This window comes from Solanum lycopersicum, chromosome 9 (genome assembly GCF_036512215.1).
Source record: "Solanum lycopersicum chromosome 9, SLM_r2.1".
NCBI classification, from domain to species: domain Eukaryota; kingdom Viridiplantae; phylum Streptophyta; class Magnoliopsida; order Solanales; family Solanaceae; genus Solanum; species Solanum lycopersicum.
This window is the reverse complement of record NC_090808.1, coordinates 25,554,605-25,626,693: the sequence shown is the minus strand read 5'-3', so window position 1 is coordinate 25,626,693 and position 72,089 is coordinate 25,554,605. Positions and strand designations below refer to the sequence as shown.

General features: G+C 35.9%; 3 protein-coding genes and 1 long non-coding RNA gene across 5 annotated transcripts; 3 read left to right on the top strand and 1 right to left on the bottom strand.

Annotated features, from left to right (window-relative positions):
- Positions 1–20,578: 20,578 nt before the first annotated feature.
- LOC101244113 (alpha-glucan phosphorylase, H isozyme) lies at positions 20,579–35,777 on the top strand. 2 transcript variants are annotated; one of them, XM_026033100.2, is made up of 16 exons: positions 20,579–20,870; positions 21,008–21,210; positions 21,283–21,462; positions 21,762–21,938; positions 22,019–22,104; positions 22,261–22,450; positions 22,621–22,713; positions 23,249–23,433; positions 23,572–23,689; positions 23,767–23,895; positions 24,407–24,625; positions 24,742–24,945; positions 25,197–25,355; positions 33,365–33,628; positions 34,506–34,696; positions 35,470–35,777. In XM_026033100.2, the coding sequence occupies exons 2-16, from the start codon at positions 21,019–21,021 to the stop codon at positions 35,594–35,596; spliced, it is 2,514 nt and encodes an 837-aa protein (XP_025888885.1). In that variant the 5' UTR covers positions 20,579–20,870; positions 21,008–21,018; the 3' UTR covers positions 35,597–35,777. The 2 variants fall into 2 exon arrangements, with proteins under 2 accessions (XP_025888885.1, XP_004246972.1); XM_004246924.5 differs by having other exon boundaries at positions 20,869–21,210.
- Positions 35,166–35,466, top strand: LOC138338328 (uncharacterized). Its single transcript, XR_011211792.1, has 2 exons — positions 35,166–35,227; positions 35,319–35,466. It is a non-coding gene; the product is annotated as an uncharacterized lncRNA (long non-coding RNA).
- A 24,769-nt stretch (positions 35,778–60,546) lies between the features above and the next one.
- Positions 60,547–62,041, top strand: LOC112942171 (uncharacterized). Its single transcript, XM_026032970.2, has 2 exons — positions 60,547–61,633; positions 61,710–62,041. The coding sequence occupies exons 1-2, from the start codon at positions 61,452–61,454 to the stop codon at positions 61,936–61,938; spliced, it is 411 nt and encodes a 136-aa protein (XP_025888755.1). The 5' UTR covers positions 60,547–61,451; the 3' UTR covers positions 61,939–62,041.
- A 903-nt stretch (positions 62,042–62,944) lies between these two features.
- LOC138338445 (uncharacterized) lies at positions 62,945–63,853 on the bottom strand. The gene is made up of 3 exons (XM_069289409.1): positions 63,503–63,853; positions 63,298–63,384; positions 62,945–63,238 (listed from the first exon to the last, which is right to left on the bottom strand). Exons 1-3 carry the CDS (start codon positions 63,851–63,853, stop codon positions 62,945–62,947), a joined length of 732 nt encoding a protein of 243 aa, XP_069145510.1.
- Positions 63,854–72,089: the final 8,236 nt, after the last annotated feature.

Below are 72,089 nucleotides of genomic sequence, written 5' to 3'. Positions count from 1 at the left end.
GTTCTTTAATGAAATGTTCTCTTTAGCAAGATTTCAATTGTTTTACGTGCATTTATTCATACTTAGTACATGTGAATTCTAACCCCTCTTCGAGAAAGATGACATTGGTTACGTCAAGGGGGTGCTCCCCAGATGTGACTGTCACACCCAAAATGTAGACCCCGGATGCAACCGGCGTCGTTAACCACTCAGAGATTGCAAACAAGCCTCTTCATAGCTTTTATCACAATCTTACAGTTAAATTTGCAAAAATTCAAAACTTTTTAATTCTTATTTAAGTATACATAGACATCATATAACCACATAAGAGTGATATACAAAAATAGCTCAAACTAAGCAACAATCTATCAATAGATCCAACAATTCAAATAGAGAATCATAATAATAATAATAATAATAATAATAATAATAGTTTGCCAAATCGTCCTTATAACAAATGCTTGAAATGAAATGCGAGGGACTACATCCACCATCTATGTCTAATGTACTAAATCTAAAATAACAAAGTGTAGCATCCTCGAAATCAAGAGGACCTAACAATGTCTGGAGATAGCTTAACCAAACTTCTTCGTCGAATCTTCAATCTTCTCTCAGACCTACGCCTATAAAAATAGTAATAATATATGGGGTTAGTTAATATACCGTGGTTTCACGCTATTTTTAATGCTTTTTCATTAAGCTTAGTGTGTCCAAAACCCTTTTTGTATTAATTTTGATGTAAGTTTCTCTTTATTTGTAGGAAATCTGTCTAAAAGATGAAAGCGGAGGTTTTTTAGCAAGAAAAGCAGAAAAGTAACACCTACGGAGCTTGTGACGGTCCGTCGTGCCCGTGACGGTCAATAGGTGGCATCGTAGTGCAGCTGCTGAAGGAATATGGGGAAATATGACCAAGTGTGGGGTTACGAAATGCGTGACGGACCATCGTAGCCATGACGGTCCGTCCTGCTGGTTCATCATGAAGATCAGAGAAGTAGTCCCATTACTCAAATTCCAAGAGTTCAAGTGTCATGGAAGAGATACCCATGACGGACCATTGTGCCTGTGATGATCCGTCATACGTGCCGTCGAGGGTAATAAAGAGAGCAACAGAATAAATTGCATAAGTATGGGAAGACGGAGTCCATGACGGCTCGTCGTGACCATGACGATCCGTCGCGAGGTCCGTCGACCCAGCCGCGTTTTGATAGATTTCTAGCAAATAGAGTCCTTATTTAATTAGGTTTTTATTTTTTATAAATAGTTTGAAAAACCTCGTTTTTTGGGGTTAGACTCTTGGTTATTTGAGCTTCTTTTGTGGATTAGACATTGCGATTATTGTTACACTTTTGGAGAATCTTTAGTGTTCAATTAATTTAGTAATTGATTGTTGGTGACTTTTGTTGATTAATCAAGTGAACTTTTGGATTTTATTCTTTCTCATTGAAGTAAGTGCATGAATTATTATATTACATATTTGAATATTGTGATTATGACTATGGATAACTAAACTCCATAACTAAGGTTGTGGGAAGCATAGGTGAATAATGAGGTAAAACCTAACTAAAATAACAATTCTAGAATAGTGTCTTGCATGTATTGATAATTCTTTCGCTTAGAAGTCTTTTTAACAGATGGATAACGTAAGAACTTGCCTTAATGCTACTTGCCGGACCAAGGAGGTAGATAATAGGAAAAGAATTATCAACATAGATTTAGTGTATACTATCTAATAGGCTAGTATTGATTGGTACGAGGTAATAACTTAGTCAAATATCGAATACGATGCTTAATATGAGGTAAGGGTTAGTATAGCAACACACGTAGATGGACCAAGGTGCGGAGTGAAATTTTCTAGATGCCGGACCAATGATTTAGAAATACATAACTTATCACTTTGCTTGCAAGATACTAGGAAAGAATTGTTATAGTTAGAATTATCAAGTTATGAACCTGTGGGGAACACGTAAACCCTAGTTACTTTTATTAATTGATTAAACTCCATCATTTGAAGCTGTTAGTGTCTCCTTTAATTTATCTAGTTATTTTCATTCATTTAGAAGTAAAAAAACCCCTTTTGTTGTCTTTGTTTTCCAAGGAAATAATTGACTAAATAGTAGTAATAATAGATTGAAGTTAAGTCTGAACTATTTTCCTCGTGGGAACGATCCCAACCTCATTAGTTGGATTCTTTACTTGATACGACCGCTTTACTTCTTATTTGAGAAGTAAGTTTTAGCATATCATTAGTACACACATTTACTAAGTATGAATGTATGCACATAAACACATAAAGACTATGTATGATCAAGGAAAGCTCTTCCTATAGACACATGTTGTTTCTTGAAAGTGAAGTCACTATACTTTCCTAATTCGTTATTCATGACTCATGCTATCAAAATGACATGTTTTCATGCATTTAAATCATACAACTCATTTTCTATATTATTATAAGACCTTGGAATCATGAACTTAAATTTAGAACAACTTAAACAAAACTTAATAATTTTGCTCCTTTAGGCCGAAAGCTCACCTCTCCAACCGTAATTTATTTTTCAGTATTTTCTTCATTGTATTGTGTATTTAAATGATCTCCTTTGATATTATGTTTACTTACAAGTCCAATGATTCATTGCAGTCCCATACCTACAATGAATCGATTAAGTAATCCAAAAAACTAAGGAAATGATTTGGCTACCTTACTACAAAGTTTGATATTTCATTCTTATTAAATTGGGTATGAATGTATTTATAAACCAATATTTATTGGCTATGCCAATTATTTGATTATTTTCATAATATATAGATCTTGGGGGCATATATTCATACTCCAATATTGGCATGAACAAATAATTGTTTCGACTTCATTCTTTTCAAAGACTGATGATTGATATTCTTAAGCTCTTCCTTACTTAGGTCACTTTGAACTTACACTGCTTCTTCTTTGATATGATATTCACTTTGAACATGCTACTTTCTTTCTTACTTACTTTCTTAAAGAAATTTTTAGAATTAACTGATCTAGATCATGTGAGATAAAAAGATATCCAGTGTCTTCCCCACACCGAAAAGAGGTGGTTCACCAACTAAGGTGAAACCAAGTCAAGTTTCATCCCCACACCGAAAATAGGTGGATCACCGGCTAAAGTGAAACCAAGTCCATGTCTTCCCCACATCGAAAAGTGGTGGTTCATGGCTAAAGTGAAACCAAATTCTTTCTTGAGCTTTTGACAAACATAGATCATGTGAGATAAACATGAAATCTAGTGCCTTCCCTACACCGAAAAGAGGTGGTATCACCGGCCAAAGTGAAATGGAATACTACCTAGCATTCTTAGGTGAAGTCTCCACTAGCTAGTCCTTATGCTGACAACATAGTTCAAAGACTAGGAGACTTCGGAGACCCTGGTCCACCTGGTTGGTGATCTCATAACATGAGGCTTACATGTGCTGGGACAAGCTCATTGCTAGTCTATCGGTGCTTAGCTCAGATTTATTTTACTTTACAACTTTTAGAGTTTACTCAAACATTATGGAAGCTTGCTTCTAGTATGAGGTATACTTAGTTCAATGGATGGGGCATCCCTTTTCTATACTTAATGAATATGAACTTAAATCTTACATTATCATCATGGTGCGAGTAAGACTTGTCTAACGGCTTCTATCACCCTCTTATGTGAGTATCTTTGACATAATCGATTAAGTGTAAGTGAGGTTTGTCTCACTTTCTTTAACACTCTATATTAGATTAATTTCATAACTTATGCTTTTAGTTATTTCATTACTCACCTTATCTTATTCAATGTTAGTTGATAGTCTTGTACCATTTTGTATGAAAGTTATAATGACTTATTCAATGCTATAATGGTCACAATTTGTTTAAATAGGGTATTTTGGGACTTGTCCCAATGGTTGGCATACCTTATGTTATGAGTTCATATTTTTGGAAATAATATTTTGTACATAGTTTTGCTAGCCAATTTGTTGGCATAGTTCAAACTTTCACTAGATACTTATCATAATATTATCACTAATCATGTCAATTATTTCATGAATATATTATAGTAATCTATCATGTTAAACAAACAAACTTTTAACCTTTGATTAGCCTATGAAACAATTCAATGAACAACTTATAACAATTTCATCTTCTCGAACACAAGTAGGCATTACAACATTTATCATCACATGTAAAATACCCTAAGTATATGGATCTAACATGTAGGTTTCATTAGACATCGACACCCTCAACTTAAATTCGTTGTTTGTCCTCGAGCGACGCACTATGACTCACCACAAAATCTTCATACAAGAGTATATGGATCTAACATGTAGGTTTCATTAGACATCGACACCCTCAACTTAAATTCGTTGTTTGTCCTCGAGCGACGCACTATGACTCACCACAAAATCTTCGTAGAAGAGTATCCTTATTTTAGCTTTCACAATCATCTAGCTATCAATCCCGATTATCTTCATTATGTTTATGCATGTTATCACTATTAGGCTCGCTCATGCGGATCAGACAATGACACAGACTCACCACACACCGACACCTATTTTCTTTGATCTCTCACTAAGGTACCATTTTTTCGGTATCGTAACTAGTGTCCTCACTTTAAAACAACATCCTCATTTTTCACACAATGATTTCAGTTTGAGTATAAGGATTAATTTTCAACACTCGCTCTCAGAACAAATTCACACATTATTTATACTTATTGCCATAGGATTGCCCTTATTTTCACTGCATCAAGTTCACCATAATAGATCCTTAGAATCTCTATAGGACTTTCTTAACTTGTAACATAGGCTCGGGGTCAGGTAGGATACATTTAAATGTATTTTACTGACTTATCCCTCCTTGACATAACGACTAAGCGTACCTTTTCATCATTTTTCTTTCGCCCTATTTCTTAATTTTCTTCTATTCTTTCACCTTGTTATTATCTCTTCTCTCTCCTTTTGTGTAAGTGACTCTTCTCTTTTCTTACTTGTATTTTCAAATTTTTTGCTTTACTTTCAACTTTTCTTGAGTCACTTTTTCTTTTGTTCTTTCTCTATGTTTATTCTTTCAACCCCACTTTTTGGAGCATTCCTCATAATAGCCACCCTCAACTCATGGTTTTTCTATGAGTCAAGGTACACAATACCCAGGGTTGGGTCAAGGCCACAACAAGGTTGTTTTCTACATTAGCCACCCTCAACTTATGCTTTTGGCATAAGCTGAAGTGCACATGTCCAAGGAGGGACCAGGGCCAACACATTGTTCCCAGAAAAGATCAGTTAGGGTGAAAAAAAGTCTATTTTAAGCTCAAATCATTTGGATAAAGAAGGAATTAATTTCATTCGGTTTTCTGTTATCTAGGCTAAAGAATGGCTATATTGAACAAGGGTCTATGATCCTTTCCTAATTGTCTATCACAACTTGCTTTTAGAAGGACTAACCAGTCAAGTTCTAGCTTGATACCAATGGTAAAATATTCAAAATTTTCCTTACACTCACTTGACATCTCATTACTCTACCAGATTATCAGACACTCAGTTCGAGTTTTAGATTTAGGGTCACGCCATGATGTATCTCTATGTCATGCTTAGAGTCACATATTCATCAGTTACTATGCCTACTCATGCAACATTTTCTTTAAATAAGGATATCATTTTGTTTAGCCATCATGCTTCAAATTCCATTTCTATACTATGTACAAATGATACCAACATGCCGATTCAACAATAAAATAACCAGTCTCTTGGGGGAAAAGAACACAGGCATGAAAACCCCAAGAAAGGATCAAAAGTTTGGATACTCAGACTTCACCCTAGCACTCACTTTCCATTTACCCAACCCCCAACAAAAACACATGCAATTGTCCCCAATCATAAAAGTATATAAGATAGGGTGATAGGTGAAGAAAACTTGTGGCGCAAAGCGCTGACAATCAACATGCTCACGGGTCCGATTTCTCGAAACCCGCTCACGTACTCCGGTTCACGCTCATCGTCTGAGCCTATGACAGCCGGTTCGACAGGGAGATGGACTTGGAACACCCTCGTGAGTAGACACGGTCGTGTTTAGGTGACATTTGTACCTGCAAAGAGAAATAGTTAGTACCAGTGGAATCCTGCAACACATGCAAAAGCAGAAAACACAAGAGCAGAACACAAAAAAGGAATGACAGTGCAGAAGTACATAGTGTAGGACGGACCCATCGATGGTTCATCGAATGAACGACGGTCCGCCATGAGGGTCCGTTGAGGGACACTTAGAATTAATTTTAAAAACATCAGAAACAAAGGTTTTGATAGTGGCGACAGTTATGCATTACGGACCGTCGAGGGCACGATGGTCCGTCATGGGGGTCCATCGAGGGATACTTAGAATAAATTTTAAAAATGTCAGAAACAAAGATTGTGTAGGACCGACCATCGAAGGGACGATGGTCCTTCATAAGGATCCATCGATGGACACTTAGATTATTTTTATAGAAAATCAGAAGCAAAGGTTCTGACACCGTTGATGATTGTGCATGATGGACCGTCGAAGGGATGACGGTCCATTAAAGTGGTTCATCGAGGGACACTAAGAGTAAACAAGGGAAGTTAGAGTTACCAGACCCCAACGACGGTCCATCGATAGGGTCCGTACTGTCCTTCAAGGACAGAGTGTTGCAGCCAATTTGGTTCCCCTATCTTACTAATTCGAAGTGTCCTTATAAGCCTAAGTTTTCCAAACATTTACCCACCATCCCATCATTCGTCGGGAATGAATTTTCCTAGTTTTACCATGCATTTTCGACAGCCTATCAAACCCTAGGTCAGGAACACAATCATGCAAACACACGCCAATTGTTAACAATACAACCCCATCCCTTTCAATTTCAGTTGTTCTAAGGGACATAGGACTTTTGGGTGTAAGTTTTAGCATGCAAAAGGGTCCAAAATTCAGTACCCACACAGTTAGATATCAAGAAAATCAGGAAAGTTAATGACAGTTAATCTTAGCAGATCAGAACAACATACTTGACAACTACCTTAGAGGAATAAGAGCATGAACACTAGTAGTTGAAAAGCAACAACAACCACCACGAACGCCGACCGGCAAAGGGACTAAAGAAAATGGGGGATTTTGGGAGAGAATGGAATTTTTTTGGGGATTTGGAGGAAGTGAGGGAATCTGAGGAGTAATTGGGAGTTAATGGGTGATGAAGTAGGGGAAAATGAGAGAAATTAGGGAGGTAAAACGTTTATGGGGGGTAGTGAAGAGGTGGGTAGCTAAAAAGTTTTAAAACTTTTAATTTATAGCCGGACAGGTCGGGTCGAGTTGGTGGGTGAGGGATTGACCATTCCCCGTCGACGGATCGTAAGTGGGTCGATGGTCCATCGGCCCCTCTGTCAACTGTGTCCTAACTTAGAAAAATTTAAAGAACATACATGGGCATGACGGTTCCTACCGACAGTCCATCGAAGGGACGACGGTCCGTTGATGGGTGCATCAAACCAATTTTTGGCAAATTTCTGGTGATATGATCTCTGCACGGTTAACCCCCATTAAGCTAATTTTTTTGTATTTTCTGGACACTTTTTGGACATAGACCCTAAACTACGCTCTAGCCAACACTTCTAGAGAAAAATGAAAAAACATTCAAACGGGACATTAAGTAATAAAAGCAAAAATAATGAAACTATTCCTAGAAAACCACGAAAAAACCTATAGTTGTCTAAAGTGTACATATTGGGTTGGCTCCCAATCAGTGCTTGATATAACATCGCGGCATGATGGAGGACTCTTGATTACTCAGAATTCATCAAGATGGTATGCCTCGATCACTTTATTCATCATTTCAACATACCCTAGATAGATTTTTATTCGCTGCCCGTTCACCATGAACCTTACACCCTCCTTGTTCTCCAACTCAAGCGCACTATGAGGGAATAGTTGGGTGATCAAATAGGGACCAGCCCATTTGGACTTAAGTTTGCTCAGAAACAAGCGCAATCTAGAATTGAACTAAAGCACCAAATCCCCAACCAAAAAATTGTGTTTCTCAATATTTTGGTCATGGTACTTCTTCATCTTTTCTTTCTAGAGGGCTGAACTTTCATATGCCTTCAAGCGAAATTCATCAAGCTCATCCAACCCATTTAACCTCTGTTCTGCAGCCTCATTTTAGTCCATTTTCAACTTTTTCATTGCCCACATGGCCTTATGCTCTAATTCAACTACTAAGTGACAAGCCTTCCCATATACAAGTTGGTATGGGGACATACATATGGGAGTCTTGTATGCTGTCCGGAAATCCCAAAGAGCATCATCAAGCCTTTTTGACCAATTCGTTCTATTAGCATTCACCATTTTTGCCAAAATCTGCTTAATCTCCCTGTTTGACACCTCAACTTGCCCACTAGTTTGAGGATGGTAAGGAGTGGACACATTATGGCGAACCCCATAATTTTTTCAATAATCCCTTAAATAGCTTTTTACAAAAGTGGGATCCTCCATCACTGATAATAGCTCTTGAGGTGCCAAATCTAGAAAATATGTTCTTTTTCAAGAACGCGGTGATACTATCCCCTTCATTATTTGCAAGTGCGATAGCTTCTACCCATTTTGACACATAATTGACTGCCACAAGAATGTACTTCATCCTATGAGAACTCACAAAAGGGCCCATAAAGTCAATGCCTTACACAACTAACAATTCAATCATAAGAATGGGATTTAAAGGGAACTCTTGCTTTCTCGAAATGCCACTATCTATTTGGCATCTATCACGTGCCTTCGCGAACTCATGAGAATCTTAGTGGATGGTTGGCCAATAGTAGCCAGAACGCAAGATCTTGTGAGCAGTCCGGATACCACTATGATGCCCACCTACAGGCGAAGAATGGGATGCCTCCAAAACACTCAACATCTCAACTTCCGGCACACAACGCCGAATAAGCCCATCGGCACAACTCCTATATAAGTATGGCTCATCCCAAAAGATATTTTTCACATCATGCATGAACTTTTTCCTTTGATGAAAGGACATGTCCAGTGGGACGATATCACTAGCCAAATAATTTGCAAAATCTTTAACCATGGAATCAAGTCTTGGGAGGCGGTCAATACATGCTCATCAAGGAAAGTATCATCAATTTCAGCGTTTTCACCTAACTTCCTCATTGCTTCATCTTATGATCGGGACAAGTGATCAACAACTTGATTTTTGGTCCCTTTTCTATCTTTCACCTCAAAGTCAAATTCTTGCAATAGTAATACCCAATGAATCAACCTCGGTTTCGCATCCTTCTTTGCTATCAAATATCTCAAAGCAGAATGATCAGTATGCACTATAACCCTCGTGCCAAGCAAATAGGAGCAAAATTTCTTGAATGTAAAGACTACTGCAAGGAGCTGTTGTTAAGTCACGGTGTAGTTCTTTTGGGCTTCATTAAGGGCTTACTAGCATAGTAAACGAGATGAAGGATTTTGTCCCTTCTTTGTCCCAATACCACACCAAGAGCAACCCCACTCGCATCACACATCACCTTAAATGGCTTGCTCTAATCCGGAGAAATGATGATAGGTGCAGACACAAACTTTTCCTTCAACTCACCAAATGCCTTAAGACAGAATTTATCAAAATAAAACTTACACTTTCTCAAGAAACTTGCACAAAGGATGTGCAATCTTTACAAAATCCTTGGTGAACCTCCAATAAAAGGTTGCATGCCCAAGAAAACTTCTCACACCTTTTACAGAGATGGATGGAGGAAACATCTTTATCACCTCAACTTTAGCTCGATCAACCTCTATACCCTTCTATGAAATGCGATGACCCAATAAAATACCTTGTTTCACCATGAAGTGACATTTTTCCCAATTTAGCACAAGGTTTCAATCTTCACACCTCTTAAGAACCTCAGAAAAATGACCCAAACATTGCTCAAAGGAGTCTCCAGCCACTGAAAAATCATCCATAAACACCTCAATAGTGTCCTCCACCATATCGGAGAATATTGACATCATACATCTCTGAAATGTGGCTGGTGCATTACATAACCCAAACGGCATTCTCTTGAATGTGAAGATCCCATAAGGACAAGTAAATGTGGTTTTCTCTTGATCTTCCGGTGTAATAAAAATTTTATTGTAACCCGAATAGTCATCAAGAAAATAGTACCACCCCTTTCCTACAAGTCTATCCAACATCTGATCCATGAAGGGCATAGGAAAATGGTCTTTCTTGGTCCATGCATTTAATTTACGGTAATCCATACATACCCTCCATCCAGTCACAGGCCTCATCGGAAAAAGCTCATTTTTCTCATTGGGGACCACAATCATTCTTCCTTTCTTAGGTACACACTGAACAGGCATACCCAACTACTATCAGCGATTAGATATATCACTCCATCACCACTTAATGATTTCCTTCTTCACCACCTCTTGCATATGTAGATTTAAACGTCTCTGCTACTCAATACTTGGCTTATGATCGGGCATGAGTTGGATTTTATGTGAACAAATCTCGGGAGGGATCCCAATAATGTCCACAAAAGTCCACCCAATAGCTCTTTTGAACCTTTTTAACACCTCCACCAAACTCTCAACTTGATGCACATTCAAATCTGATGCAATAATTACCGGTATAGTGTCACCTTTTCCCAAGAATACATACCTCAAATGAGGTAATAGAGCCTTAAGTGAAACTTTTGGAGCCTCCTCTATTGATGGTTTCGCGGGTGGAGACTTGCGATGCTTCATATCTAACTCCAAATTCTTTGGTTTAAACCGAACATCACCTCGATCAAGTGTCGCAACCAATGACCCATACTGTTCAATGCAATAACTATCAAAATTCATGATCACTGCCGCTAGTGCTTCTACACCTAGGCGCTCTTCTATTTGTACCTCAGATGACTTTTTCAACCTTGTAAGATATGGCAGATACCGACAGGATCTCACCACTCTGCCTCATGGACATACAAATGTTGAAAATCACTTCTTCATTGTTCAACCAAAATTTCGTTTGCCCTTTCTCCATATCAACCAAGGATCTACCCGTTGCAAGGAATGGCCTCCCAAGAATAATAGGTAACTCACAATCAAGAATCACAAAATTGGCCGAAAATATGAATGATTCCATCTTTACTAACACATCGTGGAGTATCCCAATAGGCCTCTTCACCGTTCGATCGTCCATCAATAGTCGCATCGTAGTGCGCTTTGGGTCACCCAAACCCAACTTCTTGTAAATAGAGAGCATGAGATTATGCTTGCCCTAAGATCACATAATGCTTGCGCAAAGTGTAATAACCTGATTGCACATGGAATAGTGAAGGCACCCAGATCTTCTCTCTTTTGAAGTAAAGACCTTGTAGCTATAGCAGTTTCTTTTGAACTAAAGACCTTGTAGCAATAGCACTACAATGCTGCATTCTATCATCATCATCAAAACTGACCGATGTTTTCTTAGTGACCATATCTTTCATGAATTTGGCATAATCGGGAATTTGTTCAAGAGCTTTTATCAAAGGGACATTGGTGGAAAGCTATTTGAGTATAGTGATAAAACGCCAATATTTACCATCCTTGATCTTTTTTCACTAACCTCTGTGGGAATGGAGGTTGGTGGTCTAGGCATGGGGGTCACCTTTTAAGGTACCTCACCTTCTTTCCCCGTATTGTCGTCTAACTCACCACTAACCTCCACAACCTCATCATCGCCTCTTATCACATTTTCTACACCAGACTGCATCAGTGGTTCAATGGTTTCCTTACCACCTCGAGTTGTGACTGGCATACAATGTCTATCATTTTTCAGATTTTGGACAGTATTGCTAGGAAGAGTGCCCGGTTGGCGTGGGTTCACAGTTGAAGACAATTGGGCCATTTGCAACTCAAGATTGCATTTGCATCAACTTTTGCCCAATACTCGCTAAGTCACTCCTCAAATATTTAGTGTGCACATCACTAGCATCAAACCTCCTCATCATTTTTTGCAACATATCCTTAACTCGCGCCATATTACCTCCACCATCCCTAAGAGAAACTTCACAATTTTGAGGTGGAACATAGGGCCCACTCCTATCATTTCTATTACCATAGTTACACCGATTGAAGTTGTTATCGCAGTTGTAATTCCCATCTCTGACATAATGACCCTCTCGGTTGTAATTATCATAGTTTCGACCTTGATTTCCTTGACCTTGGTGTCATTTATCCATATTGGAGCCTTGGGCGTTTGGTCAGAAAACCCCCGTCTACTCATTTACCGCATAAGAGTCCTCCTCATAGTAATACTCATCAATCGGCGGTGGTTGTTTAGACAAGTAGTTCACCGCATTTACCTTTTCTGCACCCCAAGTTACGTGTTTCAACACCAAACCAAGCTCAGTTCTCATTTGATCCATTTCTCACAAATCTCATCTGTGGTTGGGTTGTGTGCAAATTACACTGCAAAAGTGTTTCTCCCAGTATCTCACTTCTTAGTGCTCCAAGCTTTATTATTTTGAGAGATTTTGTCCAACTTCTCAGCAATCTCAGCATAAGGACACTCCCCATAAGAACCAGCTGCTATCGTATCTTGTACTACTTTATTATTATCATCTTGTCCCCGATAGAAGTACTCTTTCAATGACTCATCATCAATGCGGTGATTGGGGACACTTCTCAAGAATGAAGTAAACCTGAGTTGTTCAACCTATCTTTGTGGTTTAGCTTCTTAGACATCGGGTAGTTACATGCTAAGAACATATCCCTCAATTGATTCCAAGTGTAGACTGAGTTATAGGGGATCTCGATAAACCATATAGCGGCCTCTCCCTTCAGTAATAAAGAAAACACTCTCGACCCAATTATGTTCATATTTAAATTAGGACTCTCTACACAACTCGTATAACTGACCACACCTTGGCGATGTGAGCATGTGGATCTTCAGAAGGTAGCCCCAAAAAACAAATCTCTAGCGGTGAGCATTTGCAACAGACTACTAGTTACCACGAAAGTATGGTCATGTGGTAGGGGATGCAAAACAAGTGGCCCGTCAGAGTTAGTAATATTATCATATCCCCTGTAATACTCTTGAGGGCGTGGAGCGGGAGGTTTCCTCCGTATTTCACCTTTCCCGTGATTTTCAGGTAATAATATATCATGATCATCAACCGGTGGTGGAATTTCCAGGTTGTGATCATCATCGAGAATACCCAAATTTCGGTTCATTCTTCGTAGTGTACGCTCCATTCGGGGTCGGGTGAGAGTATGGGATCTCCTCTACTCCGCGTACTTGGCATACACGGAAGTTAGATCTGCAAGAGACAAAAACAAACACAAAAAGTAAAATTAGGAAAATATTGACTAAACTTTGGTAATAAGCTTAAAGTTAATCTAAAAGCCACTTTTTTCGGCAGCGGCGTCAAAATTTGATGCGCTCAAATTTACTTCTCGAAAAGAAGTATAAGAGATCGTATCAAGTAAAGAACCCAACTATGAGGTTGGGGTCAATCCCACGAGGAAAATGATTTAGACTTAACTTTAACCTACTATTACTTCTATTTAGTCAAGTTCTTTTCAAAAATAAGTAACAAAAAGGGGTTTCAAGTAACGAATGTAATTAGCTATGTCTAAGTAAACAAGTGACAAGTTCAAAGATTTGATTTTTATCAAGCAATGAGAGTAACTAAGGATTAAGTGTTCCCCACGGGTTCATAATGCGGTAATTCTAGCTATAACAATCATCTCCTAGTATCTTGCAAGCTAAGTGGTAAGTTATGTATCCCTAATTCCTTGGTCCGGCAACTGGGAAATTTTACTCTGCACCTTGGCTACGTGTGTGTGCTTTACTAAACCATACCTTTACCTCATATTAAGCTTCATAATCGATGTTTGGCTTACTTGTTACTTTGCACGAATCGACGCTAGCCTATTTAGATAGTGCATACTAAATCTATGTTGATAATTCTTTTTTCTTATTATCTATATCCTTGGTTCGGGAAGTAGAAACAAGGCGAGTTCTAATGTGTGCACTCGTTAAAAAGACTTCTAAATGAAAGAATTATCAATATATGCAAGACATTATTCTAGGATTATTATTTTAGCTAGTTTTTACCTTGTTAATTACCTATGGTTCCGACAACCCTAGCTATGAATTTAGTTACACATGTTAATAATCACACAATTCATTTAGTTTGATAAGAATTCATGTACTTACTTTTATGAGATTGAAGAAAATCCAAAAAAAATTACTTTAATTAATCAATACTCTTGCAACAAACAATTTCCGAAAAATAGAAAAATTTCCCCAAAATCACAAGTTACAACTAAAACAATAAAACTGAAAAATACCCAAGAGTCCCACCTCAAAAACGAGGTTCTTACTAGTATTTATAATAAAAAAAGTCCTAACATAAAAAAATCTATTTAAGGAAAATCTTCCCAAAAAACGCGTCTGAGTCGACGACTAGACGAACGGACCGTCAAGGCCACAACGGACCGTCGAGGCCCCCCTTTGTTCCACACTTAGCTTCTTTTTCAGCTGCTTTCTTCTCCAACTCACTGTTACCATCGACGGACAAGGATGACGGTCCGTCGATGGCTTCCATTTGTCCACACTTAGAATCTTTTCAAGTCGGGTATTGAAGCTACTTTCTGTTAGCGATGATGGATGTGTAGGATAGTTCATTGTGGAGGTAATGGTCCGTCGAGAGCCTTCGTAGCCCCACACTTAGTCAGAATTCCCTGATCATCCTACAGTAGCATTTCCTTGATACGACGGTGGCCACCTACGGACCGTCAATGGCTCGACGGACCATCGATGTCTCTGTAGGTCGTCACTTCTTCAATTTCAGCACAATTCTTCCACGTTTTCATCCTGGACAGATTTCCCGCAAACAAAAAGATAAATACATTAAAACTAATACAAAAAGGCCTTAGACACACTAAACTTAAGGAAAAAGGCATTGAAAGTACCGTGAAACCATGGTACAACAATTATAAATCACAAAAACATACACATAATGATCACTTAGAACCACATACTACAACATGCTCGAGATTTACATTATACATACTACAAGGATTGGAAATCGGGAGAACTAAGGATATGAACATGCGATTCACTGGGAATAACCCTAGTTTCAATATTCTTGATTTCAAAACGTTTGAAAAGCCTCTTGGGGAAGAGAATCCAAGAGAGAAAACCCATACCTTACTGTAGAATTGAATCTACGAAGATCATTTTGCACTTTGCACGAAAACCTTGAAGAATTGCTTGAAATCACCTAGGGTTTTTTCTACATTGTTCACTTGTTTTTAGTCGTAGGGTTTATTGTTGAATAACGTGATTCTAAGTCTTTAGGAATAGAATATTAACTAATTCAACTAAGACCAATTAACTTCATTAAATAACTCAATTATCTAATTACCAAAACGCCTCTCCTAAATTGACTAAAAATAAGAGAACAATTTACTAAACCAAAATCTAGGAATTTCTTAGGGGGTTTGGTTTGACCAATTAAATTAATTAATTAAGTTTCTAATTTATTTAATTAAGGAATAAAGGGTAATTACTAAAGTACCCCTAAATTATTAGGACCATAACCAACCCTTTTGGACCATTCTAGGTTAGGTATTGGGATGTTTCTTTAGTTAGTTACTCGGCTTAGTGTCACCCGGTTAGGTCTTAGGTTGTCCGGTCCACTAGTTAGTTATTTTTGGTTAGTCCTAGGTTATTTAACTAGTTAGGTCAGTCAATTAGAGCCTAGGACCGGCTAGTGATCTTAGACCCACGTGGCTTGACCCAGACGCGCGCTTATCCCCTAACCGCTCTAACCGAATCGATTAGTTTTGTCTCTCGGCCGGTTGCACATGTGTTTTTGTGAACTTTCCTAACTAACCACTCTGGAAAGTTCATTTGGAATGTTCACTTATCGTCTCAAGTATCCTCACTATGTCCTTGGGCACTTGCTTAATCTACATTATCATTTTAAGTGATCATGTACTATGGCACCTAGGCTTGACACTTGGATGCCTAGTACCTAAGGTGGGTGTATGAGAAGAATATCGTTATTTTTCAGAGAATATGCAAAAGTGAAGGCTGAAACAAAAGCTAAGTCTGGACCGATGGAGGCAGTCAACGATCCGTCGTTTCATCGATGGACCGTCTATGGGGTCGTCGATTGAAGCCACATTTTTTGGACAAACTTTGTTTTTTTGTTTTCCTTTATTTTAGGACAATGTTTTTATAAATAGGGTAGAAACCCTTGTTTTGGGGGTTGGATTCTTTAATATTTTTCATAGTTTTGTTCTTGGAGTTTTGTTTTGCAACTTGGACAATTAATTCAAGTTTCCGGAATAGATTTTCAAGTGAATTTTGTATTTTCAAGTATAATTTCCAGATTTTCTTCAAACTTTTCAAAGTAAGTTCATGAATGATTGTTTATTAAATATGAATTGTGTTCTTCTAGGCATGGGTAACTAAATCCACAACTAGGATTGTGGGAACCATGGGTGATTAACAAAGTAAAAATAGCTAAATAGCAATTCTCGAATAGGTTCTTGCATGCATTGATCATTCTTTCGCTTAGAAGTCTTTTTAACGAGTGCACGCATTAGAACTCGCCTTATTTCTACTTCTCGGACCAAGGGGTAGTTAATAGAAAAAGAATTATCAACATAGATTTAGTGGGACACTATCTAATAGGCTAGTTTTGATTGGTGCGAAGTAATAACTAAGACATACATCGAATATGATGCTTAATATGAAGTAAAGATAAGGGTTAGAAGCTTAGACACACGTATTTGGACCAAGGTACGGGGTGAAATTATCTAAATGTCGGAACAAGAATTTAGAGATACCTAACTTATCACTTTGCATGCAAGACACTAGGAAAGAATTGTTATAGCTAGGATTACCGCATTATGAACCTATGGGGAACACGTACACCCTCGTTTCTCTTACAACTTGATAAACACCAAAGTAAACACTTTTGTTTCAACCTTTCTCCACCTTTTAATTACCTGTTTTCATAAAGGACTTGACTAAATAGACGTAATTGTACATTGAAGTTAAGTCTTACCATTTTCCTCGTGGGATCGACCCCAACCTACTTGTTGGGTTCTTTACTTGATACGGTCGCTTATACTTCTGTAAGGAAGTGTAATTTGAGCTATCAACAACATAGTTAAGGAACTAGGAGATGTATAATTGAAACCCTCTTTATGCAATTGTCATTGTAGTTTCCACCTCATGAGGACATTGGTGAACATACCTTCTATTTTGGGAAGGGGCACCTCTCATTGACAAGTTCATTAGGTGCTAAGTTATGTTCCCTTTATGTAAAAGCCTTTATTAACATTACTTCATAAAAATAGGCTTTAGGAGATTAACCCCTCATATGCATAGCTCATAGGTTAATGATGAGAATTTCCTTTCATCAAACCTAACTCATGTGAGAATATCCTTTCACATGGACATAACATATTCATAACATAGTCTAGTTTAGAATACAATTGAGCAATACCTTTCAAAATACCCTACTTTACTAGATTATCATAACATGTTTCATTCATTCATGCGTGTGTATGTGTACATATGTGAGGAAACCTTTCACACAAACACATTTAGACACTATATGATCATACTTCATCATCTATACACTTTACTTCATAACATAACCTTAAGATGCATAAGAGATCCCTTATAATCCCTCACAATCATTCATTAATCATCATCTCATATTTATCATGTTCATAACTTAATCATGCATTCATACTTACATACATAAAGAATCACCCTAGGAACAATTCTATCAAGGTACACATGTGCAATGTATAGGTAAAGTACCATACCTCTACCTATACTAGTACACCTACCATGCCATCCTAGTCAAGTTACATCTTTCATACTTCCATTTATTCCTTAGACCTCATGAACATATAACACTTATAGGTATGCATGAGATGTGTGGGTGTACATTGGTCATCATGATCACATAAGATAAACAACCACTCTTTAAGGAGTACAACACTTATTTATATCCCTCAAGTCATAAGTAACTCACACATAGAGTATTACAGATTATAGATACACACCACATTATAGCATAGGAGACAAGATATCTTCACCATTTGAATCGAAGACTCCTAACCCTAACATAATCATTCACATGTAAGAAACAACACCAATATACTTAGAGCATGATACTTAGCATTGGAGACTACACAACTCCTTCAAAATCATGGCCACCATAAGTGGACCATACCACACAATGCAATTCAAGGTCAATTCTATGCTAATTAGAGGAATCTAGGTCAACTCACCAAATTCTCCAAGCTATGATCACCTTAGATCATTCCCCCACAATTCGCATTCAATTTACATAGATAACAATAGTAATAGGCACATGGCTAGATTTGAGAATTCAGGAGGATCATGGGTTCTTCATGAAATTGGATTGAAATTCATCATAAAAACAACAACTTATCATAAATTCATCATTGGGATGCTTTTGAAATCAATTTGACAATGAACACATGGCTAGATTGAAAGATAGCAATTTTGATCATGAATTCTCTTTAGAAAAACCTTTGAAGGAACTCCTCAGATGAAAGATTAACTAGGATCAAGGATTATCATACCTTACTACATGACAAGCCGACAAAAATTTGGAGAAGAAAGCATGAGAATTCATCCCCTAGGTAGTTCTTGAGCTTGATCTCCAATAGAGGTTCTAGAAAGAGATTCTTTTGAGAGGGAAAAGTGTAAATTTGAAGAATGAATTAGAATTGGTGTTTTGATATTTTTAACAAACTTAATAATAGACAAAATAACCGCCTAGACCTTATTTGGAATGTGGGGGTGAATTTCCTAATTGACCCCTCACTTGGCAGCGTTTAGCAGATAAAATGCAGGTCCAAACTATGGATGGCAGCGATGGCCTGTTGGTGGAACGACGGCACTGTCCTACACATCCGTCATTTTTGACTGAGGCTCATAATTTGGGGGTTGAGCCCCACGTCTAGGTGTGGAGCAACGCCACCAATAGACAGGACGTAGGTCCATGCACGGGGCGTCGTTTGCATGGCACCAATTGACACTGCCAAGGCAGTGTTTTGCAAGCTTTTGGGTCCCCCTCAAGGACCCTTTCGGTGGTCCTTGGGGAGTTGTGTTGGGACGTTTCGACCCTTAATACGGTCATATACATGTTAGGGTCCTATTCTATCATTTTAAGCACTAAACAATACATAAAACATTCAAAGACACACTAGGGCACACTAGCATGCTTAAAGAATAACTTTCAAATGTCTTGGTCGTTCTTGGACGTTTGACCTCCAAACCTCTTCAAATCAGCTATACAAGCTGTAAAACACTTTATTAACATGTGTTAACCTTTTAAGGCACATGTGAGGGTCTAGCTACCTTAGTTCATTTTTGAGGGTCTTATAGACATATTTTGTTTTGTGATATTGTATTTTTTTCTTGAGATTCAAAGTCTGATTTTATTCGTGTTATGTAAATCTTACAGAAACTCACAAATCTGTTAAAATAGTATTTATGTATTCAAATAAAATGAACTGCCAGAAAAAGAGGTTTTGACCAAATTAAGTCATTATATAAAGCAATTTACCAAAATAATATGTTTTTCTATAATTTAACAAAACTAGTATAAGGGTGTTTCACAGTAACGTTTTAGGGTATATTTTTTTTTTTTTGTAAAAGTTGACGGTGTTAGATTGATATGTTACTCATAGTAACGTTTTACTCCTAAAATGCTACTCAAAACAACGTTTTAGGAGTAAAATGTTACTTACAGTAACGTATATCAACCTAAAGCCGTCAACTTTTTTTTAAAAAAATATCCCCTAAAACGTTAGTGTGAAATACATTAATACTAGTTTTGTGACATTTTAGAAAAATGTATTATTTTAGTAAATTGCTTTATATAATGGTCTAGTTTGATAAAAAATTCTTAAAAAAAGTAAAGGAAATTGAAACAGTTGGAATTAAATATGAGGGTGAAAACAAAAAAAATGAGAAGTTGTGCGTTGTGTGGAGAGGAAAGGCTCAAAACAGCCCCTCATCTTTGGGTTAAGACTCAAAGTGATCCTTAAATTTTCACATGGAGCACTAATAGTCACTCATGTTTGCGATATTGGTGCACTTTTGGTCCTCTCCTAAAATTTTGCTTATTTTTTTATATTACTTTTGTCAATATTTTATATAAAGAATGTCCGATCATCTTTTTATATATTTAATAGAAATAATAATTTAATCTGAGAGAAATGATAAGATCTATTCACTAGAAATATTATTTTAACGTATGACTTTGGAGGAAAAGAAAAAATTGTACATTCCATATAGAACCTCTCGACTTTATCTGCAATGGAATTTCTACTAAACAAAACAAAGTGTTTTTCTTCACACATATTTTGATATGAAGTTATTATTTCTACTAATTACTAAATATATAAAATGACGATTGAACTTTTCTTACATAGGTTATAGATAAAATTATTGCAAAAAATAGAAAAATTTTAAAAAAGACAAAAAATGTACCAATATTACAAACAAGAAGAACAATTAGTACTACATGTAAAAATCACTTTGAATCTTAGCTCAGAGAAGAGAGATTATTTATTCAGCATAGAACTCGTGCCCGGCGCTTTTTCATTAAATGCCCAACTTGGGGCGCTTTGTTTGAATCTTCCTCTGTATATTCAATTATTGTTATTTTTGTAATTCTTCTCCTCCGTTCATTCCCCATGTGTTGGCGATGATTTATGCCCAAAAATCAAGATAATGACTCATTGTCTTTCTCCTTCTTCCTCGAATAGATATTTATTTATTTATGTTGCCCTCATTCATCAATACACACTATTATTAATAATCTAATCTTCGCCCGGGAAAAGGGTGAGAGCTTTTTTCTATTATTAATATATAAATATAAAAAAAGGGAAAAATATCCTCCTTTAATAACCTATCCTCTTTGCATATTCTATACACTTCATCACTATCTATATTCGGTTTGAAATCGATTGGTGGTATAGGTTTATTTTCCATGGAAGGTGAAGGTGAAGGTGCAAAATCGAATGATGTTTCAGCAGCAGTTATTTCTGAACCACTTACTGACATTGCATCTAATATCAAGTATCATGCTCAATATACTCCTCATTTTTCTCCTTTCAACTTTGAGCCACTACAAGCATACTATGCTGCTACTGCTGACAGTGTTCGTGATCGCTTGATCAAAGTGAGTTTTGTATTGTGAAATTGAGAAACTTTATTCATACATTTCATTACAATGTCTCTCTTTCCTTTGCAGCAATGGAATGACACCTATCTTCATTATCACAAACTTAATCCAAAGCAAACATACTACTTATCAATGGAGTATCTCCAGGGGCGAGCTTTGACAAATGCAATTGGAAACTTAGACATCCACAACGCATATGCTCATGCTTTAAACAAACTGGGTCAGGACCTTGAGGAGGTCGTTGACCAGGTATTTATTAACTGCGACTTCAATACTCTTTTATACTCTCTCTTCAATCTGCTATAGGTATTCCTACCATATTACTATTTACTTATGTTTTGTCTTGTGATTTGTCCACTACATCACTCTCTACTGCTATCTCCATTTTCTATTTCTCATAGTAATCAATCAACAATTATCTAACCTTCTATTTGGTTGGCTATTTATGAAATGGAAGTTGAGACACCTCAATAGGCTTATTTCTGTTAGTGCCACCAGAAACTGATGCTACATTATTTTGCTTTCTATAATTTATCGTTTATTTATAGGAAAAAGATGCAGCACTAGGAAATGGTGGTTTAGGAAGGCTCGCTTCATGCTTTCTTGATTCCATGGCCACATTGAACCTTCCCGCATGGGGTTATGGCTTGAGGTACAGATATGGACTTTTTAAGCAGCTTATCACGAAGGCTGGCCAAGAAGAAGTTCCTGAAGATTGGTTGGAGGTCTGATTTCATATAAATGTGTTTGTTAAATACCATGATGATTTGATGCTAGTAATCAAACTTGGTTGTGTACTATGCAGAAATTTAGTCCCTGGGAAATTGTAAGGCATGATGTTGTCTTTCCTATCAGGTTTTTTGGTCATGTTGAAGTCCTCCCTTCTGGCTCGTAAGTACTAAACAAACTATATATGTGGTAAATTATTTAAAGAAACACACTTCTTTTTAAAAAAGTATATTTAAAGAAACAAACATGTCAAATTGAATTTTTTGAAGCCACAATGCTCTCAAATTCAAACTCAATTGTTCATAAAATTTGTCGTAGGCGAAAATGGGTTGGTGGAGAGGTCGTACAGGCTCTTGCATATGATGTGCCCATTCCAGGATACAAAACTAAAAACACCAATAGTCTTCGTCTCTGGGAAGCCAAAGCAAGCTCTGAGGATTTCAACTTGTTTCTGTTTAATGATGGACAGTATGATGCTGCTGCACAGCTTCATTCTAGGGCTCAGCAGGTTTGTTGTGAGAACTTTACAGCTCTACCTGTTCTATTTTTCCTTAGTAGGGGAGTTAAATTATTAGGTTCAATATTGTAAGGCTAACCCGGAGATAGAAACACTTTACTTTGAATCGACACTCACTTTCCATGTTCAAGAGATGAGTGGTTTAAATTTTGTCCATGCAGATTTGTGCTGTTCTTTACCCAGGGGATGCTACAGAGAATGGAAAACTCTTACGGCTAAAACAGCAATTTTTTCTGTGCAGTGCATCACTTCAGGTTTTATAGTTTCCTTTTCTCTCTTCTGCACCTGTTCCGTATAATACCATATCTTAAGGCATTCTCTTATTTAGGAAGTCAGTCTAATTTGATGATACTAATGAGCATTTTTTTTCCTCGGGCTTATATTTTTATGTTGATCTTGTGCCTTGGAATCTGTCCTCCTACTAATTAGTTCTGAGTGAAGTTTCTTGCTTGTTTCTGGAGCCACTGGCTGCACCTCAATCCCAAACATCCTCAATATTCAGTAGGTTTGAGCAAAAAAGAGCTCTTCGGTCATGTTATTGAATTTCGAAAGAAAAGCTTAGCTCCATTTGAACTAGTTTCATGAAACCCCCCACCCCCTCAACCTATTTTTCAAATTATTTAGGTTCTTAATAGGTATATATGCCTTTGATCAACTTTAAATTATGTCTAAAGCCAGGTAATTAGCATTTAATTTGACCTAGAATTTGGCGATATTTGGTAGTTCTGTTATGTCAGAAATATAACCTTCTTTACTTAATTATGTAACTGGCTATTGGATCAAAACCAGGATATTATTGCCAGATTCAAAGAGAGAGAAGATGGAAAGGGTGCTCACCAGTGGTCTGAATTCCCCAAGAAGGTTGCGATACAACTAAATGACACACATCCAACTCTTACGATTCCAGAGCTGATGCGGTTGCTAATGGATGATGAAGGACTTGGGTGGGGTGAATCTTGGAATATCACTACTAAGTGAGTTTTACAATCTTATTTTGCCTAGTAAGGTGCTCTGTGTTGAGTAATACATCGATATGGTTCCTCTGTTTGCTTGTCTTGGTACCGTATCTTGCAAATTTATGAATTGGATGATGTGATGCTTTATGTCCCCAGGACAATTGCATATACGAATCATACTGTCCTACCTGAAGCACTGGAAAAATGGTCACAGGCAGTCATGTGGAAGCTCCTTCCTAGACATATGGAGATCATTGAAGAAATTGACAAACGGGTACAAAACCAGCCAGTTTATCTCTTCATATTTGAAAATATAGCTTACTTCAAAGGTATTTTTGAAACTTCTTGCAGTTTGTTGCTACAATAATGTCAGAAAGACCTGATCTTGAGAATAAGATGCATAGCATGCGCATTTTGGATCACAATGCCACAAAGCCTGTTGTGCATATGGCTAACTTGTGTGTTGTCTCTTCACATACGGTAAGAGATACTATGCACCGGAGGTGTTTGATAAGTTAACTCCAGTAAACTTATCCAGATTCTCGAACGAATAATTCATTTCATGCAAAGCTGTTTGAAGCCAATTATATAATAAATAAATTCTGATCAAAATGATTCATCTCATTGAGAACGTTCTTTGATTTTTTTTTCAAACTGCATCTCAGTACATGTAAACAAAAAGAATGTCAACCACTTATAGAAGACCTTCTGTAAAATCCCATCGCTTTTATTTTATCAATGCATAACCCAGAGCTGCATGCCATTAGTGATGTTTCAGTTTAGCCAACTCAAAAGTATGAAAAAGCTGATAGCATTTCTTTTATCTTGATTAATGAAAACTTGAAGAATAACTTATGCTCAGTCAAAGTCTTCAAATCCTTACACATTAGTAGGACAAAAATAAGAATTTCCATAGAAAAGTGGTCCTCCTTGTCAAAGTTCATGTTGAATTTTAAAAGAGAAGCATAACCCCGTTAGCCATATTTTACAGGTAAATGGTGTTGCCCAGCTGCATAGTGACATCCTAAAGGCTGAGTTATTTGCTGATTATGTCTCTGTATGGCCCACCAAGTTCCAGAATAAGACCAATGGTATAACTCCTCGTAGGTGGATCCGGTTTTGTAGTCCTGAGCTGAGTCATATAATTACCAAGTGGTTAAAAACAGATCAATGGGTGACGAACCTCGAACTGCTTGCTAATCTTCGGGAGGTATCTTATATTATGTGTTTGTGTGTAACATATCATTTATCGTAAAAGCTTGCATACATTTAACGTTTTCCTTCACGTGGGTAATGATATCGCAATTGACTATACATTTTGCAAAGTTTGCTGATAATTCAGAGCTCCATGCTGAATGGGAATCAGCCAAGATGGCGAACAAGCAGCGTTTGGCACACTATATACTGCGTGTGACAGGTCTGAGCATCAGTCCAAATACCCTTTTTGACATACAAGTCAAACGTATCCATGAATACAAAAGACAGCTCCTAAATATTCTGGGCGTCATCTATAGATACAAGAAGCTTAAGGTGCGTGAAACTGCCAAATTTCCATTTTCTGTTATTTCTCCTTGTTAGCGGCATTAATATTCATGATTGTTGTCACTGCCAGCAATGATCTAACAAGTAAATATAACGATCATATTCAGTTTTAACTTTTCTACTTTTGTGGTTTCCTTTCTGCACATGATGAAATTTTGAGATTATCGAGATGATGCAAGATTGGGATATTCCGTCTTTTAGAAAGTAATGATATTCTTATACCTGTATCATTACTATAGGGAATGAGCCCAGAAGAAAGGAAAAATACGACTCCTCGCACAATCATGATTGGAGGAAAAGCATTTGCAACATACACAAATGCAAAACGAATTGTCAAGCTCGTGACCGATGTTGGCGACGTTGTCAATAGTGACCCTGACGTCAATGACTATTTGAAGGTAAGCAGTTTAATGAGAAGTATGCACTGGTTTAAGGACTGGTGCCTGCAAACCCAAACTGAATCAAAAATAAAATTCTTACCTTTTAAAGTTTGAGAATTTTCCTATATATCTCAAGAGATATCGTAAATGTATGCGTGTGTAGTTTTTCTGAATCTCTTTTACCAGTTCTCCTTCATAACATGCCCTCCTTCCAATTCTGTGTCCCCCCCCCCCCCCCACTAAGTAGGGAGAGCTTTAGATTCTTTTCTGACCAAATATTACATTTCTTTTGTTGATAAAATTGAAATTACCTTCTACAGATGATATTTCCTTTTAAGGATACTGAATGTGTTTAACTTGCACATTTATTGTGTATTGAGTGTAAAATGATGATGTTTATATTCTTACTAGTTTGAAGCACATGTATATATATAAGAAAAAACAAATAATTGCATAGTCTAAAAATTTTTGATATACAAAATAGCAATTTACAATTTGCAAAGTTAGAATACCTTGAGAACATCCATCCATATATACCATTTTAAATGATCCAGTACTTGTCTCGAAATGCTTTGAAAAATGTCCAAACCAACAATAATAATAATACAAATTAAATTTGTTACAGAAATTTGGATCTGCTTTTGCTGATTTTTTGTTCAGTCATTATCTACATTAAAATTGGGGTTTAAGAAACAAGAATGTATAAATTATTATTTAGTATCTACTCGGTCTTAACATTTGGATTTGGTTGAATTTATTATATTTTGGTTCTCTATGCTATGTAAGCACTTAGGGTGATATGTATTCTTTTGATATCAGTGTTGTTGAACAGTGAGAAACTTGCATACCCAAGTCTCTTATGTCATATTAATGAGTCTGTCTCATGTGCACGTCCACTTATATCTATATTCTGGGGTGGACCCATGATAAAAGTTATGAAGACATTTTTTGTGTCTTCTTCCTTTGAGAACCATTTCCCAGTCTTTGGCAATCTTCCGATGAAAATAGGACCTGGCTACCTTTTTCACACATCTGAGACACTCAGTAGATTATGATTTTGGCCTTTGACACAGTACTCACTTTCAGTTGCATGGGATGAGATCTTCGGATTCCTACTATATCTGCCTTCTTTCCGTTGCCAAATCCTATTCTTCCTTCATGGTAGGGCATTAGTGAGATGAAATTTCCTTTGTCTCATGTCATATGTATGGAACAAACACTGTCTACATACGACATGTTGTTGCCCTTTTTCTCCTTTGGGTTTGCATCATTCTCTTCAGAATCTGAGTCAGAGTGGCACTAAATGTCAGATATCATAAATGCCAAATTCTCTCCTAAGTCAGAGTCCTCCATGGATAGTAGGGACTGATCTTCTTCATTATCCGCTTCATCCCCTAAGGGTTCGTCCATGCCTGCTGGCTCTTTATTGGTAGCTAGAACTTAACATCTTGCAAATATTATGCTTTTAGGGACCTGTTCCCCGCTTTCCTTTTTAACTAGGCTTCTTCTTAGCTGAGGTTCTTCGTTAGGAGAGTCTCTTGTAGAGTGGTCATGACTCTACGACTTATGACATATATTTTGAGTTCCCTCTATCTTTGCTTTGTAGGTTGGGTTCTTTTATTTATTCAAGGGCCCCCTTCTGATTATCCTTTCGACTTTTATTGCTAGAAGAGCCAGTTCTTCTTCATCAGAGTCTGGTCCATTTTATTTGGGAATCCTTCTATCATGAGCAGTCGTGGGGATCTTTGAACATTTCTCATAGCTCCTTGACTTCTGTGGTGTTGATTTCTGACTTTATTACTTTCCATCTGCCACCATTGAAGCATTGTGCCTTTGTAGTTGATTGTTCTTCTTGTACTCTTGCAAGTACAACTATCTTTATTCTTTCAAGGTGTTAACTCTTTTTGAAAGAGCCCACTCCGATACCATTGTTATTTTTGTTGCGACGAACTGCCTGAAAGAACCAAGTTCTTTGAACAACAACGCAAGGAGATGAAGTGCGAAAAAAATAAATCAAAACAAGGATTTTTACCAGGAAAACTTGGTCAAGGGCAGCAAAAACCACGACTTATCTCCAAAAGGATTTCCCCAAACTCTCCGCTATAAGATGAACAACCTTTAAGGTTATAACTCCTTTGTACACCTGAGGAACTGACTCTAACAGTTCCTACCCCAATCCTCAATAATTCTCCATGATTGTTGGCAACTCTCCAGCTCTTCAAAGACTCTATCCGGTCTAAGAAATCCCTTTACAACTCAATATAAAACCAGTACTTACACAAATCTCTAGGAATGTAAAAGCATATAGTTTTGGAACCACAAGAATGTAACGATCACAACTTAGAACAATAATGATAGTACTTATTGTAGCACTTGACTCTTCTCTTCAGGACTCTCTCGTATAGATTATCTTTATATATGTGTACTCTCTTTTTTGACGGTTAGCTTATAAAGAATTAAAGCAATTCATGTTTCTTCATATTCAACCAAGAGTTGGTTGAAGACTTCCCAAGAATCTAATCCTTGCTCGATTTGTCAGCCATATTCCTAAGCTAATTCCTTTTGTTCACTTTTGGTAACTTTCCATCTCTTGAAGTTTAGTTTCTTGTGGAATAGATGAAGGCTAATTCCAATTCTTCAATGTTTTCTTTTTTGTGCATGGAATAGCTTCTTCTTGCGTAAACGAAAGAATCATCAGTTCTTGTTTGAATAACAAGTTATCTCAGCAATTCCTCTGTAGTGTTGCCAGCTTCACCAATTCCTTTTGGACCTCTGCTAAGAAGGACCTGGTGCTTTTACTTCTTTTTGTGCATTTTCCTTGTGCATAGATTGTCAGTTGTACAATGTTTGTCAGTCGTCAAAACACAACAAAAAAACACCAAAATATCTTGAATGAAGATTTAGATAATGTAAAAACTCAACAAATTGATTAACTAAAATCGCTGATTTCATTATCCTGTGTCGGTAAAACGCCTTCTTCTTGCTAAAAGTGTTCTAGATTGTCAGCACAATCTTTCCAGCTTTATCGTTCTTGAATATGTTGCGAATTGGCTCATTTGATTACTGATGCTGGACTATCCAGTTGCTGTCATGTGACTACAAATTTGTGCTATGTTTTGATTGAAAAAGGATACCTGTTTAGTCTTGGCAATTTAATGCCGTACCTTATAAGTTGTTTATAGAAATCCTTTGCAGTATTAGACCTTGGGTTCTAGATTGTCAGCACTATCTTTCCAGCTTCATTGTTCTTGAATATGTTTTGATACGGCTTGTGAGAAATATATGGGGAAAAATATTATTGAATTGTGTATCTAAATTTTACGTTGAGACCCTATTTATAGACACTACAGTAGATTCCTTTTCCTACTAGGAATCCTATTCTTATTCTTATTCTTATTCATATTCCTATTTTAAGTAGGAAATACTTATTTTATTCTAACACTCCCTCTCAAGCTGGTGCATACAAATCATATGTACCTAGCTTGTTACAAATGTAATTAATACGAGCACCTATGAGGGACATGGTGAAGATATATGCAAGTTGATCATTTGACTTCACAAATTTTGAAACAATATCTCCTGAGAGTATTTTTTTTCTCTGACAAAGTGACAGTCAATCTCAATGTGCTTAGTCCTTTCATGGAACACTGGATTTGATGCGATATGAAGAGCCGCTTGATTACACATACGAGTTTCATCTGATCAATTTTGTCAAATTTTAGTTCTCCCACTAACTGTTTGATCCAAACTAGCTCACAAGTTGCTGTCGCCATTGCTCGATATTTTGATTCCACCCTAGATTGAGCAACCACATTCTGTTTCTTACTCTTCCACGACACCAAATTACCTCCTTCAAAAACACAATATTCGGATGTCGAACATCTGTGAGAGGGTGATCCTTCCCAATCAACGTCTGTATATCCAATGATATGCTCATGGCCTTGATTTTCAACGAGTAGTCCTTTCCCAGGAGCTGACTTTATATATCGCAGACTACGAACCACTGCTTCCCAATGACTTTGACAAGGAGAAGTCATAAATTGACTTACAACACTCACAGGAAAAGAGACGTCAAGTCTAGCAACTGTTAGATAATTCAACTTTCCAACGAGCCGTCTATACCTTTCAGGATTACTAGATGGCTCCCCTGTCCTGGAACGAGTTTAACATTGGGATCCATAGGGGTGTCAATAGGTCTACATCCCATCATTCCTGTTTCTTTAAGAATGTCCAGGGCACACTTGCGTTGGGAAATAACTATATCTGAACTAGATTGAGCAACCTCAATACCTAGAAAATACTTCAATCTGCCAAGGTCTTTAGTCTGGAAATGCTTAAAGAGATGTTGCTTCAAATCCGTGATACCATCTTGATCATTACCGGTGATAACAATATCATCAACGTAAACAACCAAATAGATACATCGACTTTGTGCAGAATGTCGATAAAATACCGAGTGATCAGCTCCACTACGAGTCATGCCAAACTGCTGAAGAACTGTATTGAACTTCACAAACCAAGCTCGAGGAGATTGTTTCAGACCATAGAGTAACCTACACAATCGACATATAAGGCTACTAGACTCTCCCTTAGCAACAAAACCAGGTGGTTGCTCCATATAGACTTCTTCCTCAAGTTCACCATGGAGAAAAGCATTCTTAATGTCCAATTGATGAAGAGGCCTATGACGAACGACAACCATAGATAAAAAAGGCGGACATATGCTATTTTATCCACAAGAGCGAAAGTGTCAGTATAATCTAGCCCAAATATCTGAGTATATCCTTTGGCAACAAGGCGAGCCTTAAGTCGATCAACCTGACCGTCTGGGCTAATTTTGACTGCGTAAACCCAACGACAACCAACCGTAGATTTACCTGCAGGAAGGGAAACAAGCTCCCAAGTACCACTTTTATGCAAAGCAGACATCTCATCAACCATAGCTTGTCTCCATCCAGAATGAGAAAGTGTCTCATCTGTAGTTTTAGGGATGGAAATAGAGGACAAAGACGACACAAAGGCATAATGGGGTGATGATAGACGATGATAACTTAAGAAGGTTTAATTTGGGTTAGTATTTCGAGTGGATCGTATACCTTTTTGAAGTGCAAGTGGTTGGCTAGGAGGAGGCAAGTCCGCAGTAGAAGCAGGGTCTGGCGCATGATATGAATCATCTAGGACTAGGGATGGACGAGGACGACGATGATAAGTTAGTAGTGGTGGCACTACAACCGGAGATGTAGAAGTAACTGTAGATTCTTCAAAGGTTGGCACAGGTAAAACTTGAGGTAAGGGTAAGACCATAGATACATCAAAATGATCAGAAGATGTATAATAAGGCTGAGACTCAAAAAATGTAACATCAACGGACATAAGGTATTGATGAAGATCATGTGAATAACAACGATACCCTTTTTGAACCCTAGAGTAACCAAGAAAGATACATTTGAGGGCACGGGGAGTTAATTTATCTTTCCCTAGGGCTATATGAACGAAGCATGTGCTCCCAAAGACACAAGGGGGATAGGATAGAGATGTGATTGAGCAAACAGTATGGAATGTGGAACCTGATTTTGAATAGAAGAAGAGGGCATACTATAAATTAAATAACAAGTTGAAAGGACAGCACCGCCCAAAAAACGCAATGGAACATGGGATCCAATAAGGAGAGTGCGAGCAGTCTCTATGAGATGCCTATTCTTTCTTTCTGCGATACCATTTTGTTGAGTGTATGGACAAGATGTTTGGTAAATAATTCTGTGGTGAGACATAAATTCCTGAAACTGGGATGATAAGTATTCTAAGGCATTATCACTACGAAAGTACAAATAGAAACACCAAAGATTTTGTATTTCAGCAAAGAAACCTTTGAATATAGAAAATAACTCGGAACGATCTTTCATTAAGCAAACCCAAGTACATCTCGAATAATCATCAATGAAACTAACGACTAACCGATGCTAGATTAAAAGGAGAACCAGGGACATAAATAACAGAGTCTAAGGTGACAAAAGATAAGGGTTTGGCTTTTCCAACCCCTTTTGGTTTTGATTGGATCTTATTGGCTAAAGTAATAGCTGGAAGAGATTGTGAATAAACAATATCAGACAAAAGTGATTATTACTAGAGATATGATCAGAAGCCCGTGAATCTATGACCCATGATCCAAGAGTGCTAGACTGTGACGCACAAGTAAAAGAATTACCCGCAACAGAAACATGAGGTGTGCAACCGAAACTACTTGTGGAGACGTTTGTTTATTTGCACGATGCCGAAAAACCTCTCTATATTCCTTTAGAACAACGGGATCATAACTGGGTGGTGGACCATGCAAAATATAACAAATGTCAGGAGTGTGTCCAGGTTTATGACAATGACTACACCTGGATCGAGGTTTTTCAAAACGTTCTTTCCCTCGTCTATTCTCCATATACTGGTATGTACGCCGGAAGTGCTATACTAGTCTGAAAATATTGGAATATGCCCATAGTGGCCTGAAAAATTTTGATTTCGCCAGAATCTTGCCATGAACTGCCCCAAAATCACCGGAACCCTAATTTCAGTGATCGGATTTGGAGAAAAATGGTCGGGTTCTGGTTAGAAATACTGGGCGACCCCAACAGAAAAAAATTCTCGAAAAAAGTAATCGGAGAACCACTCACGCGCAGGCGCGTGAACAGATCTCGCCGAAAAATTCCCACCTCTGACCGACGCATGGGGGCGCGTGAGGGGTATTTTCCAGTGGGTCTAGTTGGGGTTTGATCGCTTGAGCTTCCCTAGCTTGGTGACGGTGTTGTCTTTTGCGCAACACCTTTAGAACGAAAAAAATGACGCAAATCAGTCCCACCGTCGTCACCGGAACTCGACACCGGTGACTTGAAGTTCTCACCAATGCTCTGATACCATCTGAGAAATATATGAGAAAAAATATTATTTAATTGTGTATCTAAATTTTACATTGAGACCCTATTTATAGACACTACATTTGAATCCTTTTCCAATTAGAAATTCTATTCTTATTCTTATTCCTATTCCTATTCCTATTTTAAGTAGGAAATACTTATTTTATACACAGCTTATATGATTGCTATGCTGGATTGGCCAATTTCTGCTATAACTTGCCATTAAGTCAATGACGATCTGCGTACAGTAGTGGTAGTCTCATAGCTTAATAAATAAGAAGTAGGGTTTGGGTCAAATAAAAAGGGGGTTAGTTAAAAAAATATGGGATATTTCAATTCAATTGGCAATTTCAAGTGCTGGGTCCTATGCGACTTGAATCTCCGTTAGGGTTGGGGTGAATATATCTACTCTGTTGAAGGCAAGGGCATATTTGGACGCAAAGTGAAGCGGAGGGTAGATGTGAACTATAAACCAAAGTTGAGGGTTAAATTGCCCTTCTCTCTTATTTTATTCTTGTTACCCAGCCGAGGACTAGTTTAGAAAATGTTTTTTTCTTCATATATTTAACTTCCTCTGTTTAGAAGTTAAAATGGTCATGATCAGGGGCTAGATATATATAAACTGTTGGAGCACTAACTAATTTGAATAGAATTGGTTGTTGTCGTTAGTTATTTGCTATATGAAAGGTAAAATCTGGTGGATCTTTAACCAACACATCAAATTAAATTGTCATATTTGTGGAGCATGTATATTTGGACTTCTGTATACATTTGGGGGTAGAGGAGGAAAGAGAAAATCTGAAAGGGTAGAAGGATTTTAATTGCAGTCATTTAATAGAAAAGAAATTAATACAAGTCCTACTTTCTTGTAGTCTCCTTATTTCATCTATAAGTGATACTTCAGTATAGTATTTATTCGATGCTATTCATCTTTTCAAAGATCTAGTATGAAATAAGATTAAACTAAACAAAAAAATTTAACTTTGATGCAGAGTCGCATCTTTAAGATTCGGATTCACGCTTAAATGTGGATGTTGTCGTCTAATTTCAGTGTAATGCGACATTATTAGCATGCATTTGTCAGTACGTTTTTTGGCCTAACAGGAGGTTGGCTGATTTTTCCAGGTGGTTTTTGTTCCCAACTATAATGTATCTGTGGCAGAGATGCTTATTCCGGGAAGTGAGCTATCACAACACATCAGTACTGCAGGCATGGAAGCAAGTGGAACAAGCAACATGAAATTTGCCCTTAATGGATGCCTTATCATTGGGACACTAGATGGGGCTAATGTGGAAATTAGGGAGGAAATTGGAGAAGATAACTTCTTTCTTTTTGGTGCAACAGCTGATGAGGTTCCTCAACTGCGCAAAGATCGAGAGAATGGACTGGTATTGTTCTACAGATATATAGTATTTACTCTACATTGAAAGTTGATAAGACAGCCATATTTCTGAATATATCTATTAACATTTGACGTATCTTATTTTCATTGCCCTGCTGCTAATTTAAAACTCGTCACCTGATTAGCCTACTCACTTTGCCACGTGTCATGGATTTTTAAGTGTGAGAAGTAATTTTTCCTTGACTGTTTGGTTCCAAATTATCATATCGTAGAATTCTTAGTTTATCACAGGCCATGGCACCGATTGTTGTTTTGCTGAGATTTAATGTGCGGTTAAGGATAATTATCATTTTCTGTAGAGATCTTTGTAACTAATACTTCCTCCAACTGGGTACACAGTTTAAGAATTAAAGAAATACTATTGGAGCTTGTGATCTTATATAAGCCTTAGATATTTGTGTGGCTATAAATCATTTCATTTAAAGATAAAATAGAAATTTTAATTAGAAAGATGACATTCTATTACAGACAGAGTAAAAAGGAAAGTTCAACACATAAAATTGGGAAAATAGGTTACTTTGACAGTAGGTCCTCTCAGTTTCAGTCCTAGTTTGACTTTTAAAATTAGTAGGTCAAAGAAAAATGATGTAGTGATATGACTGACTTACTTCCTCTCATGATAGAAATCTATGGAAGCCCTCAAATTAAGTCGCATGGAACATTACTAGTCAAAGCTCTCCTCATGGAAGTATCTTATGGTTTGACCAGCCTAAAATACATAGGAATGATGTCAAATCTGTTGTCTACTAGATTAGCTTACTGCAGTCGAAATACTATTTTACCCCATGTAGACTAGAATACACTCATTTGTTCCCATCAGACAAAGTAGTACTGGTAACTTGTTTTCTCATTCTTATATGCAGTTCAAACCTGATCCTCGGTTTGGAGAGGCGAAACAATTTATTAGGTCTGGAGCTTTTGGGACGTATGATTATAATCCCCTACTTGAATCACTAGAAGGGAACTCGGGATATGGTCGCGGAGACTATTTTCTTGTTGGTCATGATTTTTCGAGCTACATGGATGCTCAGGCAAGGGTTGATGAAGCTTACAAGTAAGACATTCTACTTTACTAACTTGTACTGTTTGGTTCCAACAAAATGTCACTGCTTAAAGTTATTATTTTATGGAACTGGATTGCCCTTCTGGTGCTTGCCTTTTTATGAAGTAAACTTCATAATCAATCCGTTTAAAAAAGAATGACCTAGTTTGACTGGGCACGAAATTTAACAAAATAAATGAGACTTTTGAATCTTGTGGTCTTAAATTAAGGTTATGTGAAATGTGCAAAACCGCTCTTTAATCTTGTGGCCTTAAACATGTCATGTGGAAAGTTGAAATTAAAATGTTATAAAAAAAAAGAAAGGTCTTTCTTTTTGACAAACTAAAAAAGAAAGGAGGTCATTTTTTTAAACAGAGGGAGTATATGCGTATTGCTTTCATTCATTTAAATCGAGTCAGAGCAAACAAGCTATTGAAAAAGCTGGGAAAATTGAAAATAAAACAATAATTTCTTTGAATAGGTTTGGCACTGTATCTCAAGGCTCATTTCTGGTGATACATTGAGTTTGTTCTGACATTTTTGGTAGCCTCTTGACAATCCATAATGTTTCTTCAGAGATTGACATTCCATACCAATGATGAATGATTTCAGTTATTATAATTATAATGCGCAGTTTGACGCCCAGCTAAAGCTGCTATGACTTGTTTTACTTATAAGAGGGTGTATTTATGTTGTGCATCAGAAGTTTTGGTAAGGAACTTCCAATTCATTGTAAAATATGTAGTTACATGAATACTGAGGTTTTGTGTGGTTTACGTTGACAGGGACAGGAAAAGATGGATAAAGATGTCTATACTGAGCACTTGTGGGAGTGGCAAATTTAGTAGTGACCGTACAATTTCTCAATATGCAAAAGAGATCTGGAACATTGCCGAGTGTCGCGTGCCTTGAGCACACTTCAGAATCTAAAAAGGATCTAATGTTTCATTGTTTACTAGCATATGAATAATGTAAGTTCAAGCACAGCATGCTTTCTTATTTCATACTGCCTTCAAGAAGCAGTTATTTGTTGAATGTCTATATTCTACAAGTACTTGAATGTCTATATTCTATAAGTACCTTCACTTACTCATTTGCTTCGGATAGCTCTTCTCCCGTCTTATTTGTATTTACCAAAAAAAAGAGGTCTAACTATGTTGTTTTCTCTTTCTTTTAACCGTGCATATATTAGACCGATAAGTATAAAATGACCTCTAATTATACGGATAAGTAGAATAAAATGTCGTTTAATTATGCAAAATTCACTACCCCTGTCCTCTATTAATAGTTTGTGTAGCACCTCGTGCCTATAGACAATATTGGTGTAATGATTCATTAGGTCTTTTTGAGCTCTAGACCTAATGTTGACTCTTTTCATGGAGATTTTGAGTTATTTGTAACTAGGTTATTGCTTTTAGCTGTGCAAATATTAGACCGATAAGTGTAAAATGGTCTTTAATTATATGGATAAGTATAATAAAATGTCATTTAGTTATGCAAAATTCACTACCCATGTCCTCTATTAAATAGTTTGTGTAGCACCTCGTGCCTATAGATAATATTGGTTTAATGATTTATTAGGTCGTTTTGAGCACTAGACCTATTTTTGACTCTTTTCATGGAGATTTAGAGTTATTTGTAACTATAGTTATTTAACTATCGGGTATTTATTAAATAATTATTTTCCTATCATGTCATATATCATATATTTATATAAAAGAGAACCCTAAGATCGCCTGCGTGGCGCCATCACAAATAAGAATGTGCTTTTAATATATTTATATACAAAATTGGTCTTCCTCTTTCATAAAACAATGTGACTTTATAAAAAAGTTGTGACTTTAATGAAAAGTTGCGAGTTTTATGAAAAGTTGTGACTTTTATGAAAAAATTTGACTTATTAAAGAGTTGCCATTTTTATCAAAAGTTGTGCCTTTTTTTCAAAAGTTGTGAATTTAATGAAGAGTTTTGATGTTATGAAAAGTTAGAATTTTAATAAAGAGTTTTGACGTTATGAAAAGTTGTAACTATTCCAAATAATTTTAACTTTTCTAATAAGGCACAATAAAAATTTGTTCACACTACCCTTTGTTATTTATAAATAGTGGGATTTCCTCTTATTTTAAAACAACAAAAATTTTAATTTTTTTCTTTTACTTTCGTAAAATTCAAATTTGTGTACTTTGCTTCTGTTGAGTGTCTTACTAGAAATACTTTTTTTCTCTATTTTTAAAGCAACAAAAATTCTGATATTCTTCATCTACTTCCACAAAATTAAATATTCATGTATTTTGCTCATATTAAATGACTTACTAACACCACTATTTTGTATTAAAAAGTTTTTGAATAAAATCGTTCCATATGAGAGGATGTAATTCATTAAACCTCTGGTATTGGATGTGAATAGTTTAAAGGAGACATTGTGCATAAATTGGACTCGATTTTTTTCTTTCGATTTCATTGCATTTGTACATATCTTGGTATGTTTTTTTTATGCTCCTCAATTTATTCTTATGATATAAATTGTTGTTTTTTGTTGCATGTTTTAAACTTTGTTATTTATGTTTCTGCAAAGTTATTATCTCCAGTTATATTGAACATATACAGATCTAGTACGTATATTCATTGTGTAGAAAATAATTATTGTACTCGATTTCAAAATTAATGTTTTGATATTCTATATTAAACTATATAACTTAATAGTACTATATATAAGCTTACAAATCATTTATATTTACATCGATATGAAATTTCTCACATTACAATTGAAGAAATTCATTATGCAAGTTCAAATGTTATAGTTACTGTCGTTTTCAAGCATAATTTCTTTTTTGAATATGTTCACAAATTTTCTGATTTTCTCCAAAGACAAATATCACAATTGTGTAATCTATGCAAATTAAATATTTTTAAAAAAAATTATGAAATTCCTTTGTATGTATATTCTTATTTTCTTCTTTATTTTCCTTTTAATGTTGATTAAAGAACACGTGATTTATTATTTCGTGAACAATTCATTCATTAAAGGTTCTTGAAGTATATGATAATGACGAATAATCAAATTCATGTTGGAATATTGTTTATATTTTTTAAGAATCTATTTTTCTATTATTTTTAATTTATTGATATTAGAAAAAAAACTATATTTATAAGTTCAATACAATTTTTATTTATAACCGCACAAAGCGCGAATAAATTACCTAGTTAGTTGATAATTGATGAGTCAAATCCATAATTTATCTAATACTCTATACTCTTTAGCCCACGTGTAAATTCGAATTAAAAAAAGAAAAAGGGAGCAGAAACTAACTTGTGTGGTGGTTGAACAAAGAGCAATGAGGAACAAAATGAATTATTTTAGTGCAAAGGAATTAGGATAAGTGTGCAAGTATATCTACAGAAGTAGTTGTTGAATCCATCCCATTTTTTTGTCAACTTTAGCTATTCAATTGGTACAAGCAATTGTTAAAAAGGAATAGTAATTGGAGTTGAAAAGAAAAGATTTGGTAGTTGGCAAATAGGTAAGATTTGCAACCATTTTTGACTTTGCTATATTTACATATGTCATTAGTGACATAGACATGGTTTTATCCTTCTATAAATAGAGCATTCTTGCTCATTTGTAGAACACACCAAGTTAGATAGAAAAACCATTTTGAGAACAAAGTGAGGTATCCCATAGAATATACAAGAAAATAGTATGTGAAGAAAAATAGAGTGTGAGCGATATATTAGTAAGACTGAAACCAAAAGAGTGTTGTTCCTTTTGAGTGTGTAGTAGTTACTTTGATTATTGTATTCGTGACTACATAGTGTAAAATTCCTTACTATAGTAATATCAATTTCTCCTCTTGGCCCGTGATTTTTTCCCTTATTCAGAAGGGTTTCCACATAAAATTCTTGGTGTCGTTATTTTTCCATTTTATTTCCATTAGTTTTACCATATATATTTTTGCGCTCGTTCGCGTTTTTCCAACAAACTGGTATCAGAGCCTAGGTTTTATTTGAGTATGCTCTGTGGTTGCAGCACAGTCTGAACTTCCACATCATAAAAGATTTACTTTGATTTGAGATAACTATATTTTTTTGGGAAAACAATGAAAGCTAACACAAGTAGAATGGTTACTTTGAATTGAGTTAATTATGCCATTTGGAAAGGAAAAATGGAAAATCTGCTTTATGTTAAGAATTTTTACAAACCAGTATTTACCACTGTAAAGCCTGATAATAAAACAGATGAAGAGTGGAATCTGTGGCATAGACAGGTTTGTGGATTCATTAGGCAATGGGTCGACAATAATGTGTTTAACCATATTTCTGGGGAAACACACGCTCGAACCCTATGGGAGCATCTTGAAAGTTTGTATGCTCGAAAGACTGGCAACAACAAAATGTTCTTAATAAAGCAGATGTTGAGTTTGAAGTGGTTCTCCGATGACAGACCATCTGAATAATTTTCAGGGGATTATGAACCAATTACCTGCTACGGACATCAAATTTGATGAAGAAATTCAAGTTTTGCTTCTACTTGGTTCACTACCAGATTCTTGGGAAACATTTACAACGTCATTGTCAAATTCTGCTCTGGATGGTGTGATCTCTATGGATTCCGCCAAGAGTAGTGTCTTGAATGAAGAGATGAGAAGAAAAACTCAAAGTTCCTCTTCGTCGGATGTTCTGATAACTGGCCCCAGGACGAGAAATAAAACTCGTGGTTCTCAGCATAGAGAACAAAATAGGAGAAAATCCAAAGGCAGACTTAAAGATATTGAGTGCTATCATTGTGGCATGAAAGGGCACACAAAGAAGTTCTGCAGGAAGTTGAAGAGGGAGAACAAAAACAAAGAGGAAACTAAAGAAGATAGCAATGAAAATTGCCTAGCCACCGTCACCACTGAAGATTTTGTTACCGTTCTTGATGCAAACATGATAAATATTGCTTGTGATGAGTCAAGCTGGGTTGTGGACAATGGTGCAGCATCTCATGTGACATCAAGGAAGGATTTTTTCTCTTTCTACACTCCTGGTGATTTTGGAACCTTGAGTATGGGTAATGAGACTGTTTCTAGGGTGGTTGGTATTGGTACAATTAGTTTGAAAACTAGTGTTGGAACTAAACTAGTTTTGAACAATGTGAAACATGCTCCTGATGTTCGTTTACACCTAATTTTGTTGGTGTTTTAGATGATGAAGGATATGTTAGTACCAACAATGATGGAAAATGGAAGCTCATTAAGGGTTCCTTGGTTGTGGCTCATGGTAACAAATGTCGTGGTCTATACTGGACTACGGCCTCTACTTGTGTTGATATGGTGAATGCGGTTGAGATCGATAGCTCTTCAACATTATGGCACAAGAGGCTTAGCCACAATAGCGAGAAAAAACTTAATGTTCTAGCCAAGAAGAAATTATTGTCAAATTTCCAAAGTGCTAAATTAGAAAAATGTGAGCATTGCATGGCTGGTAAACAAAATAGAGTTTTCTTTAAGTCCTACCCTTCTTCGAGAAAGACAGAGTTATTTGAGTTAGTGCACTCTGATTTATGTGGTCCAATGAAGACAAAGAAATTGGGTGGTGTACTTTACTTTGTCATATTCATTGATGATTGATTGCTCGAGAAAACTTTAGGTCTATGTCTTGAAGACTAAAGACCAAGTGTTAGGTGTCTTTAAGCAGTTTCAGGCTTCAGTTGAAAGAGAAACTAGAAAGAAAGTGAAATGTATACGTACTGATAATGGTGGTGAATATTGTGGATCATTTGACGAATACTGCAAGCATCAATGTATTAGACACCAGAAGACTCCTCCCAAGACTCCTCAGCTTAATGGTTTGGCTGAGAGGATGAACAGGACCTTGATGGAAAGAGTTAGATGTTTGCTTTCTGAAGCAAAATTGTCAAACTCATTTTGGGGTGAGGCTTTATTGACCGTTGCACATGTTATTAATCTATCTCCTGTTGTTGCTTTGGAAAGTGATGTACCAAATAGTGTTTGGTATGGAAAGGATGTTTCATATGACCATTTGAGAGTATTTTGTTGCAAAGCTTTTGTACATGTGCCGAAAGATGATAGGTCAAAGTTAGATGTCAAGACAAGGCAATGCATCTTCATTGGATATGGTCTAGATGAATTTTGTTACATGCTATATGATCCAATTGAAAGGAAACTTGTGAGAAGCCGTGATATTATTTTTATGGAGAATCAAACAATTGAAGATATTGACAAAGCGGAGAAGGTAGAATCTTCAAGTTTTAATGGTATAGTTCATCATGATGAAGTTCCTTACACAAGTGTGCATGATGTTGTTGGGTTTGATAATCAAGGTGATGCCCAGAATCATTTATCGAATCAACATGTTGATGTTGATAATAACAATGATATTGTTATTGATGATTGTTGCTCATGAAGTTGTGGACGAATCAAATATTTCGCTTCAGAGGTCCACAAGACAGTTGTTTCCTTCCTCCCGTTATTCACCCAATGAGTATGTGTTACTCACTGACGGGGGAGAACCTGCATGTTATGAGGAGGCCATGGAAGATGAGCATAAGAATCAATGGATTGAAGCCATGCAAGACGAGATGAAGTCTTTGCATGAGAACCACACTTATGAGTTGGTGAAATTGCCCAAGGGCATGAGAGCTTTGAAGAACAAGTGGGTGTTCAAAGTTAAATAACACAACTTGAAGCCCAAATACAAAGCTAGATTGGTTGTTAAGGGATTCGGTCAAAGGAAAGGTATTGACTTTGACGAAATATTTTTTCCTGTTGTGAAAATGTCCTCGATTCGCACAGTTCTAGGTTTGGCTGCTAGTCTTAATTTAGAGATCGAGCAGATGGATGTGAAGACGGATTTCCTTCAGGGTGACCTACAAAAAGAGATTTATATGAAACAACCTGAGGGCTTCAAAGTAGATGGTAAAGAAAATTTTGTATGCAAACTCAAAAAGAGTCTCTATGGCCTAAAAAAAGCTCCCAGACAGTGGTACAAAAAGTTTGAATCTGTTATGGGGGAGCAAGGCTATAAGAAGACTTCTTCAGTTCATTGTGTATTTGTACAAAAAATTTCTGACAAAGATTTTATCATCCTTTTTTTGTATGTGGATGATATGTTGATTGTGGGCAAGAATACTTCCAAGATTGACGAGCTGAAGAAAGAGTTGTGTAAGTCTTTTTCTATGAAAGACTTGGGTCATGCCAAGAAAATTTTGGGCATGAGAATTACTCGTCTTAGAGATAAAAGGAAGATTTATTTGTCCCAGAAGAAGTACATTGAACGCGTACTTGAGCTCTTTAATATGAATAATGCTAAGCCTATTAGTATACATCTTGTTGGTCATATGAAGTTGACCGAGAAGATGTGTCCTACAGCTAGGGAGGAAAAGAGAACATGGCCAAAGTTCCATATTCCTCCGCCGTCGGAAGTCTAATGTATGCAATGGTGTGCACTAGACCTGATATTGCTCATGCAGTTGGTGTTGTCAGTAGATTTCTCAAAAATCCGGGAAAAGAGCATTGGGAAGCTGTGAAGTGGATACTTAGATATCTTAGAGGAAGCTAAGATGAATGCTTGTGTTTTGGAGCATCAAATCCAATCTTGAAAGGCTATACAGATTCTGATATGACATGTGCCCTTGATAACACAAAATCCACTACTGGATATTTGTTTACTTTTTAAGGGGGGGCTATATCATGGCAGTCAAAGTTGCAGAAGTGTGTTGCACTATCTACAACTGAAGTTGAGTATATTGCGGCTACTGAAGCCAGCGAGGAGATGATATGGCTAAAGAGATTTCTTCAAGAGCTTTGTTTGAATCAGATGGAGTATATGGTCTATTGTGACAGCCAGAGTGCAATAGACTTGAGCAAAACTCCATGTACCATGCAAGAACAAAACACATTGACGTCATATACCATTGGATTCGTGAGAAAGTGGAGAATGAATCATTTCAAGTCAAAAAGATTCACACAAGTGAAAATCCTCAGATATGCTGACCAACATGATACAGAAAGACAAGTTGGAGTTATGCAAAGAACATGTGGGTATGAGCTCTCTCTAAAGAAGTTAAAGATGCCTTCTTCCAGTAAATTGGACTGGAGGGGGAGATTTGTTGAATCCATCCCATTTTTTGTCAACTTTAGCTATTCAATTGGTACAAGCAATTGTTAAGAAGGAATAGTAATTGGAGTTGAAAAGAAAAGATTTGGTAGTTGGCAAATTGGTAAGATTTGCAACCATTCTTGACTTTGCTATATTTACATATGTCATTAGTGACATAGGCATGGTTTTATCCTTCTATAAATAGAGTATTCTTGCTCATTTGTATAACACACCAAGTTAGAGAGAAAAACCATTTTGAGAGCAAAGTGAGGTATTCCATAGACTATACAAGAAAATAGTCTGTGAAGAAAAATAGAGTGTGAGCGATATTTCAGTAAGACAGAAACCAAAAGTGTGTTGTTCCTTTTGAGTGTGTAGTAGTCACTTTGAGTATTGTATTCGTGACGACACAGTGTAAAATTCCTTACTACAGTAATATCAATTGCTCCTCTTGGCCCGTGATTTTTTTTTATTCAGAAGGGTTTCTACGTAAAATTTATGGTGTCACTATTTTCCCATTTTATTTCCATTATTTTTACCATATATATTTTTGCGCTCGTCTGCGTTTTCCCAACAGTAGTGGTAATATTCTCGCCTGTTTGAAATTTAAGAACCAAGGGTCATTTGTTCTGTTGTAGAGGCATAGGCCATTGTCATTAATTATTTAATCCTTGATCAAAAAGGAATTGGAATGATGCAATTGATTCTTAAAGAGTAAGGTGCTAATTGAGTGGACCATCATGGCACAATCACGACTAATGATTGAGGGTATATAATAAGGGAATTATAGGCTAATAATTGAGGAGGATTATAGTTTTATATCAACAATTAAATGCAACCATGTCTTTTGCTCCTTGTTTCTGTGAAGTCTGTAGCTTCAAGAAGTGAGGAAATTCTTTAATAAACATTGAGTTCCTAAATATCATTTTTGGGCTATATGTGTTACGGTTATTTATCTGAAATAGAAGTATAATAATATAAATGTCTATGTACTCGCTTACTTGCGAATAATATCGTTATTTGATTGATTAAGATGCATTATAATCTCTTTTTATTGATATTATATTGTGCACATGCATAGACATTGTAACGACCTGTTTAGTCGTTTTGAGCAGTAGACTTTGATTCGGGAAAAACTAGCAGGAACAACGGACCCCACGACGGACCGTCATGGGCACGACGGACCGTCGAGGGGGTCTCGTTCCAAAATACTTAGAATTCTGAAAAATGGGTACTGAAATCGACTCTCTGAACTTCGTAACAGAATGGCAGGACGGACCGTCACAGGTGTGACGGACCATCACAGACTCTTCAGAGAAATTGAGTCTCTGAACTCTGTGACGGGGCAGCAGGACGGACCGTCGCAGGCGCGACGGGCCATCACAGACTGCGTAATCCCAGTCTGGGTCGAATTTCTTTAAATGTTTTAAGGGACGTTTTTGACTATTCCTGCTTTAATTATAAATTTAGTGGGTTAATGTTAATAAAATCTAATTACTTGGGGGTTAAAAGAGGTAACCTTGAGTTAATTAGTGGGGTATTATTTTAATCTTTTATACTTAATTATATGCTAATTAGGGTAAAAGAAAGGAAGTTGGAACAAGAAAACTAGAAAGAACAAAGAGAGAGAGGGAGAATCGAACGAGAAGGTGAAAAGAAGAGGAGAAACACAAAGCTTTGGGAAATTGCTTGCTTGATTACTAGTCTTCGGTGGAGGTAGGTTATGGTTTTTATGCTATTCGTAGTAAACTCTTAATAGCGAATGATATGTATTGGTAGTGTTGTAAACCCTGCTATATGCTTAATTGTATGCTTGCATGAATGTGATTATATGATTGTGATGAAATAAGCATGATGAAGCTATTGAATCCCAAATCTTGATAAAAAAAACCTAATCTCTTGTTAATGATGATGCCTTGGCATAAAAGAAGGCTTGATGAACTAAAGTAATGAGATTGATGATGCCTTGGTATAAAAGAAGACTTGATGAACTAAAGTAATGAGATTGATGATGCCTTGGTATAAGAGAAAGCTTGATGAATTGATAGAATGAGATTAGGGATCGGATGTCACGAACCGACACGTAGATTTAGGAGATCGGATGTCACGAACCGACACGTAGATTTAGGGGATCGGGTGTCACGAACCGACACGTAGATTTAGGGGATCGGGTGTCACGAACCGACACGTAAATTTAGGGGATCGGGTGTCACGAACCGACACGTAGATTTAGGGGATCGGGTGTCACGAATCGATACATAGATTTAGGGGATCGAGTGTCACAAACCGACACGTAGATTTAGGGGATCGGGTGTCACGAACCGACACGTAGAATTAGGGGATCGGGTGTCACGAACCGACACGTAAAATTAGGGGATCGGAGTGTCACGTACCGACACAAGAGGAATAAAGATAATGAATCTTGAAAGATGTTAATATACTCAATCTAATGAATCTAATTCCCAAATGAGTATAGTATTGAGGCTTGAGTCCTCATGTGTGAACTTGACGGTAATTGTTAATGATATAGTACTTGTTGTTGCTACATATTGAGTATCATAGTTGATTTTATGATATTACTTGGTATATACTATTTTCTATTTTGAGTTGGCCGATGATATCTACTCAGTACCCGTGTTTTGTACTGACCCCTACTTTTATGTTTTCTTCTTGTTATTTGTGGAGTGCAGCAAACGTGCCGTCGTCTTCAACTCAACCGCAACTCTAGCCAGTCTTCATTACTCCGGATTTCAGGTGAGCTAATGCTTCTAGCTTGGACTGGATCTTCCTCTTTATGTCTTGATGCCTTGAAGTTCCGGCATGGACTAGCTTTTACCTGTTTTAGCTTTTAGAATACTCTTAGTTTAGTCATTTGATCATAGATGTTCTTGTGGTGATGACTTCCAGATTTTGGGGAATAATAGATGTTGAATTTTAGAAGTTATTGAATTGGTTTTTAATTATGAGTTTAAGTCTTCCGCATTATTTTGTGTTGATATAACATTGAAATGCTAGAGTTTAGATTGGTTGGTTCGCTCACAGAGGAGGATAAGTGTGGGTGCCAGTCGCGGCCCGGTTTTGGGTCGTGACAGACATAAAATTGAGTATGAGTAAAAGTTTGACTTATGGAGATAGTCCATGTGGAGATCGAATAATGATTATAAGTTGGAGATGTGAAGATCGTTCATACTAGAGAATATTTGATATTATGATAATGCATTGAGAACGTAGAGATTTTCCGTATTTGTATATGGACATCACGAGTCCCTATGGGTCATGAAATATCAAAGTTTTTAAGAGAAAACATATCATTTAATGGTGTTGCATTGCATTGCATTATCGTTCATTCTTGCTGTCACGCTCCTTTTTTTTTCTCAAATTTTTATTTATGATTTGAAAGAAAAAAAGTTTTTCCAATTAAAGTGACATTTTGAAAAGGGATTATTTTATTATTCAGAGTCGTTACATGAAATTGAATTTTGGTGTTCCAAGTCACCTTATTTAAATTTCTAATCAAAAAGAAATTTGATTCTATTTTTATTGGTCTGCGAACTAGAATTTCGGGTAAGGAATTCTGTTGACCGAGGGGAAGGTATTAGGCACCCCTCGAATCCCGTGGTTCTAGCACGGTCGCTTTATTGACTTTAGTATGACTTAACTTAATTTTTCTATATTATATTATTTAACTTAATAAAAAATATTATTTACCTTTATTCTCTCATTCATTTTAAATTTATTTAAAATTGTCTTAATTATTTTAAATTTTCTTAAAAAATAAATTATCTCATTTTTTGTGTGTGTCCATTAATTTGAAACTTGAAAATTTGTATTTTTTTCGTGTATTTATATTTTTAATTGAAAATAGAATATATAAATATATTTAATTGTTAGGAATTATGATTTATGTAGGAATGAGATTGTTAGAATTTTGATAATTTTAGGATTATATCTTTAGTTAAATTAAAAATATGAGATAAAATATTAGTTTTAACAAAATTTTAATTAGATTAAGACTTTTTAGAAAGATATTTTTTTTTCTATTTTTTAGTTTCTCCTTATTTTCTTTTTTCTTTCTTTCTTTTACGCGTTTTTTCCTTATTTTTTTCACGTTTTGATTTTATAAATATTATGTTATATTTTTTTTCATTTTTATTTTTTCGTCTTATTGTTTTTTTTTGTAATACTTTTTTTGTACGTTCCTCTTTCTGTTTTTTTTTTAACTTTCTGTTTTATTAATTTTATATTTTTATTTTACATTCTACTTTTTCTTTCTTATTTTTTTTTGGTTTTTTATTTTTACGTTTCTATATTTATTTTTCATTCTGCTTATTTCTCTCTCTCTTTTTTTTTTTACATTCTGTTTCTGTTCTTAATTTTTTGGTTATGTTTCTTTTTTTCTTTTGTTTCATTCTTTTTTTTGGTTGTTCTTTTTATTTTTTGCTTTTTTTTTATTAATATTCCCAATAATTTATCTATTTTTTTACCATAGTTTTCTAAATAATGTTATATATCCTCTTAATTATATTTCTTCATAATACGAATTAGTGTTAATCATCTTACGTTTATTCTAGAGGAAAACTATCTTCTTATTGAAATAATATAAAAAAAAAACATGTTTTGCATAGCTTTTCTAAATTGCTAAGCACTTAAGCTTTAGTTTATTTCCTAATCCTATAAATCTACAAATATATATATATATATATATATATATATATATATATATATATATATATATATATATATATATATATATTTAAAAATAATTCTTAAGTGAAAACTAAGCTCCAAGAAACATTAACTATTAAATATCACAAAATCAATTTTAATATAAATTGCATCTAAAAAACATAGATAATAATAATAATACAAAAATGTATGATACATCTTTTATCTATATTATTTTTTAGCACGAAATATTTTTTGGTTCCGTTTTTTTGATCGAAAAAAATAAAAAAAATCATAACATGCATCACAGATTGATATTACATAATAATAACATACGATTCAAAGAACTTCGTATTATTAGATTCAAATTTTCATACAACAATGCATTTAAATAATGCGAGAATTTAGAGTTACTTGCAGCAAAAATGGATATCACAAAAACAACTGCTACAATCTAATGATTTGAAAAGTTAATAACCAATATTAACTTCAAAGAGCTACGGATTTGGAACCACGACCAAAACCACTTAACTCTAACCTAATTCTCAAAAAAATAACTCACTTTTCTTCTCTTTGTGTTTGCTCTTGCTTTTTTTTCTCTCTGTATTTTAATTTGTCTTTGTATATTCTTCGTCAACTGAATGTGTCTTTTTATAATAGTTTTGGTGAGAGTCTAAGTTAATTAAAAGGAACTAGTGGAGTTGGATTAAAATTTAATTTGAAATTTAGTTGAGAAATTAGGGTTGAGAGAAGGAAAGAAAAATAAAATAAATGAATGAATAAGAACAACAAATTAACAAAACAAAATAAATAAGTGACATAAAACGTGTAATGCCAACTTTTTTTTAAAAAAAATCGTGCAAAAAGAAATAGAATAAAAACAAATAGATGGGAGGAGGATTTTCAAGAAAATAAGTTAGAAAGTTGGGAGTAATTAGGATAAGATAAAACAAATTTGAGTTGTTTTAGGTTTCCTCTTTTCTTTTCTTTTTTTTTTTATACTTTTTCATAATATTTTCTATATTATTATTATTATTAGACTAGATATAATTAACAAATAACTTAATTTCTCAACTTCTATTTATCATTTTTGTATTAATATCAAATTATAAATAATTTTATAATTTATATTAAGTTACAATTTATTATTTTTTGAATTTCATTTTAAAATATGACCCTTTTCAATTTGTTGTAAAATATTTATGTTTTGATAAAAAAATTAGGTGTTCACAGTATGTCCCTCTTTGCTTGGAAACATAAAGAGTTTTTCATGTAACGATGTGAACTATATGACTAGTTTTTTTACTTAAACTTTTATGTGAAAATGTGAAAAATAAATAAAAGAGAAGAAATTTGATTGCGTCCTAACTTTTGAAAAATTGCCTATCCTGAGTTGATGACAAGGATTCAGGCGTGATTCCAATGAATTAGGATAGTCGAATGAGATTTTGTCGAAATTCTGATTCGTAGCTCAAGCTATTACATTAAAGAGGCAAAATGTAGAAGGATAGAAAGGAAAGATACGAAATCCTATATATTCCAATAGTGCTGAGTCTGCAATTTGAATCTTCGGTTATTGCTAAATCCTCTTTAGTAGGTTCATCGATTTCGAACTTTGATATGAACATCTTGAAACTTTATGACTTGACTTCAGCCGTTGACGTTCTTCCACATGATATTCTTGAATACTTGTTTTCTTGAAAGAATGAATTTTTTTATTCTTTGAACTTCCAATTTGAGTACTACGTAGAAACCTGCACACCATAAAAAAAATAAACAAAACAAAAAATAAAAATTTTAAAGCAGTTTGCACTAGAAAAATTTTGTGATTTATTGATGAAAGCTATAAAAGTATACACTAAGAATAAAATAATATTTTTAAAGCCATTAAAAAGTGTAAACAAAAACAAAAAGGAGTTTTATGCCCAAAATGCAACCATGAGTTTTTATACCCTTGAAGACATGAAAAACAAGATAAGGGATTATTGTGTCCGATATGTAACCAGAGGTTACCGTGCCCTGTGAAGACATGAGAAATACGATAGGCGTTATTGTGCACTATATGCAACAAAGAGTTATTGTGCCCTGTGAAGTCATGAAAAATAAAATAGGGATTATTGTGGCCTATATCAAATTAGGGGTTATTGTGCCCTGTGAAGACATGAAAAATAAAATAGGGGTGTCACGATCCAAAACGGGTCGCGAGTGGCACCCGCACTTATCCTACTATGTGAGCGAACCAACCAATCTAAACCCCAACATTTCAACCATAATTAACATAATATAATGCGGAAGACTTAAACTCATTAATGAAAATCAAAACTTATTACTCCCAAAATCTGGAAGTCATCATCATAAGAACATCTATCCTCAAATTACTAAATCTAAGAATGTCTAGGAAACTAAAACAAATACAAGAGATAGTCCATGTCCGAACTTCAAGGACATCAAGACATGAATGAGAGAGAATCCATTCCGAGCTAGGAACAATAGCTCACCCTGAAATCTGACGCGGTGAAGACTGGCTAGAGTTGCTGTTGAGTTGAAGACGTCGGCACGTTTGCTGCACTCCACAAATAACAAGAGAAAAAAAACATACAAGTAGGGGCCAGTACAAAACACAGGTACTGAGTAGATATCATCGGCCAACTCAAAATAGAAGACAGTATATATCAGATAATATCATAAAATCAACTACAATACTCAATATGCGCCATTTACAATTACCATAACCCTTGGTCGCAACACCAAGCACATCAATGAGGACTCACGCCTCCCCATCATACTCATTTGGGAATTAGGTTCATTAAATTGAGTATATTAACATATTTCAAGATTCATTCTTTTGACTAATCCTGGTGCCGCAACATGACACCCGATCCATATTCTATCCTGGTGTCGGAACGTGACACTCCGATCCTCATATACTATCCTGGTACCGGAACGTGGCATCCAATCCATATACTATCCTGGTGTCGGAACGTGACACTCCGATCCTCATATACTATCCTGGTATCGGAACATGGCACCCGATCCATATACTATCCTGGTGTCGGAACGTGACACTCCGATCCTCATATACTATTCTGGTACCAGAACGTGGCACCCAATCCATATACTATCCTGGTGTCGGAACGTGCCACTCCGATCCTCATATACTATCTTGGTACCGGAACGTGGCACCCGATCCATATACTATCCTGGTGTCGGAACGTGACACTCCGATCCTCATATACTATCCTGATACCGAAACGTGGCACCCGATCCCCTAATCTCACTACTTTCGTTCATTAAGCCTTCTTTTATACCAAGGCATCATCATTAACAAAGTAGATTAGGGTTTTTCAAGATTTAGGATTCAATAGCTTCATCATGCTTATTTTATCACAATTATATAATCACATTCATGCAAGCATACAATTAAGCATATTGAAGGGTTTACAACACTACCCAATACATATCATTCGCTATTAAGAGTTTACTACGAATAGCATAAACCATAACCTACCTCCACCGAAGATTAGTGATCAAGCAAGCAAATTCCCCAAAGCTTCGTTTTTCCTCTCTCTCGATCAATCGTTCTCCCTCTCTCTGTTCTTTCTGTTTTTCTTATTTAACCCTTTTTCTTTTACCCTAATTCGCATATAATTAAGTATAAAAGATGATGAATTAAGCCATTAATTAATTTAAGGTTATCTCCTTTAACCCTCAAGAAATTGAGTTATTAATATTCAACCACTAACTTTATAATTATAAGCAGGAATAGTCCAAAAACGCCCCTTAAAACATTTAACAGAAATCCAACCCAGCCTAGGATTACGCAGTCTGTGACGGGCCATCGTACCTGCGACGGTCCATCCTGCTGAGTCGTCACAGAGTTCAGAGACTCAATTTCATCACAGGGTTTTTGACGGTCCGTCGTGCCCACGACGGTCCGTCCTGCCATGTCGTCACGAAGTTCAGAGAGTCGATTTCAGTACCCAAATTTCAGAATTCTAAGTGTTTTGGAACGAGACCCCCACGATGGTCCGTTGTGCCCATGACGGTTCGTCGTGGGATCAGTCGACTTAGTCAGTTTTTCCAGAAATGAAATTTGCTGCTCAAAACGACTAAACAGGTCGTTACAATAGATACCAATTTACCCATCATTCGTCCCTGAACGATCACAAGAAGAAAAAAAAAGGGCGAAAATGAGTACCTGAATCTGTAAACAGGTGTGGGTATCTTTCTCGCACATCAGCCTCCTTCTCCCAAGTGGACCCTTCAACTGGTCGATTCTTCCATTGAACTTTGATGGATGCAATCTCCCTTGATCTCAACTTGCGAATTTCTCTATCTAGAATGGCAACAGGCTCCTCCTCATAAGTCAAATTCTCATCAAGAAGAACCGAATCCCAACGAATGATGTAGTTTCCATCCCCATTGTATCTTTTCAACATAGACACATGAAATACCGGATGCACTCCTGACAGTCCTGGGGGCAAGGCTAATTCATAGGCCACCTCCCCTACTCGCTTAAGTACTTCAAATGGTCCAATATACCTTGGGCTTAGCTTACCTCTTTTTCCAAACCGCATCACCCCCTTCATGGGAGAAACCTTCAACAAGACTTGCTCACCCTCCATGAACACCAAGTCTCTAACCTTTCAATCGGCATATTCCTTTTTCCTGCTTTGAGCCGCTAAGAGCTTCTCTTGAATAGATTTCACCTTCTCTAATGAATCCCTCAAAAGATCAGTACCCCAAGGTCTAACCTCAAATGCATCAAACCAACCAATGGGAGACCTACATCTCCTCCCATACAATGCTTCAAAAGGAGTCATATCAATACTTGAGTGATAGCTATTATTGTATGAAAACTCCGCTAAGGGTAAGAAGTTATCCCAATGACCCCCAAATTCTATCACACATGCACGAAGCATATCTTCCAACACCTAAATTGTTCGCTCAGACTGACAATCGATCTGAGGGTGAAATGCAGTACTAAGGTCCAACCTAGTACCTAATTCAGCATGCAATGTTTTCCAAAACTTAGAAGTAAACTGCGTACCTCTATCTGATATGATGGAAAGTGGAACTCCATGCAATCGAACAATTTCTGCGATGTAAATTTTGGCTAACTTCTCTGCATTATAAGTCACCTTAACCGGAATGAAATGAGCAGACTTAGTTAATCTGTCCACAAGTACCCAAATAGAGTCAAACTTCCCCAATGTCTTTGGAAGACCAACCATGAAGTCCATTGCAATTCTCTCCCACTTCCATTCAGGAATGGGCATTCTCTGAAGTGTTCCTCCGGGCCTCTGGTGTTCATACTTTACTTGCTGACAATTTGGACATTTGGCAACAAAATCCACAATGTCGCGCTTCATCCTACTCCACCAAAAGTATTGCTTTAGGTCACGGTACATCTTGGTTGCACCAGGATGTATAGAATATCCGGAACTATGAGCCTCTGTAAGAATAGTGTGGATCAAATCATCAACACGGGGCACACATACTCTTCCCTTAATTCTCAAAACACCTTCCTCATCCATTATTGCTTCTTTAGCCTCTCCTCGCAACACCATATCCTGAATTCGGCTTAGTTTCTCATCATCAAACTGTTTTCCCTTGATCTTGTCAAGAAAAGAAGATCTCGCCTCCACACTGGCCAAAAATCTTCCCTTCTCATTTACTTCTAACCTCATAAAGTCGTTAGCCAGAGTCTGAACCTCTCTAGCCAATGGGCGTCTAGAAACTTGTAAGTGGGCTAAACTGCCCATGTTCCCTGCTTTTCTACTTAAGGCGTCTGCCACAACATTAGCCTTTCCTGGGTGATACAAGATGGTAACATCATAATCCTTCAGTAGTTCCATCCACCTCCTCTGTCTCAAATTCAAATCCCTCTGAGTAAAGACATATTGTAGGCTACGATGATCCGTATAGACTTCACACTTGACCCCATATAGATAATGTCTCCATTGCTTTAATGTAAACACAACTGCGGCCAATTCCAAATCGTGTGTCAGATAGTTACATTCATGCACCTTTAATTACCTCGAAGCATAAGCAATTATGTTCTTCTCTTGCATTAGCACTGAACCCAAACCCGAATAGGATGCATCACAATAGACAATGAAATTCTTACCTTCCACTGGCAGGGTAAGGATTGGTGCAGTAGTCAACAAGGTCTTGAGCTTCTGAAAGCTTTCTTCACATTCATCCGACCATACAAATGGAACATTCTGCTTAGTCAAGTTCGTCAATTGGGAAGCAATGGAAGAGAATCCCTTGACAAATCGACGGTAATAGTTAGCTAAACCAACAAAGCTCCTTATTTCTGACACATTAGTAGGTCTTACCCAATTCTTCACTGTCTCAATCTTAGAAGGATCCACCATCACCCCATCCTTAGAAATCACATGCCTCAAGAAGGACACTACATCTAGCCAAAACTCACACTTGGAGAATTTGGGATAAAGCTTTTTCTCCCTCAACATTTCCAATACAATTCTCAAGTGCTCCTCATGTTCCTTCTTGCTCTTTGAGTATACCAATATATCATCAATAAATACGATCATAAAGAGATCCAGAAATGGCTTAAAAATCCCATTCATCAAGCTCATGAAAGCAGCAGGGGCATTCGTAAGCCCAAAAGACATTACTAAGAACTCATAATGCCCATACCTGGTCCGAAAAGCAGTCTTGGGCACATCTGCTGCCCGTATTTTCAATTGATGATAACCAGATCGCAAGTCGATTTTTGAGAAGGTACAAGCACCTTGTAACTGATCGAACAAATCATCAATGCGAGGAAGAGGATACTTGTTCTTAACCGTTACCTTATTTAGTTGTCTGTAATCTATGCACATCCTAAAACTTCCATCCTTCTTCTTTACAAACAAAACCGGAGCACCCCAAGGGGATGCACTTGGTCTAATGAAGCCTTTGCTCAACAACTCTTGCAGTTGGGCCTTTAACTCCCTTAACTCCGCGGGAGCCATTCTGTAAGAGGGTATAGAAATGGGGCGAGTACCCGGTTCAAGATCAATGCAGAAGTCAATATCCCTATCTGGTAGCATACCAGGAAGATCTGCAGGAACACATCCAGAAACTCACAGACTACCGAAACCGACTCAATTGAAGGTACTTGGGTAGTGTCATCCCTGAGGTGTGCCAAGAAAGCTAAACACCATTTACTAACCATTCTTTTATCCCAAAGAAAGGAGATGATACGAACCGGATTGGAAGTGTAGTCACCCTCCCACACTAACGGATCTGTCCCAGGCTTGGCTAACGTCACAGTTTTAGCATTACAATCCAAGATTGCAAAATTTGGGGAAAGCCAAGTCATACCAAGAATTACATCAAAGTCAACCATTTCTAAGATAACCAAGTCTACATAAGTATTGCTCCCCACAAAAGTCACAAGACAAGACCTATACACCTTTTCAACTATCACAGACTCACCCACTGGAGTAGAAACACGAATAGGCATGTCAAGCAATTCACAATGTAAATTAAGACCAGTAGCAAATGAAGAAGATACATATGAAAATGTGGAGCCAGAATCAAATAATACAGAAGCCATACAATCACAAACCAAAAGATTACCTGTGATAACAACATCTGATGTCTCCGCTTCCGACCGCCCAAGGAAAGCGTAACAATGGGCCCCATCACCTGTTTGCCTATTGCCCCTACCATGTTGCGCTGCAGTAGTTCCCATTTGTCCGTCACCCCGGCCGTTTTGGTGACCACCATTACCTCGGCCACCACGTCCTCCAGAATAACGGCCTCTACTATGACCACCTCTACCTCTAGCTATTGGGGGTCTATAACTCTATTTTGGACAATACCTCTTAATGTGTCCAGTCTCCCCACATCCATAACATTCTCTGGATTCAAGCATAGGTCTCTCAAAGAAGTGTTGAGCGGTCTGAGGTGGACCCCCAACTACAGTCTGTAGTGAAGACTAAATTGGTCGGACTGAGTAACCTCCTGAACCCTGTCCTCTAGAGTAAGAACCATTAAACTCACCTCCCTTTCGAAACCTTTTTGATGTCGATGCCATGGTGAAGTCATCTGGCTTCACTCCTTCCACCTCTATCACAAAGTCTACCACTTCTTGAAAGGATTTTGCCGTAGCCGCTACCTGTAAGGCTGAAATCCACAATTCTGACCTCAACCCCTTCACAAAATGGCGAATCCGCTCTTGTGGACTGAAACAAAGTTAGGTGGCATACCTGGATAATGCACGAAACTTAGCCTCATATGCAGTAACCGACATCCTACCTTGCTCTAGGCTCAAGAACTCATCTCTTTTCCTATCCCTCAAAGTCTGGGGGATATACTTCTCCATAAACAAGCTATAGAATGATGCCCAAGTCATAGGTGGTGCCTCTGTTGGTTGACACTCAACATGTGACCGCCACCACATTTTGGCATTCCCTTAAAACTGATAAGTCACAAACTCAACACCAAACCGTTCTACTATACCCATCTTGTGTAGTAGCTCATGACAGTCAACCGGAAAATCAAGGCATCCTCAGATTCAGCACCCTTGAAGACTGGAGGTTTCAATTTCAAGAACTTACTGAAAAGTTCATGCTGATCATTTGTCATTATAGGCCCTGTAGTCAGACGAGGAAACGTGCCTATTTCCAATGAGGCATCTATACGGGGAGCTACAGTAGCTGCATGTTGTACCTTCGAAACCTGATGTGCTGTTGCAGAAAACACTGGAGGTGTCTGCCCCTGATCAGATAACCCGCTAAGATAAGCAAGAACCTGATTGATCATCTCTGGGGTAGGTTGGGGTGCCAATCCCTCATTCTGTACTTGTTCATTCTCCCCTTCCTCACCCTCTCTTACCACTTCCTCAGTCGGTGGAGGAGTCACTTCCCTAGTATCAGATGGGCTAGGTGCTTGTCCTCTTCCTCTAGAGGACGTCCTCCCACGACCTCTTCCACGGCCTCTTGCCACTACTCCTTTTCGAGCTACAGCTCCAGTGGCTGGCTCAGACGCTTCTTGTCTTGTCGGTGTTGGTGTTGGCGCAGTCGTTGCTCTAGTTCTAACCATCTGCAAAATAGAGTGAAGATGGTTAGATACCAACTTGTATCACCTAGATACCAATTGGACCCAAGTAATAGCACGAAAGAAAGAAAGAAAGAATGGAATTTTCCTAAAGTCTTATAGCCTCTCAAAGAAAAGTAAAGGCGTCCCCCTACCGTTCCTTAAGACTCTACTAGACTCGTTCTTGTGTGATGAGACCAACGAACCTAATGCTCTAATACCAAGTTTGTCACGACCCAAAATGGGTCGCGAGTGGCACCCACACTTATCCTACTGTGTGAGCGAACCAACCAATCTAAACCCCAACATTTCAACCATAATTAACATAATATAATGCGGAAGACTTAAACTCATTAATGAAAATCAAAACTTATTATTCCCAAAATCTGGAAGTCATCATCACAAGAACATCTATCCTCAAATTACTAAATCTAAGAATGTCTAGGAAATTAAACAAAAACAAGAGATAGTCCATGTCCGAACTTCAAGGACATCAAGCCATGAATGAGAGAGAATCTAGTCCGAGATAGGAACAATAGCTCACCCGGAAATCTGATGCGGTGAAGACTGGCTAGAGTTGCTGTTGAGTTGAAGACGTCGGCACGTTTGCTGAACTCCACAAATAACAAGAGAAAAAAACATACAAGTAGGGGCCAGTACAAAACACATGTACTGAGTAGATATCATCGGCCAACTCAAAATAGAAAACAGTATATATCAGATAATATCATAAAATCAACTACAATACTCAACATGCGGCATTTACAATTACCATAACCCTTGGTCTCAACACCAAGCACATCAATGAGGACTCACGCCTCCCCATCATACTCATTTGGGAATTAGGTTCATTAAATTGAGTATATTAACATATTTCAAGATTCATTCTCTTTACTAATCCTGGTGCCGGAACGTGACACCCGATCCAAATTCTATCCTGGTGTCGGAACGTGACACTCCGATCCTCATATACTATCCTGGTACCGGAATGTGGCACCCGATCCATATACTATCCTGGTGTCGAAACGTGACACTTTGATCCTTATATACTATCCTGGTACCGGAACGTGGCACCCGATCCATATACTATCCTGGTGTCAGAACGTGACACTCCGATCCTCATATACTATCCTGGTACCGGAACGTGGCACCCGATCCATATACTATCCTGGTGTCTGAACGTGACACTTCGATCCTCATATACTATCCTGGTACCGGAACGTGGCACCCGATCCATATACTATCCTGGTGTCGGAACGTGACACTTCGATCCTCATATACTATCCTGGTACTAGAATGTGGCACCCGATCCCCTAATCTCACTACTTTCGTTCATCAAGCCTTCTTTTATACCAAGGCATCATCATTAACAAAGTAGATTAGGGTTTTTCAAGATTTAGGATTCAATAGCTTCATCATGCTTATTTTATCACAATTATATAATCACATTCATGCAAGCATACAATTAAGCATATAGAAGGGTTTACAACACTACCCAATACATATCATTCGCTATTAAGAGTTTACTACGAATAGCGTAAACCATAATCTACCTCCACCAAAGATTAGTGATCAAGCAAGCAAATTCCCCAAAGCTTCGTTTTTCCTCTCTCTCAATCAATCGTTCTCCCTCTCTCTGTTCTTTCTATTTTTCTTATTCAACCCTTTTTCTTTTACCCTAATTAGCATATAATTAAGTATATAAGATGATTAATTAAGCCATTAATTAATTTAAGGTTATGTCCTTTAACCCTCAAGAAATTGGGTTATTAATATTCAACCACGAACTTTATAATTATAAGTAGGAATAGTCCAAAACGCCCCTTAAAACATTTAACAGAAATCCGACCCAGCCTGGGATTACGCAGTCTGTGACGGGCCGTCGTGCCTGCGACGGTCCGTCCTGCTGAGTCGTCACATAGTTCAGAGACTCAATTTCATCACAGGGTCTATGACGGTTCGTCGTGCCCACGACGGTCTGTCCTGTCATGTCATCACGAAGTTCAGAGAGTCGATTTCAGTACCCAAATTTCAGAATTCTAAGTGTTTTGGAATGAGACCCCCAAGACGGTCCGTCGTGCCCATAACGGTTCGTCGTGAGATCCGTTGACTTAGCCAGTTTTTTCAGATTTAAAATCTGCTGCTCAAAACGACTAAACAGGTCGTTACAAGGGGTTATTGTGCCCTATATGCAATCAGGTGTTATTGTGTCTTGTAAAGACATGAAAAATAAGATAAGGGTTATTGTGCCTTATATGCAACCAGGAATTATTGTGTCATGTGACGACTTGAAAAATAAGACCGGGTTTATTGTGTCATATATGCAACCAAGGGGTCATTGTGCCTTGTAAAAGACATCAAAAATAAGATAGGGTTATTGTGCCTTATATGCAACCATGGGTTGTATTGCTCTTTGAAGACATGAAAAATAAAATAGGGTTATTGTGTCATGTATGCAATCAGGGGTTATAGTGTCATGTGAAGACATGAAAAATAAAATAGGGGTTATTGTGCCCTATACGCAACCAGAGGTTATTGTGCCCTGAAGACATGTAATATAAAATAGGGGTTATTGTGCTCTATACGCAATCAGGGGTTATTGTGCACTGTGAAGACATGAAAAATAAAATAGGGGTTATTGTGCTCTATACGCAATTAGGGGTTATTGTGCACTGTGAAGAAATGAAAAATAAAATAGGGGTTATTGTGTCCTCTATGCAAGTAGGGGTTATTGTGTCCTGTGAAGACATGAAAAAATAAAATAGAGGTTATTGTGACCTATATGCAATCATAGGTTATTGTGCCCTGTGAAGACATGAAAAAAAATAAGATAGGATTTATTGTGCCCTATATGCAACCAGGGGTTATTGTGCCCTGTGAAGACATGAAAAATAAAATAGGGGTTATTGTACCCTATATGCAATCATGGGTTATTGTGCCTTATGAAAAATGAAAAAAAGATAGAGTGTTATTGTGCGCTATATGCAACCAGGGGTTATTGTGCCCTATGAAGACATGAAAAATAAGATAGGGTTTATTGTTCCCTATATGCAACCAGGGGTTATTGTACCTTGTGAAGACATGAAAAATAAGATAGGGTTTATTGTGCCCTATATGCAACCAGGGGTTATTGTACCCTGTGAAGACATGAAAAATAAGATAGGGATTATTGTGCCCTATATGTAACCAGGAATTATTGTGCTGTGTGATGACTAGAAAATTAAATAGGGGTTATTGTTCCATATATGCAACCAGGGGTTATTTTTTTAACTTATATTATTATTATTATTTAATATTATTTTATTTTATTTTTATTAGTACATTGACAAATCTAAAAAAAATGTCCCACATTTTATAAAAAAATAATCTTTTTATTGTTTTTTTGAATATTATATGAGAGACAAGGATTCAAAAATTTACCATCGCAGTATTTGTCTCTGGCGAATTACCTGCACGATTTGTCTTTATAGCTCCTTCAGCTTATTGTTTTATTTCTATCTTGATTGTGCTCATGCAAAAGACAGAATATCATCATTTGATCAATGATGTCGTTTGTGATTTTTTACCAAGTAGACATTCTATCTTTTTACTGTCATCTTATGGTTCTCGTGAGGGTTTTCACTCATATGACCCTCTCATTTTTTTATTTCTTTTTTTGTAACATATCATATGCTACAATGTCATGTTTCAACCCTTAGAGATTTGAAATAACATAATTATTATTTTATTAAATGATTAAATCGAGCCTTAATGAAGGGTTGTCTACGTATCCTCTTAGGAATCAGGTCGAACGTAGTTCAATAATAAAACAAAATTATTTTTCTTTTTTTTATTTATATATTGAAAAAATGTGAAAAAGAATCAGTTCATGTTTGATAATGTCTTGACTTTAGTTGGTACCAACAATTAGTATTATGCATATGAATCACATTCAACTACTTTCAAATAAATTTGAGGTCAACTTTGAGTAATTTTTATAATTTCGAATTGTATCTCAAATATGCTTAAGTAATTACAAGATCATTTATCTTGTCAAAATTAAGGGATAGAATTATTTGTATCATCATGTTTCAAATGCACTCGCAACATATGAAGTTCTACTTCACGCAATATAATAATTTAGATCGTACGACATTTTTTAAAGTCACTCAAACTCAAAAAGATGTTTAATGCATGTGATTGAGATATCATATATTTGGCCCTCATGTAAGCATCCACTAATGTGAGAACATAAAAGATGAGATCAAATAGGAATTGTCATTGTCTTGTAATGTAATCTTAGGGAAAAGTAGGATATTCATTCGGGATAAAGAGACTATTTCCTCCTTAAGAATTTGCACAATGCTTTTAATATATATTTTTTTCATTTTTGCATTTGACCTTTATTTCTTGTAAGCTCCTTGTCATTTATTACTCTCTTCCTTTTTTGATTCTCCTTCATTTTTGTTTGAGATTTTTTTCAATTTTTCATTCTATCTTCTTTTTTTTGGGACATATTTGGTATTTTTCACTTTGTTACCCAACCTATATCTTTGGCGTTATGTAGCTATTTCATAGTGCGCTCAAGGAGGTGAGACAAAGGGACTCAAATGGTATATGCTAAGATGTGGTTATTCAAATAAAAATCTTTCAGGCTCGAAATGAGAGTTCTATGGATAACATGTCATTCGGTAAACTTGAAAGACACAATCGAATCAAAGAAAGACGAACATATTGATCGCGCTTCAGTTGTATCTGTACATGAGGGGTCAATAATTAACATCATCAAAGGGTTTGGAATACCAGTGCTTTACCATGGCATCTTGTAGATGAGGTCTACATCCCAATTAACTGTGATCAAGAATTCCATTGGGTATTGGCTGTTGTTGAGTTGAAAAACAGGTTGATAAGGTTTTTTGACTCATCAATTAGCACAAGGAAAAAAATAATTCCTCATGAGATCAAGATGCTGTCTAAAATGCTTCCTTCATACCTACTTGACAGTGGATTTTTTGAAGAAAATGAACGCACAAAATTTGCTGATTGTCATGCATATAAAGACAACATTACTGGTTCACTTCGGGAGCCTCAAGTTCCTTTCATGATTGAATTTGCACAAGACATCCCTACACAGGATTGCGATAGCCTGTAAGTATCAAGAATTTTTCATTTGCACTTTTTAATGTATCATTAAGTTTTTAATTTATTCTGTATTTTTTTGTAGAGACTGTGGGTTATATGTTACTGCATTTGCCGAGTATATCAGTGACCAAATCAATATATCATATGCTAATTTTAGTCCTGATTACCTGCGTCAAAGATATGGAGCATTGCTGTGGAGTTATGGAAGTGAGAAGGCTAAGTGCGGATGTGTTAGCGACAATGATGATCCACCAAAATTCAGGGGTGTAGTCACACCACCACCAGAAGAAGATTTAGTTCATATAGTGTAGCATTTCATGATAAAATAATGTTTTAATGTTATATTTATTGTTTTTATATGTTATTGAACAACTATGTTTATCCTTTGTAATGTTATTTTTTTGGTTTTGTCAATTTCCATGAATATTTTTTTTAACATTACGTAACAAATATGTTTATATTGAAAATATAAATATCAGATATATTATAGCCCCACACAGGTTTAATTCATTTATTAAAGTATAGTCAAAGTATTTATAATTAAACATAGACATAAAGATTTTTAAATTTTTTATTTAAGGGAGATGATACACTGGGCAAAATAAAATGATACATATATACCAAACACACTAAAAATAAATGATACATTGGCTAAACCGTATGTATCATGTACAATATGTTACCCTATAATCCTTAAATTTTACATGATATTTAGGTAAATTGAATAGCATAGTTATATGAATTGGTATTATTTTTCAAAAGTAAAGTTATTTACTGTATATTTCAAGAAAAGCATAACAAAAAAAGCATTACACAAGTTAAATTATATAAATTCACATGATACATGATTTATAGTCATTGTAAAGTACACAATAACCTCAATAATATTTTTGTATTTAATATCTAATGGAGATGTATAATTGTGCAAATCAATGATACACACTAAAAGTACATGATACATTAGATAAACAATGTGTACCAAAAACACACAATAAAAGTACATGATACACTAGATAAACCATATGTATCATGTACATTATGTTACCTAATAATTCTTAAATTTATATATCTTACTGTCGCATAAGATTTATAAAATTTTATATTAAAAACAAATATTGACACAAGTATATCTATCAACACCAATAATAACAAAGTATTTATAATCAAAAGCACGACTTCAAATGTAATTAACACATGTTTGTAAGTTTATTTATCTAAACACAAAGTGTTCAATTTGCAGTTGTAATGAAAACTGAAATTCATTAAAATGTTTACGTTATAAATTATTCTTGATATCATAGAAACATTACGACTAATTCACTTCTCTTTTGGGTAGAAAGTACAAGATCTTCTGTTGTGCCCTTCTTGTCCACATTGTCCACAACAGTTTGTGTTCATCGAAATCTTTTCATCTGCATTCTTTCTTCTTCTTTTTCTTGGTCGTCCAGATGATCTTCTGTATCTAGGTGGATACACAATTTCAGCTACCACGTGTTTAGGATCTGACCAATCTTTGTTATCTGGCATTGGTACCATTGGAATTTCATATGTTTTTGCCAACGCATCAGGCTTGTAGTAATCAGAGCAATACGGATTCATATCGGTGACATTCTTTTTTTTCAATACAGCGATTGCATGTGAACAAGGTATTTCATCTAGTTGAAATCTACCACAACAACATACTTTCCGCTCAAGACAAACAATATATCTTCTTCCATTTTCATAAACTGAGAAATAAACTCAGATGATGGAACAACCTGTGTACATTAAAAATTTTAAATATATAACTTTTAAAAAACAAATCATGTTAAAAAAAGCAGAATGATACACTGAATTAGATACATATAATATAAAGTATTATATAATGATACATACCTCCCTTTTTGAACTTTTAGTCGCGTTTATAATCAACAATTCCTCAAATTTTCTACCTAATGTGTCCTTTGTGTATGAGGCTACTTCTCTGTTTTTGCAATGCCAAGATCCAAAAAGAATTCTAGCCTCTTCCAAAAATTCTAATATAGTTAATTGGCGTGCTTCAACAAGACAACCATTGATACATTCTGCAATGTTTGAAGTCATCATTCCACCTCTGTTTACTGTTGCATGAACTCTTGACCACTTTTCGTAACCTGCATATTCAAGGTACTCCTTAACCCTGTGATCAATTCTATCAACCTTAGCCATTAACTTATCAAAATATTCCTTTCTATATGCCTTGGCCATAGAGTAGAATAGATCACTTATGGCCTTTCTCCTCCTTTTGAAGTTTCCACATACATTCTTCCAAAAATGCCAGATGCATGCATAATGAGGTACATCGGGGAACACATTCCTAACACTATTCATGATACTCTCATTTCTATCTTAAACAACACACATATATTTTCAATCGCCAAATGCATGTTTGAACTGTTCGAAAAACCATGTCCACGAACAATCATTTTCGGTGTCAACAACACCATATGCCAATGGAAATATGCAACCTGATTACACACACATTATATTATTTGATACGTAATATATAAAAAGACATCATTACTATAAATAAAAAATACCTGCGCCATCAAGTGTGCTTGCTGATACAAATGTCCCTTTGTAAGCTCCACTCAGATGTGCACCATCCACAACAAATACTGGTCTGCAGTATTTAAATCCCCTAATGAATGGTCTTAAGGCAATGAACATATACATAAATTCATCCTCTTCTGTTTTATGCATTCTTATATAAAAATTTGGATACACAGTTTTTAACATGTGTATGTATCGCGGCATCCGTCTATATCCTGCAGATGGTTTTCCCCTAATTATGGAGAGTGCACATTCTTTAGCACGCCATGCTTGCTGGTAAGATATTTCAACCCCATAATATTCTCTAATATCATCAATTATATATCTTGGTGTATAAATTCGTTTATAATTGACCAATTTTGGAGCTGTCACTCCACTTACAAATCCGACTGTTGCTTGGATTTTGGTTAATACCCTCTCCCTCATCGGACACGTATGTTCACTATTAAAATTTCTAACAATGAATATATCAGATTTTTTTCCTGCACGACACCTTCATAGTCCAACCACATTTGTCTGAAAAGCATACCAACACATAGCTGCGTACGTTTTTTGAGCATATTAATACACATATCAAATGCATCATATAATATATTCAACAATAATGTTTAAAGTAATCAAACAATGAATTACACAAAAAGTATCAACCAATTTTTAAGAAAAGTATCAAAATTTAATGAAAAGTATCCAGTAGTTGTGATATGTCTGTTTAAACTGATACAGTCCTTACTATATCAGTAGTAGTATATTCAAGTATCAAAAATAGTTATTTCAATGTATCGAAAACAAATTTCTGAAATGATGATACATTAAAATATAAAAGAACATATGAGACATGCAGGTTTTCATATAAAATAGTAATGTTTCATGTACTAACTAAAATATAAAACAACACCTGATACATTAAAATATCAAAACACCGTCATACCTTTGTTGATCAGACCTCTTTACTTTGCAATTGAAGTTGTTCTTTATCTTATATTTCGTCATCACATCTACAAGTGTTGCTTTATCCTTATATATCTGACCTGTCTTCACATCAACAATATCTAAATTGATTATAACATTTGCAACTCCAACTTCTGCATTTTCATGTGACTTAAATAAGCTAGTTTCAACCATTGCCAAAGCCTGTGTATCATTTGTTATGCCTTCTACACACGTTATTTCTCCACTTGTTCCATCAAAGTTATGTACAGTACCACTATTCTTTTCAATTGTGTCAATACATAATGGATACACTGAAAATCCTGGCTCGTTTTTTTTCAGTTCAAAATACAGTTTAACACTCATATCGTTCTTAAGTTTCATCGGACAGGAGTTACCTTCTACAATGTATCGAATTTCAATTTCTTTCCTTGATACATCAATATCCAACTCGGCTGCAATTGTTGCTTTGAGATTAGAAAACGAAATTGAATCTCCAACAACGATTTCATCGATTTTGTAACTTTCATACTGCAATTCGTTCACCTAAATTCCAGAATGTCTCATTAAAATCGAAGTATTCATCTAGAAAAATCGACTGTAACAACAACAAAATTACTGTAGTTTCAATTTTAACAGACTATTTAAAAATTTTGTTTTCAAAATAGATGATATAATCTTTGATTTTCAAAATTTGAAATTAATATCCAATTAAGTGCTGATTTAATGCTGATTAATGATCTGTTACCACAATTTAAGTTGTTTTAGTAACAACTGTAACTGTACCATTTTTTTTCCCTATTTTTTCTTAACAGTTTAAAATTTCCATGTATCATTTACCATGTATCACTACAGTCTAAAGTATCACGGCTCAACAAATTTAAGGGATTTTTTGTAATTACTAAACTTGTCGGGACAGAATATAATTATTGAATTACACTATGGGATTCCTTAAATTTATTTGGTTTTAGTCTTTCAACCCAGTAATGATGAAGATCGAGCTTACTTTTCCTTGAAAGAAAAAACAATGACACCAATTCAATTCATCAATAACTACACTTCTTTTTAATATTTACTTGATGTGAAACTTTTTTAAATTTTAAGTTGTAGCACTCAAGTTGTTGTACATGAGTTTTTAGTACAGATTTGTATAATGTAATATGATTTACAATAAATAATTAGAAAGAATTTATATATATTATTAGAAAAGCTTGATGTAAATATCTTATATATATATAAATATAACAATTTTGTGGCGGTCACAAACCTCCACAAATTAGATTTTATGAATATTCAAATCATTTCGTGGCAATTTAAGCCCATTCAAGTATATTTTTTAGAAATATAAAAGAGAATATGGCAGAGGTTGAAAATCATTACAAATTGACATTAAAAAACCTCCACGAATTTAAAAGTAATTTTATGGTGGTCGTCATGGAGGTTTCTTAAAATCGACACAAATATGCTCGTAACATAGGTAATTTTGTAGCATTTTTCATAACTGTCGCAATGCTCTTTGTAAGGTCAAAAATTGCCTCAAATTGGCAAAATAACCCCATAAATTGAGCATTGTTTTTGTAGTAAGCATCAAACCTAAGTTACAAGTATCAAACTAATATTTCACGCAAATAAATCTTTTTTGAGCATCAATCGAAGATTAAAAGTAGAATCAAATTTTCAATCTTAACTCATAAGCTAATCCCATGTTAATAATCCCAAACACATGGATGAACAGAAATAAAACAGAGCATATATTTTTTTTCGGAAGGTGAGAGTTGCATTAGTTCTTAACTTATTTATTGGTTTACTTTTCGAGATCATGGAATCATTCTTGAAGTCAGGGCATCTTAATGAATTTGTTGAACATGATTTTGCATATACTTATACCGACTAGTCATCATTTGAAGCATTTTGATTATGATTGAGATCACATGTGAGTATGAAGAAGCAACAGTGAGTTTAAGCTTATACTTATACCGACTAGTCATCATTTGAAGCATTTTGATTATGATTGAGATCACATGTGGTTTAGAGTAGTCTTGTAAGGGCACTTGCATATAATATCTCTTGAGAATTGTTGTACAGACCTTTGTTGAACTAAGTGTGTTCTTTATTTAGATGAGAACAAGAAAAAATTTAAGTTGGTGTTGTTGATAAGAGGTAGATTCACACCCATTTGAGCCATATTTAGTTTAAAAATTAGTGTAACCAATGCCTAATTATAAATTATTTTATTGATATTTTGATGATTTGCAACTATAAAAGCTAAGGGATCGGGCCATGATGAATACTTGAAAGAAAGGTTAAAAATCTAGAAAAAAGTGTAAACTTTACCTTGTTGATCGCAACCCAACGGGCGGATCACCAAACTGACACGTCCTCAACCATAGTTATAGTGCTCAATATTGGAATTATTTGGGGCAGTTGGTGTACTTAAAGAGGGACGGTGACTTATCAAATGCAAAAGGTGAACATGCTTATCATCACCGAAGGTGATAGGACTTGGAAGAAAAGTGATTGCTAAAAAAGATGAATAAATGTGGTACTCGATGATTTTGTTGAATGTGAAAAGTAGACTCAAATGAGCTCGCCGACTTAGGTTTAAGCACATGAAGCCTAAGGCAAAAGTAGGGACTAGGGAGAGTAAAGGAGCTAACGACAATCCATAAAATTTGCTTAGGGTGCCAAACTAACGTCGCCAAAGTGGTCACGCAGTGATTTTTTGGAATATAAAATAGATCAAAGGAGATAGAAAGTAGAAAACTTTTGCATAAGAAAACTTTCAGAAACTTTTAAAATAGAGTTTTAGAGTTTTCAACTTGTTTGCTTTTGTGATAAACACTCTTAGAATTGGGGTTTTAACTTTTCCTCTAGATTTTGATAAATTGAAGTTGATATTAGTGAGGTTGTTGGATATAATTACTTAATTTCATTACATCTATGATTGTCTTTATGATAGGTACAATTTATTTACTTTTTGCGACGGATGGCTAAAGCCCAAATTTTTGGGGTGCAATTTTGAGGTTGATTGTTGACTTAATATAGTGCGTATTGTTTTTTGCTCTATTTGGATTTTAACTAGTTATCATGGGCTAACTTACGGGTTAAGGTTGTAAACTTCATCCTAGTTTAGATCTTTTGTTGATGCTTGAAAGATATTTATTGAAGTGGGTAATTAGTCCAATGCTTGCAATTTAGGCTTGATTTCAATGATTTTCTTGACAGAGAAATTATGGGTCAGATCTATTTCCCCAAATCTACTCGAAAGACAGACTATGTAAGGTAGTGGGTCGATTTGTGAATCACATAGAAGAGAACGAATGGAGATTCTATGAAATGATATTATAAGATCCACATAAGATTAGTCTAATTTAAGATGACCCAGCCTATACATGAACATCTAGCATTTTAAGCAACAGTACAATTACCACTTCGTGACATAAAATTTCCTGCACGCCTAGATTGTTTCTTAATAATTTGGATTTCAGAATTTCTTGTTTGACAGTGACTTCCGATATCGAAAAACATTTTGTAATTTGGTGGAATAATAATAATAATAATAATAATAATAATAATAATAGTAATAATAATAATAATAATAACAACAACAACAACAACAACAACAACAACAACAATAATAATAATAATAATAATAATAGTAATAATAATAGTAAAAGTAATAATAATAATAATAATGATAAAAATAATGATAATAATAATGATAATAATAATAATAATGACAATAATAATAATAATAATAATACAATAAAAATAATAATAATAATAATAATAATAATAATTATAATAATAATAATGATAATAATAATAATAATAAGAATAATACTATTATTATTATTATTATTAATAATAATAATAATGATAATAATAATAATAATAAAGATAATAAAAATAATAATGATAACAACAACAACAACAACAATAATAATAATAATAATTATAATAATAATAATGATAATAATAATGATAATGATAATAATAATGATAATAATGATAATAATAATAATAATTATAATAATAATAATAATAATAACGATAATAATAATAATAATGATAATAATAATAATAATAATAATAATAACAATAATAATCATCATGATAATAAAAATAATAATAATAATATTAATAATAATAATAATAATTTTAATAATAATTTTAATAATAATAATAATAATAATGATAATAATAATAATAATAATAATAATAATGATAATAATGATAACAAAACTTCTCCTTCTGAAATGCTCTCAGCTCACGTTAGCATAACGTGAGCCGGACGGTGAAGGGGAAGAGGTAGAGGACGTGGAAGAGGCCGGAAAATGTCACTTATGAATGATGGTAGCTCAACTGAAGCGTGTGGGGAAGCATTAGTAACACAAGAGCTTGTCCCAGCTCAAAGTGAAGAAATTAGTTCTGCAGCTGAGAATGCTAGGAACACTACAGTAGTGAGAAAACTGAGCCTAGATCCATTAGAAGACGAGGAGGAAGGATTTAAGAACTTAGATCTAAAAGGGTTTGAAGGTGAGAGTAACACAAGGGGTAATGGAACAGTAACAAGGGCCCTAATTGAGAAGATAGGTGAAGAAGCAGGAAACATGAAGGAGATTGAACAAGAGAGGAAGATTACTGAACCATGGGTAAACATGTTTAAGAACAATCGTGTTGCCAGTAATGGAATGCAATTAACATATTTCCCTCCGCAAGTTGTTAATGGCCAAACAATGGTACAGTTGGAGGAGATAGAGGTACAAGAAGAAAAAAAATAGAAATGTGCTCTCATTGCATATGTGGTGGGTGAATGCCCTGGGTATAATAACATGAAGAGATACATCATGATGAACTGGTCGAATGTGAGTACACCTGAAGTTTATCTTCATGAGGATAAATATTTCTTAGTCAAATTTCAGAAGATCAGTGACATGAATGAGATCTTGTTCTCAGGACCATATACCATTAACAATCGACCAATTATTCTAAAGCAGTGGTGTCCTGAGTTTGATCTAGGAAATGAATTCCTAACAGAGATTCCATTATGGGTGAACTTTCCTAAATTACCTCTAAACTGCTGGGGTGTAGGATCATTAAGCAGGATTGCAAGTGCTTTAGGGGTGCCTCTATTTGCTGATGAATGCACCACTAAGCAAACTAGAATTTCGTATGCTAGAATGCTTATTGAGGTGAATGTTACAAAGTCTATACCTCAGAAGATAGCAGTGGTGGATCCAAATGGGAAGACATTTTTGCAAGATGTGGAGCTGGAATGGACGCCTCAATACTGTGATAAGTGTCAAAAGATAGGACATGTATGTAAGATGGAACAAGCAGCCAAAGAGGAGATTCTAAAGAGAAGAAGACCAGGGAAAAAAGTAACCCAAACTTGGCAATATAAAGGACCAATTCCACAATTAAAAGAGCAAAAAAAGATGGAAAAACAAGAGCAGGAGAACAATATTAGGACACAGGAAGAGCAACAAGAAAAGGAACAGGAGATAGTACAGAAGGAAGATCAGCAAACACCAAAGAATGTTAGTCATGTTGAAGGACATCTGGACTTGAGTTTGGCAAATTTTCCAATGCTAAAGGCTATACCAACAAGGAATGGATTTGAGAGTCTCATGCATACAAAAATGACTTCACTTACTGTTGATAGAGGTGGAGTCCCAAAGACTTGTTGATGAAGTGGCTGTTTTGGAATTTGAGGGGTATGAATAAGAGGTATAAGCAGAAAGAGATTAAGCTGCTGTTACTTCAAAATAAAGTTAATATGGTAGGTTTAATTGAAACAAGAGGTAAGGAGAAAAATATGAAAACAGTTCTTAATGGGATTGTGTCTGGGTGGAAGATGATTAATAACTACAATGCTAGTCCTAATGGTAGAATCTGGCTGACATGGGATGACAATTGGTATGAGGTTAAGGAGATTACTAGCTCAGCTCAAATATTGCACTGTCAAGTTAATGAGAGAAGTAAGGGCTATCAGTTTATAGTAAGTGTAGTATATGGCTTTAACACTGTGGAGCAGAGAAAAAGTTTATGGCAGGAAATGAAGACAATATCACAAGGTGTCACTCAACCTTGGCTCATTGCAGGGGATTTTAATGTTGTTCTCACTACTAAGGATAGAGTAAATGGAGGGTATGTTACTATGAATGAAATACAATACTTTGGGGACTGTGTGAGAGAAATGGAGATTACTGAACTACAATGGAAAGGGAACTATTATACCTGGAACAATAAGCAATGTGGAGAAGATAGAATTGCAAGTAGAATAGATAGATCATTTGGGAATGATGAATGGATGGATAAATGGGGACATGCCTTTACTGAATATGGGAATCCAAATATATCTGATCATAGCCCTATGATGATAACATTGCAAAAAACTCACCAGTATGGGAAAGTCAGCTTTACATTCTTTAATATATGGACTGAACATGAGAATTTTATGGATAAGGTAGATGAAGTTTGGAGGAAAGATTATGGGAATGGAAAAATGAAGCAAGTGTGGTGGAAATTGAAGAACCTTCAGCCTGTCTTAACTCAGCTGAATAACAAAGTGTTCAAATATATTGGGAAACAGATTGAGATGGTTAGAGTGGAAATTGTAAAGGTGCAAGATCAACTAAAAGAGAAGGTTACTGATGAGCTAGTTAGGATGGAAAAAGAACTACTAGTAAAGCTGGAAAAATGGCCATTGATTGAAGAGAGTGCTCTGAAGCAGAAAGCAAGAATAAAATGGATTCAATTAGGGGATGGCAACAACAAATTCTTCAGCTCAGTTATTAAGGAGAGAACTCAAAAGAAACAAATAAGGAATATTATGTCATTGAAGGGTAAGATGCTATATGATCAGGCTGATATTCAGGAAGAATTTGTGAGCTTTTACAAGAGTCTTATGGGAACTTCAGCAGCCAACCTCCCAAGCATTAATACACAAGTGATGAAG

Excerpts from the sequence above, each read along its gene's own strand:
- LOC101244113 (XM_026033100.2), top strand. The coding sequence starts at position 21,019 with ATGGAAGGTGAAGGTGAAGGTGCAAAATCGAATGATGTTTCAGCAGCA. Across the intron at positions 22,714-23,248 it reads TGTGCAGTGCATCACTTCAG|GATATTATTGCCAGATTCAA; the intron begins GTTTTATAGTTT and ends GATCAAAACCAG. Across the intron at positions 24,946-25,196 it reads ATAGATACAAGAAGCTTAAG|GGAATGAGCCCAGAAGAAAG; the intron begins GTGCGTGAAACT and ends TCATTACTATAG.
- LOC112942171 (XM_026032970.2), top strand. The coding sequence starts at position 61,452 with ATGCTGTCTAAAATGCTTCCTTCATACCTACTTGACAGTGGATTTTTT. Across the intron at positions 61,634-61,709 it reads ACACAGGATTGCGATAGCCT|AGACTGTGGGTTATATGTTA; the intron begins GTAAGTATCAAG and ends ATTTTTTTGTAG.
- LOC138338445 (XM_069289409.1), bottom strand. The coding sequence starts at position 63,853 with ATGGCCAAGGCATATAGAAAGGAATATTTTGATAAGTTAATGGCTAAG. Across the intron at positions 63,385-63,502 it reads CTAAAAGTTCAAAAAGGGAG|GTTGTTCCATCATCTGAGTT; the intron begins GTATGTATCATT and ends TAATGTACACAG. Across the intron at positions 63,239-63,297 it reads GCGGAAAGTATGTTGTTGTG|AATGTCACCGATATGAATCC; the intron begins GTAGATTTCAAC and ends TTGAAAAAAAAG.